Raw genomic sequence first — 68,442 nt, forward strand, 5'->3', positions numbered from 1 at the left:
AGGAGAGGCTGAGCCTGAGGCTGGAGCGCTGTTGGGGAGGTTTAGACTTTAGGGTAGTTGAAGCCCAGATGGGAGTTCTAAGGCTAAGGGGGAAAGCTAGAGGCCTCCTAAGTGCATGCGGCCTGAGAGGGGACTGGAGGAGGTCGGGGCGCTTTAGAGACTTCAGAAGGGAAGCCGCCTGAAGGGCAGCAATTGCGGGTGGGGAGTCTCCAACGCCGGGCAGCCAGCGGAAGGCATGGGTGGGCGGCGGCGAAAGGAGAGCGCCCAGCGCCCGGGAAGGCGGCGCCAAAGCACGACCCATTCCGCAGGTGGGCGGCGGAGGGCGCGACGGCAACGCGGAGCAGAGACACAGCGCCCAGCCGCCCTCGCGTGGGTGCCCGGCGGCCCGCCTAGGGGCGCCAGGTGGGGGCCGGGAGCATCGTGACCACACCAGTCGGCTGCGCAAAGGAGGCCACCGGCGCGGGGCGCGCCACACCGACGCGGATACTATCCCCGCCCCGCCATTCGGTACTGTCGCCCCGGTCCCGGTACCCCGCGCACCGGCCAATCAGGAGGCGCTGCCTGCCCCCCTGCCCCGAGGCCCCGCCCCGAGCCGGCGCTTCGCCAGCCAATGGGCGGCGGAGCACAGGCGCCCAGTGAACGCAGCCCGCGCGGACCGGCTCAGAGCGAGAAAAGCGAACCCAACCCGTCGGGGCCGCCGCTCCGGACCTGCCGCCGACGCCGCCGCCTCCCCCCGGATCGGGTGTACTGTCCCAACCCGAAAGTCCAGTTTTGCGGCCCGGCAGCGGCGAACGAGCGCGATGACACAGGAGTACGACAAGTGAGTGGGGCGCCGGCGAGCGAGTCCGGCCGGGCCGCCCGGGCGGCCGGCCGCCGCACCTGCCGGGAGGCCGAGCGGAGCGGGGGCGGGCGGGCGCGATGCGGCACGAGCAGGGGTCGCGCGTCCTGTGGTCTGCTCTCTTCTCTGCCCCTCTGCGCTCCCCCCGCCTTTGTTCTACCGAAGGCCCCGGGGGGGGGGGACTCTTGCTTTGGCAACTGGACTCTGCATAGAGTCCCCCTCCCCCGCCTCAGCGTCCTCGTCCAGGGGACCACCTCCTGGGCGCGCCCTTCTCTCTCCTCCCTGGTGGTCCTGGTGCACGGAACGGGATTCGGGCGCCCCTCGAGGGCTGCGGATCTACTCGCGGACTGCCCCTCTCCCCGGTGCTCCCACCGGGAGCCGTCGGTTCCTTTGCTCGGTGGAACTCCGGAGCTCCCTGCGACGCGCTGTGCTGCCGGACAGGTAGAGGTCCCCGGGTACCTCTCGGCGCGCGGCCGCGTCACGGGGCCGCCCAGGAGAACTTCCGAAAGCAGAAATCCAGGCAAAAGTTGAAGTGCTGCGGGGTCCTGGCATTTTCTTTCCCTGGCTGGCTGTGTGAGTGAGAAACTCGCTGTAGGAGTTCCTTTGCCACTTGCATCATTGATGGTAATTACACCTACTGTAATTAAACACGCTCAGAATATCCGGAGGATGAAACTTCGAAATCGGGGTGATACTCTTGAAAGTACTGGATTAATAGTGTGCCTTTTGGAGTTTGTGATGAAAGAAACATTTTGATAAATGTAAGGTGGTGACGTAAGACGTTAAAAACATTAGGGAACACTGGGCGAGGGGTAGCTCTCTATTTTCTTGGCAACTTTCCTGTAAATGTAAAATTGTTCAATCACTAAAAATGCATTTTTTGAAAAGTAGATTGCAAACTAAATGAGTTTGGACCGTGAGCCCAGGGCGGGCAGGTCCCCTCCCATTTTTAGAGTTCTTTGCCTGGGATCCTTTTGTTGCTGTGCTCTTTCTCTGGTTGAGTAGGTTAGATGTTATGTACAGAATTTCTCAAATAGATTCATCTTCCGTTGTAGAACATGCAGCTGAATTACCTCGTGGAATAAAGTCTTCCGGAAGTCTTGGAGAGATCGCTGAGGAATGGTCTAAGAGTCCCCCAAGGCAGTGATGCGCCTTCAGGGACTAGCAGCAGCCTGTCACATGAGGAAGTAGACAAAGGCAGCTGGTTTCGAGTTTATTTCTCAAACGTGCAGTTTAGATAAGGCAACTTTCCAAAGCTAAAAGTTTGGTCTTAGGCACACTCGGGAAATTGAAAGACACCTTTAGGGTGATCACTAACTGAACGATTTGCAAAAAAAAATTTTATTTTCTGTTGCTTTGACGGATTTGGGCTAGGCGTGGGAGCAGGGAAGTCAAAAACGAGCATTATGGGAATCGAATGAGCCAAGTGCTGTCATAATCTTGTGCAAGTAGCTATTACACTATTAATAACAGCTCAGCACCAACAAATCACCCCAGGTGCCTGCCACCGGCTCCTTGCTGTTGGGCTCTGCTGCTGGGGGCGCTGGGAGGATCCCTTGGTATATCTCGATGGACTTTTTTGATTCGAGACTTGTGCAAATAGTTTTCATTTCTAGACAAACTGCCTCTTTTGAACAACCCACGATGTTTGTTTTGTGTTAAAATAGCACACCACCTCAAGACTTTTTTTTCTACCAAATACAAGCTCCTAACACTTCATGCCTACAGCTGAGGAGCGCTGGCTTTGAACTGAGACTTAGTTTTGGCTGAGGATACATGAGGTTGTTGGGTTCCCCAAGCCCCTTCTTCAAAGACGCTCTCCATTTTTAAAAATCTATATCTGTTTTTAAAGGGCCTGGGTGACTGCCAAACCCTAACCTTTGCTGATTACTTGAAAAGATAATCAGTCTTTCTACATTCACTTTTAGAGTAGGTAGGTTCACCTGTAGGCAGTTTACATATTTCATTTGTGTGTTGCAATGAGAACCGATCCTTAAATTTGCTCTGACTACTCTGATAAGTCAGAGTAGTTCTGAACATTTCCATTTTTTTCCTTAAAAAAAATACTGCTTCACTTTACTGGAGTTGGTGTTCCACTTTTTTCTTTATATTGACTTATTAAGTAGAACCAACTGAACAGTTGTTGAGACTGTGTACATTTCAAGTTTTGGAATCAGTAGTGTTTGCTTTAATCTTTTGAATCAAATCTTCCATAAGAGTTTACTAACATCCGTGGTGATTTTTCTGGATTTTTCCCACCAAAGTACAGTGTTAAAATGAACCAGTTGTTGCTCAGCATGGAAAGCTGGTAAAGGTTTTTAAAAACAGATTCCCCCCCTCCTATTTTCTTACAAATCCTTTTATCCAGTGTCTTCATTTATTGTCGTAGATTCTTAAGTATTTATCTCTAAGATAAACAGCTGCCTCCTCTGCCCGCGTCCTCATTGATTTACAGTCCCCCTGTGGCCACATTCCATGCTCAATCTGCTGGTAATCGGTAGAATATTCTAACTTTCTCACATACCCTGGAGGGGTAAATGAACCAGCCCTTTTCTCTCCGCCCCCTCCTCCTCTGCCCCGTGTGCAGGCAGGAGGGCGCTGGAGGCCAGCAGCAGCAGGAGCAGGAAGGGGGAAGTGACATGTAGCAGCATGAAGACAGAGCAGTGGCCTCTAAGAGGACCCTGTCCTGACTGCATGTGGCTGAAGAGACCGCACGTGCTGCTTCGCCTCACTTTGTCCTCGTGTTTGCGTCTGTGAAGTATTTGGATGGCCCAGTTCTCTTAGAGCGTTGTCTTTTTGTTTCCTTTTCCCCCTGCCAAATAACATGTCCTGGGTTCCCTGTGTAGTGGAACTGCAGGTTCTCTGGTGGCCTCAGTTGCTTATGTCTCACTGGGTGACCCCTGGCCTGCCGTTAGGGGGGCCATCTTCTGGCCTTGTCTTAATTTACCTCATAGGGTCGTTGGGGAAACAGTGGGCAGTTTTATTGCAGAATCGTGAATCGGTGCTTTAAAAATTAGCTTATGATGCCTTGCGGTAAAAAAGCCCAACATAAGTGTTGCTCTTTTCTCTGAAGCAAGCGGCCAGTGTTGGTTCTGCAGAACGAAGCGCTCTACCCGCAGCGGCGCTCCTACACGAGTGAGGATGAAGCCTGGAAGTCCTTCCTGGAAAACCCCCTCACCGCGGCCACCAAGGCGATGATGAGCATCAACGGGGACGAGGACAGCGCGGCCGCGCTGGGCCTGCTCTACGACTACTACAAGGTAGGTCTGCCTGCTCGGCCGACGCAGGCCCGCCCCCCCGCCCCTGCACTTGATTGGACCGCACGGAAAACAGTAATTTGCTGGGAGAGGGTAATGCATGTTGCTTCTGTAGTGACTGTAATAGTTTAATGAGTGCTTTGAATTACTACGGTTCAAAGCTGAAAAATCTACGATCACAGAATCAAAGGGTTGTTTCTGAGACGTGTGGAGTAGCCAGCTGCTTTGGCTCCAGGTGGAAGGTGACGCGCCCATGAAAGAAGCCGGTCACTGTGTGCCGTGGAGACCGAACATTTCCCCGAAGGTGGTCCCCAGTGCCATCAGGGTGCAGTGGTTCGTCCCTGTATAGTCAGAGTGATGATGGCCTTTTCCCTAAACAGTATCGTAGAGCCTTTGCTTTGATTTGACTGTAGGACTCATGAAAAACGAACCAACCTTATTTTTCAGTCATGGACTTCCTAGTTCTGACAGCAGGATACATTTTGCTGCCTATTTCTAGAGATCTAGATGAATCTTAATTAAATATAGTCTGTCCCCTGCCTGGAGTTTTACATGGTGTCCATGGACTCGACACCGCTGACTCGTGTCATCGTCACTCCCACTCCCCAACTGCCCATGCTGCGCCGGGCCGGTCACAGTGTGCGCACCACTTCCAGTGCCTCCAGAGTCCCTGCGGAGTCCGTGGTGGTTCCTCTCGCTTGCCGATGGGAAAGGCTCAGTTCTCAGGCCGCACAGCGAGTGCGTGTTGCTGCCCGGATCCCCGGCCTGGTCTGGTCTGTGCACAAGTCACCGCCTCGGCCGTGCCGCGCGTCTGCTGTGGGCTGCACTTTGCCTGCTGGACGCACTGTGGCAGCTCCTTGTTCTGACGGGGCGATACGGAAGGACGGCTCCGTATTCCAGTTTATTTTGTCATCTTTTTGTTTTTAAAACTCCCACATCTACAGAAAACTTAAAGTAAAGGACAGTTAACTCCTTAATACTGTCACCTAGATCAGGAATGTCAAACTCATTTTCATCTGGGGGGGCGGTGCGAGGGGGGAGCCACATCAGCCTGGAGATTGCCTAAAGGGCTGAGTGTAATTTCAACTCCTTAGCAGTTAAGGGTAGTTACATTGGGCCCTTTGAAGGCAACCGCGAGGCTGATGTGGCCCCCATGAAAATGAGTTTGACGCCACCGAGTCCTAGGCCACCCAACTGCCCACTTTGTGTTCCGTTCTGGCCCCATGTTCTTTCCTGAATACAAGAAATAGAGAAGGGAAAAAAGGAAAGAAGATAGTTAGGACGGGACCTAAACAAAAGGCCCAACTATTTTCTGATAGGAGGTCGTGTGGTCAGCTCGTATTTCGGAGACGGGGGTCAGTATCTTTTCTCTCTGAATGTGGATGGAAACTTGTGTGCTAACTAATGATGCTGGAGGAGACCCTTGTCTGGGAAGCGCAGCCGCTAAGGGTCCTTTGAAGTGGAACTTATTATATAATCTGTTCTCTTTATGGCTCGTTTTATTAACTCAGTATAAAAACCCTACGTTCCTAAGTATCAATTATGAAGTTTGAAGTTGCGTATTTGTAACTGAAACTTTGGAGAGTGGGGTGAGGACCTGCATGGTCAGTGCCAGGAAGGTGACGTAACAACCCCGACTGCGGTGGCTCTGTGCGTGTTTCCAGCAGGCTTCTGGGGGTGTTTTACGTCATAGGAGGAGATAGATTTTTGTGTCTATTCATTAAGGGAGACAGTCTCAGCAGTTCTCGATGTCAAGCTGCTTTTGACAGGCACAGGGGCTTTGCTTATTTGTTTGTTTGTTGTTTTTAAATGCCCAGGTTTTAAGTGTTTCAGGTTTTTAGGGGCGACCATTAGTCATTTTCACATAACAGCTTCAGTGAAGCTTTAAAAGCACATTGTTCATACATGAAACAATACTTTTTCCTTCTTTACGGGTAAAATAAGAAGATGGGAATGGGATTCCTACACACATGTTAAAAACCAGTCTCCCACCCCGAGGCGGCTTTGGAGAGCGGGCTGGGAGTAGCCTCCGCTGGGTGGAGGTCTGCAGCACACCCCGCGGCGTCCGCCTGCCTTCACCTCCCTTGCAGAGAGAGCAGAGTCCAAGAAGGGTTAGAGCAGCCTGAATGCGATTTGTCCTTTGCATCATCGACCATACGAATTCCCCAGTATCTGGAGAAATAGATCCCTGAAACCAGCATCTGGGTCTCGGGAATGCGCTGTTCACGTGGCCAATCCTTGCGACTGTGCATTCGTTCTGAGAGGAGGGGTGGCCGAGAAGAGCAGCGAGGAGGTGGAGAGAGCCCCGGTGTGTTTTCAGGAGCTCCTGGTCCGTTGCCTTGTGCAGACGAGTGGGTAGAGCCGGGCCACGGGTATTTCCCTTAAGAGATGAAACCCAGCCTCCGGGGACAGAAAGTGTGCGAGGCTCTGACTCTGTTCAGTTGAGGAGTAGCTGGTTTTTCCATTGCCACCTGGTGACCAGCCTGTGGGCTCTGCAGGGCAGACGCTGTCTCATTCACCCTGTCCCCAGAGCCCGGTGTTTGGAGGCATTTAGCAGATGATACGAAGGCCTGAATGGACCGGAAGGGACAGGCTGTATCCCTGCGTAAGGGTTAAATTATTGTCATGTGTGTTACTGTCTCAGGTCCCCAGGGAGAGGAGGTCGTCCGCAGCAAAGGCCGATGTGGAGCACCCGGAGGCAGACCACAGCAAAAGGTAAAGTTCAGTGTCGAGCATGAAACTGTTCTCTTGAAAAATGCCAGCTGTCCGAAAATACGACAGGAGTTTGTTCAATGAGGAAGTGCACATGGAAGAGAGGGGTGAGTTGGGTGGGCTCCGGATATCTAAATTCAGATTTTTTACTGATCTGCCCCTTACTCATCGTGATTCTATGGCTCTGAGAAGGTGCCACCGGTCCCTTTAGACGCAGTTGCCATTTCTACAAAACAAAGCATGAACTTTCTCCTCCTCGAAAGGGGTGTTTTGAGTAATAACATCAAGCTTATTCGTCTTTGATGTTCTGTTAAGGAGGGTGTGGCTTAAGGCAGTGGGGGGTCCATTCAGAAATACCGAGTAAATACAGTATATTCAACTGTTGTACAAATTCCTGTTGAAGTTAGTTTTTGAATATTTCAGGTTGAAACTTTCAAAAAATTAATTGAGGCTTAAAAAAAGGTTTAAAATATACCTTCATAGTTGCCTTGCGTTCCGTCAGTAACAAAGGAATGAAAGGTCGCCAAGGGATGAAGGGTCGCCCAGAACCCCGCCACCCTGACCGCGTGCCCTCGGGGGCTCACGCTGGGTCTGCACATCACGAGGCTGTGCTCGCCTGCCTGGGGAGGGCTTGGCAGTAAGCCTTCTCCTACTTAATGTGCCTCCTAAGTATGTTCGTGTTGCTGTTTTAATCTTCATAATCACCCTTTGGCAAAAGGCTTACGGCTTTTATTTTCTTCTTTTTATTATGGACATTTCAAACACAGCAAAGCAGGGGAATAACATAAAGCCCCACGGGCCGTTACTGGCTTCAGCAGCTACCAGCGTAATTCCTCTTGTTCAGTCCACTCTTCTGTCTTCTTCAACTTTTACACTGATTTCCTAAATTTATCTTTGCTGGAGTATTTTGTTTTATTTCCTATGATTTGCTTTAAGCCGTTGGTAAGCATTTCTTCGAGCCAAATGACGACATGAGCTGGAGGTCAAGGTCTCACGTGCTGCCCTGGAACCAGCTATACTTCAAATGAAGGCTGCACAGTGTTTTTTTATTTTCACAGAGCTTCAGTGATCCATTTTCTGGGTAGTTTTTCCCTTTTTCTCTTCCCTTAGGAAACATTCCTGGGTGTGACTTTAAACCGTTTGACGTTTTGGTCAGTGCTGAAATGTACTAAGTTGCCAAATTGCTTTTTTTCTTAAAAGTATCAGCCTGTATGATTTGAGGTAGCTTTGAAATTTTATTAATTTTACTCTAGACTAGACGTCATCTCACATCGCCCGGGATATTTATTAGAGCAAAGTAACTTTACGCAGCTGTGCCTGCTGGCACAACGTAGTCACAGGTTTCCGTTCGGCAAAAGCGAAGGCCAAACAGGCAGAAGTACTAGGAACGGCTCACGTGGCCTGAGCCCTGTGTGCCCGGGGTTGTTGCACACATTTATGTCGGTGCCAACTCTTTCATCCTCATCAGAACCTTCTGGGGACAGACACCATTATTGTCCCCATCTCATAGAAGAGTGTGCCATTGCTATGAGGTGAATGACTTGCTCAAGGTCACCCAGAATTTGAACCAGAGGAGCCTGACTTCAGGGGCCGTGTAGAAGCCGCCTGTCTGGACTGACCCGACTAGCCGTGTTGGTAGCTTCAGGGTTCTAGTGAGATTTGGGAGTGTTGTTAGAATTGTTGAGAATGAAGAGTATCAGAGGAGAGCTCCCAGGTCTCGGTGTTCAAATGAAATCTCACTTAATGCTTTTGGATTTTATCGACCTGTGGCTGTGGAGCCGCCGCCTTGTTCCCTGGCGTCTGTGTCTAGTTTCTGCTACTTGTATTGTAGTCACTGTGCAGGACCCAACAGCCCGGTGCCATTAGGAGCATAAAAATTGCCCACCCTGGCTGGGTGGTTTAGTTGTTTGGAGCATTGTCCCATGTACCCAAAGTTTGTGGGTTCAATTCCTAGTCAGGGCACATGCCTAGGCTGTGAGATTGGCACCTGCTTGGGGCATATACAGGAGGCAACTGATCGATGTTTCCCTCACATGGATGTTTCTCTCTCTCTCTCTCCCCCCCCACCTTCCCTTCCTCTCCCCATAAAAGCAATGGGCACATCCCCAGGTGAGGACTAAAAAGAAATTGTCAAAGAACTGTGTCAGCATTGAAAGAGTTTTATTTCTTTCTCTTAAAGAAACAGCATGCCACATGTGACTGAGCAGCCCCTCGTTTCCGCTGGAGAAAACAGGGTGCAGGTGCTGAAAAACGTGCCGTTTAACATTGTCCTTCCCCATGGCAACCAGCTGGGCATCGATAAGAGAGGCCACCTAACAGTCCCTGATACAACAGTCACCGTCTCCATAGCGACGATGCCTACTCACTCCATCAAAACAGAAACGCAGCCCCATGGCTTTGCCGTGGGGATCCCCCCGGCTGTGTACCATCCAGAGCCTGCCGAGCGCGTGCTGGTTTTTGACCGCAACCTTTCTGCCGACCACTTCAGCTCTGGCGCTCAACCCCCAAACGCGCAGAGGCGAACTCCAGACTCCACCTTCTCAGAGACCTTCAAGGAGGGCGTGCAGGAGGTACAGGAAACAACAGCGTCTTCCTCAGATGACTGTGTGTTTGTCTAAGTGTCGGGTTCCACCTCGTCCCTGTTATGTAAGCCTGAAACTCAGCCTGAAATGAATGGATTAGGAACAAAAGTGGGATTTTTTTTATAGAGAAAAGGCCCATGGGTATAAGTTGTAAGCTAAACCTATAAAACCAGACATTATCATCAAGGGCACATGGCTAATCTTACCAGCAGCTGAGTTAACAGTTAATGATTTCAGCTAAGTGTTTTGCTGGAGAAGGAGAAAGAGCCCTGTACATAGTTTTCCGGCAGCAACAGATCCTTCCACGTAGTCTGTTTTCGGCTCCTGTGCTGGACCTGAACAAGCTCAGGGCACTGGCCCTGATCTCACATGGTGGGCCCTGTGTTTATGTGCTTGGTGTTTCTTGGTTGGCAGAACCATCAAGGGAGGCAGGTGGGTCTCTCTCAAGTGTGTGGCGTGCAATTTACAAATGACCAATTTACAAATGACCATTTGCTAAGTTTACAAATTTAGCAAGTGCTCCTGAGGGTTTTGTGGTGAGGAACACCTCGCTCAGGTCCAAGTTAGACCCCGAAGATGTTCGAAGCTGTTGAAGGATGGGGCAGAGGCAGGGGAGTATCCCTCCGCTTACGGGGTCAGCAGTAGAGAAGCCACTTCTCCCGGGCAAGTGCACCCATCCCCGTGTGTGGACTTGGTTCCCTGTCTGAACTTGGTGCAGTGATGGTGCCGACCCAAAGTTGGGAGAGTCTGGTTGCAGATTCTAGGACTGGACAGAGTCAGGGTGTGTGGGAAAGAGGGGAAGGGACTTGGCGCCTTTTGGGGGTGCTCACGCAGACTGTTCTAGTTCACCTGAGTGGTATGCACAATAGCTCTTTTTCTTTCTTTTTAATTTTTTTTTGTTTTCATAGAGTTAAAATTTGTATTTGCAAGTGAGTGACAAAAGAGGAGTCGGTGGCTGTAAGCCACGGACTTGCTGCTGTGCCTGACGTCGGCCCGCAGCACAGCTGATGACCAGTTAACTAGCTGTGGCTCCTTACGTTGATATTTCAGGTTTTCTTCCCCTCGGACCTCAGTCTGCGGATGCCTGGCATGAATTCAGAGGACTATGTTTTTGACAGTGTTTCTGGGTAATAGTTGCCTTTTAATTTGATTTTTACCTCTCGGCTTTAATGACTCCGTTCTCTTTTGCTAACTGGATGCTGGAAAATCCGCGGTGGCGCTAGCGGGCTCTCACCGGTGTCTCGCAGTGCCTGCTGCGCTGCGGGGCCTCTCCTTGCCGCCCCCTCGGGCTCTGTGCGGTGTTTCTCATTTCCCTCATTCCTGGTGTCGGGCCTTTTCTTTCTTTTGGTTTCTCTTTAGGTGATGGTCGTACGATGGGACCTAAAAGAAGAGATGGTGGCATTAAGTTAGATCTCTGAGGTCCCCAAAGTCTGTTTCCAAAAGTGTGTAATTCTGGAAGCATTTAGGAGTAACATCGGGTTGATAAAGGCCTTTGTTTTCCCGTTAGCCTCACTAATAAGAAAATGAACAAAGTCAGTGTTTTTCCGACCTGATAGCTTCTTTTAAATCTCACAAAATGGAATCTCACACTGGGAGTATGAAACGTTACCAAATTAATCATGAACATACCATACTTTGCCGTGTATAATGCGCAGGTTTTTGCCCAAAGTTTTGAGGGGAAAAGTGAGGATGCGGATTCACGTGAGTAGTACTGATTTGTCACCCGTGCATGAAATCTCTTGTACCTCAAACATACAGCTAAGTCACGGGGATATAAAGTACAGCATGAAGAATGTTAATAATGTCACGTACTTTCATGGTGATCACTGCGTGAAGTCTGTAAGTGTGAAGGCTCACGATGTCCTGTACCTGAAACGAACACAATATTTTTCTGTCAGCTGTACTTTTAACTCAGAAGAGCTTTACATTTCAGAAGAAAAATTAGACATGAGGCCAAAAAGAAAGAAAATTTTTTGTACTTTGTGTCTGTTCTTGTGTTTTGTAATTATTTGTTACATAGAATTTCTTGTTCCACAATATGTTAGAAAACAAATGCTAAAATTCCTTTATAATACAAAAAGAAGTATCTACAAGTAAAAAATTAAAACAGAAGATTTTTTTCCTGAAAGTTTGGGCCAAAAATGTGAACGTCTATTATGCACGGCAAAATACAGTATAAAAACACCTGGAAAGAGTTTAAGATTTCATTTTATAATTTTGCTTTATGCATTTTTTATGTGTGTATATTTTGAGGTAAAAAAAACTTATTTGAAAGTGGAGGCTTTTATGGGAATCAAGACTTCCCTTAGAGATCTGCCTCAAGGTACGCAGGTCACAAACCCAAATGCCTTTAGGGTGTGGGCCGGGGTGGATGCCTTCAGGGTCTGACCAGGGTGGGGCCGGTCAGATGGCTCGGGCTGCCGCCCCGGGGGCTCCACAGCTTCTGTTGCACCTGCCCGGCTCTGCGGCTGCGGCACCGCCGCGGCGGTGGACGCACATGACCAAAGGGCGAGGCTGGCCTCCAGTACAGTTTCCATTTTATTTACAGGAATCCACTTATTTATAAAAAGTTTCCCAACCCCTCGTGATTAAACCACTTCAGGGGGCTATAGGGATAGTGCCCTTAGGTGGTAGGGAATGTAGAGAGTTTGGCAATGTCCTCTAAAGCCATTTAAATCACGGGCAAAAACAACCAAAAAGTGCTCTGGGGACTCTGTCGAATCTAATCGGGGGGCTGCCAACCACCCGTTTGCAGCCCTTGCTGGGTAAACGCCAGACTGGCTGTGCATCCGAGAGACTTCCTTCCACTCATTAGTGTCCTATCTGTGATGCCCCTGCCTCCGGACTTAATTGTCCCACCTCTGTGAGGTTGGAGAGTTGTGTGTTGCTCAGATTATATTTATCACGGCAGCAGTAGCCAGCGGTCAGCTGGAGGTTTCCTGGCAGCCTGCTCTTGTCCTAAGTCCACACTCGAGCACGGCGAGGCCGAGCTAGGCCACCCAGGAAGCTTCCGAGGGGGCCGGTTACATGTCTGGGAATTTTTTTGTTCTTCAGGAACAACTTCGAATATACGCTGGAAGCCTCAAAGTCGCTTCGCCAGAAGCCGGGAGACAGCACGATGACATACCTGAACAAAGGCCAGTTCTACCCGGTCACGCTGAAGGAAGTGAGCAGCAGCGAGGGGGTCCACCACCCCATCAGCAAAGTGCGGGTGAGTCCTGCCGTCTGCGCTGCCCTGGGGGACGCCGTCGGGGCTCACCAGCTCCAGGTCTGAGGCCGGCCTCAATGATCTCGGGGCAGTTTTAAGCCCTCCCTGTGAAGTCCGACACTGCGCAGCCCTCCGAAAGGTGCTCGCCCACGTTGTCTGTGTTGTGACGCACTCTCCTCCACAGAGTGTGATCATGGTGGTGTTCGCGGAAGACAAGAGCAGGGAGGACCAGCTGAGGCACTGGAAGTATTGGCACTCGCGGCAGCACACGGCCAAACAAAGATGCATTGACATTGGTGAGGAGCCCGAGCGAATGGCCGCGTTCCCCTTCTCTAAATCCGATTATTTTTGGCAGCGATCAGCTTCCTGCCGTAAGCACTTGCATTCTTACGCCAGCTGCTGATCCTCTCCAAACACTGTCCTTGGTCTCCAGGAGTCAGTGCTCCCGATACTACTTCCCTCAGAGGGACAGGTGTCCGGTCCTGGATGTATTGTCCCCGCATAAAACTGTCATCTGTGTCATCAGGTGGCCCTTCATCTGAGTGTCGCTCCTTTTCTTTCCCTCTTGGAATGTTCGTGTTCTCTTTTCAAGGGAATTGAAAGAATCGATTTGTACGCTTGGCTCTCTGGACTAGTTTGTGGCCTCAGTCCAATTGTTTGACCCTCTGTAGACCCAAATATCCTGATTTTGGCATAATGAGGAAAAATTAAATGTACCTGGGCTTGCTTCTATTATGAAAGTTCTTTTTCTTTCCTTTTTAAACTCCTTCCCACCCAACAGAATGTTAATTTGAGTTACCCACTGGTGATAATCCTACTGTGAACTGCTGTGGTCTCGTGTTGGAGTGAGAAATCTCTAATGCTTTTTCTTTGTCACCCCTGTAGCCGACTATAAAGAAAGCTTCAACACCATCAGCAACATCGAGGAGATCGCTTACAATGCCATTTCCTTCACTTGGGACATTAACGATGAAGCAAAGGTAAGTAACGAGGTCCCCATGCTACCCGCCCTTTGTGAGCGGTGGGAGGCGCCTGGGGAGCCGGCAGCTGCTGGGTTGTACGGTTCTGCGTGTCTTCATTTCTTTGCCCAGGAACAGGGAGAAAGGGCGTGGCCCAGAAGGTGGGGTAGAGCCGTACATCGTGGCGTGTGTGAAGGGACAGGACTTTGGGAGAAGAAATAGCTACTGTTCCTCAGCCCTGTGCTTTCTTCCCACTTGTCAGTGCCAGCTGGGTTTTTTACTTTCTCTCTTTCCAGTACTTCACGTTTTCTGAAAGTGTAGCATTTTCCCAGATGTCATGAAACTGTCCTTCTCCCCCTTCTGTCCTCTCCTTCCTCCAGAAAAGACCGTTTCTGTCCACACACTTTACTTAGCATGTGAGGTGCAGTAAGCGAGCAATCCGCGTGGAGCCACAAGCGGGGGGCGGAGCCTGCGCCCACTCGCTGTGTGGCCTGGGGTCAGGCTCCCCCTTGGGAGTGGACGGAATGCCCGTCTCCTGCCTCCTTTGGGCCTGCCGTGCGGGTTGTTGGAACAGTGCCCGTAGCTGTTGGGGCTGTCTCAGAAAGGCCCTTAAATAGGAGTACCATAGGCTGTGGTCTGTTTCACGTTGTTAACTTTGAAGACAGCATGCTTGAGATTCTTCCACCACAGACTTCTACGAGTGAAGAACTGTGTCTGATTCAGGTGGTCAGTTGGGTAATTAGAATCTTTAGTACCTATTAAGAAAAATTAAGCATATTCTTAGCTCATTTCTCCCTCTCCCTTTTAGTAGAATTACTCTCTTCACTAAATGATTAGAGTTCAGGTATTTATTTCTTTTTTGTTTAAGATTTTAGTTGGGGGGGATGGGAAGAGAGACATCAGTGGGTGGTTGCCTGTCATGCGCCCCCTACTGGGGACCTGGCAATGCAGGCAGGTGCCCCGACCGGGGATCAAACTGGAGACCCTTTGGTTGTCACAGACTTGTGCTCAGTCCCCTGAGCCACACCAGCCAGGGTTCATTAGTTTAAATACACTGTATTAGATGCTAACTACTACAGAATTTTTTCCCATTGCCTGGGATCCAATTACATAGCTGGATTCTTGAGAACTGTATCAAGTTTAACTACAGCTGCCTTCTCTTCCTCCGGTGGCCGTCATGTCTGAGGCAGACGTGTGTCTGTGGGACTGAAGGGTGCAGTACTGGGGTCCACCCGTCTGTGAGGAAGCTGAAGGCACTGCCCTTGCTGACCACCTGGATCCTGGGCAGATGTCCCAGGCCACTCAGTCCTGAGCTGGGTGCGTGATTAAACAGTGCATTCACTACAGGGGAGCTTCTAGGAGGAAAAGCAAACTTCATTTCATGTCGTCGTCGCTGCAGTGGTTTTGAAGTTAAATGTCACGTAGGACTCGGTGTGCTGGCTACCGACAGCCTTTAGGAAGAACTGGCCCCGTGCCCCCCAGGTGCTTCTGTTCTTAGGGAACACCAGGGAAATGCAGCCGTTAGGGGCCACTTGAGAGGCTGTGGGGGCGGTGAGTGAGACCAAGGAAGTCCTGAGTTCACTCTTCTGACAGACTGATGACCTTGAGCCAGCCCTGGGGTTCATGGGCTTGCTTTTCTCCCTTTGTGCCCCTAGAAAAGTTGAGAGGCAGCAGTGGCCAGCTCCCTCTGTGTCGTCAAGGCCAATAAACACTTGTCAGGGTGCGTGGAGGACTTGGCAGCAGTGCCCAGCACATTGGCAGGGCCCTTTGTTTGTTTGATGTGTCACCGGGCGGGAGGAACGAAAGCCAAGATGACAGGTGGGGATAATGGCTGGTGTTAGTGTGCGGCCTTCAGCGTATTCGCGTGGAAGGGAAATGTTGTTAGAGGCGTGTCTGGAGTAGCCTTAATAGCATCGCCAATTGCTGTAGGTAAACTCGGTTTCATTTCCCCTTCCAGACCCCGGGCTGACCTGACCTGTCGGTGCCGTCCTGCTGGGGGAGGGGGCTGTGCCCATTCTGAGTGAGGCTCTGCCTTCAGAAGCTGGCGTCCGGCCCCCGTTTCAAGTGTGTTGGGACTGAGGGTCTGGATGTTTGCTTTCTCTGGCCAGGCTGATGCTTGCCGCTTTCACACTGCGCGAAATGGGGGCCATCAGGCCACTGGGTGCACACTGTACGTGCGGGGCCCTGGGCAGACTTTTTTTGCTCCTGTTCCTGAAAGTATCCACCTTCTCGTTCGGAGTAGGATGTGTCTGTGGATTCTCCCAGCTCACTCTCCACAAACATGAGGGTTTATGGGAGATACCAGGCATTCCCTCCTCCGCCTCATACTTTTTTTTAAAGATAACTGGTAGACCCTTTTGGCGACCCAGGATGAGGAACCCAGAATTCTGGCCCGGTGATGACCTCTGAACCCTCCCATAGCTTCTGCGCCCTTTGGCGGTGACACTATATTTCGAGGACACGTTGGATCAGCTTATGTTCCAGTCTGGAGAAAACGCTGTCAAGGCCAGAGTCACCTTACACTGTGCCTGGACGCGTCCTTTGGCTAATCGTATACTCGCCGTCACCATGGAACTTGAGGAAGTAATGAAACTTGTAAGAAACCGTTAGTTTTCACAGTGATGGCAGAGAAGGACGTCACTTGGAAAGGCAGAGCTGTTCAGACACAGACCCCAGGCGCAGGGCTGCTCGATTCGTTTTTCTGTGCCCCACACGAAGCTGGGTTGCTTGGGTACTCGGCTTCCTTGGAAGAGTCTGGAACCCCTGGGCAAGTCGCAGTCCGGCGTTTCACTGTGGGTTGACTTAACCACATCGCCCCCTCCTGACGTGGAGCCGCGATGAGCTGCTTGAGGTGGTCTGGGCAGAAGAGGTGGTTCCCTCTGAAACGTTGCAGTTTGGTGCTCCGGCGCCGGCCCTGAGAATCTGTAAGCCAGGAGGGCAGAGGTGCCTCTGGGGAGAGAGGACTAAGAAATGGGGGGCGCGTCCAGGAGGTGGGAGGAAGGTGAACGCACGCTGGGACTCTGAAGGTCTCTGCAGAGCCAGCGGCGCACCTGCCCCTATTGCAGGGATTCCTGACTCTACCGGGCAAATACCTGCAGGCCTGCCCTATCCACTGCCTTGTGGGGGGTCCCGGCTAGCACACTAGTGCTGTCTTCGGGTGCATTGCAGGTGTGTTATGTAGGCTTCCATGGGCGAGCCTGGGATCCTAAACATAACACAATTATTTGCGGAGACAAATAGCTCATAATTGGGATTATGTGTTCTGCTCATTTGGGGAGCCAAAACCCAGGGCGCAGTTCTGGATACGCTGCCCGTCTCAGCCTGGGGTTTCAGGTCTTGCTTGGATTGTAAGTCTGAGAGTTTACAACGACATTGAGATCTGGTTAGTGATAGGAAGTGAGGGCCTCTCAAAGCCTCGAGATCTAAAATAAATAGAGGAAAAGCAGTTCCCAAGAGAGAATGAGCTCTTGAATGCCTGTTTTGTGCTGGGCACTGTGGCAAGGAACCTTGCCTGTGTTCACACCTGGCAAGGCCATGCTCCCTGTGCAGGAGTCCCAGAAAGCCCTGGGCTCTGAGGAAGGGTGCGTCAGGATGAGGCCACCTGTGGGTGCAAGAATCGGGCTGGACCTCGAAACGCATGGAGCGTTCCCGACAGGGGAGCCTGTCTCAGCGCATAAGGGGTCTCATCAGCAGAGTCGCATCGTGGACTCGCTGGTGAAACGCCCGCTGTCGAAGGGCACTTTCACTATTGGGACATGATTTTTCTTGGTTGTCGGGTGAGTGATGTTTCACTACAGAGGAGTGGAAATTATAAACCGGGAAACAGCGGTGCAGACGCCCAAGCCTGAGGGAGCCCTTCGTCCCAGGCAGCGCTGGTAGGAAAGGGCGCCTGTCGCGTGCAGGAGTGTGTCGGGTCGGCGTTTCTTTGGTCCGCCCTGAGTCCCCGTGCCCTCCGAGAGCACTGAGCGAGCCTTTTAGAGAGGTAGTGACCCCAGGGGTACAAAAGGCCTAGCACGTTGCTGCCAGAGGTGACCTCTGAATCCCCGTGCTGGCGGAGGTCATCTGTGACACGGACAGCAGAGACAGAGAGCACCTGGCAGCCCCACACCACGCTCCTGCTGGAGCGCGCCCGGAGAGCCTAAGTGTGGCGTCTCGGTTTGCTTCTTTGCCTTGTGCCTCTGTGGCCGAAAAGAAGCGGCAGATTTGCGCGTTTCTCCTGCAGGGCAACTGCGGAACCTGCGTGCTTCTCTGTCTCCACTAGCCCTTGCGAAGGAAGCACTTCGATTCACATCACCTCGGCTCTGTCTCAGGCAGGTGCAGCTGCGCCTTTTCTTGGTGGCAGATCATCTCTCTGGGGGTGACAGAGCGAGTTTCAACACACGATCTGTGTCTTCATGGCTCCCTTAGTTTTTGGCCGTCAGTGTGGTGGTTGGCCCGTGGAGAGGACACGGGGCAGTCACAGACGGGCCAGCCCTGGCCGAGGGAGCCTCCTGTGCCTCTTCCTGACTCCCCTGTCAGCTCTGAGCAGGACCCCCGGCACCCTGCAGGGCTGTCCCTCTGAGCCAGGTGCTTAGAGAGAGTGTCCTTCAGGGGCCCGTATTGCAGAGAAAAAACAGTTACGACCGTGGGCACGGAGATGCTCTATGACGAGGGTCCTGTGTCTGGCGGCAGCGCTGTTGCATTTGTCCTTTTGTCTCCTGTGGCAGAGTGCACAGAGTCCCTGGGACGGGTGGTGGGGGCGTGCAGAGTTCCTTCTGTCCAAGGGCAGTGACAGCCTGGTGACTGGATCTGGAGAATTGCTGTCTGTGCTTTTGGGACACAAGTTATGAGTTTAATCCCGGCCTGTTTTGCCATAATATCTGGACTTCATTGTGAGAGCAGTCTTTAGTTTGCTCGGACCGAGCGCATTGCTTGCATCCGCCGGGATTCCATTCTAGTGAAGCATCAGCCAAGTGCACCATTAAAACAAGGTGTTGCCGTGTGTGTGGTCGCATTGAGCAGGGACAGGTTTGGTTTGTTCCACAACTTGAGGTTCCAGCGTGGACGGGAGGGAGGAGGGAGAGAAGTGAGTCAGATGTCCTCCTTGCAGTTGCAGTTCAGTGTAGGCAGGAGATTTAAAACAAGGGTACGCTCCCTGCCCTCAATAGCAGACGAGGTCTGGGAGCGTCGTCACCTTTAAACCAGCGGAGGGAGACTCTTCGAGCCCAGGCAGACACGAGGCTGAGCGGCTCAAGCAGGGGTCGTCTGGCTTCCATCCGCCCCTCCCCCCTTAGGGAGCCTCAGGGGGGCTGTGGAAGCTTCTGGAGCCGCATTCATGCCGCTCCCAGGGTTGCCTTTCATGCAATTTAGAAATACCTGCCTGTCAAAGTAAAATTAAAAAAATGTTGGTGCTAGAATGATAGTCTGTTTCCTCACTGGAGGGAGTTTGATCAGCACTGGAGGTGACAAGGCGTTTTTCTTGATGGGAAATTTGTGGAGACTGCCTTTCGTTAGCTGGTGAGGAAAAAAGTCTTCACTTGGCAGTTGGAAAGTTCGCTTTGCAAACACTGTTGTGGGTCTGATTGGGAGAGAGGGTTCTCCCTGAAACTCTTCAGTTTTTTTCAGCGAAGTTTGTTCGACTCTGGCTTGAAAGCGTTTCCTAGAGTGTACGCTCGAGTCTAAATGACAAGCTCGCCCTGGTGTGAAATAAAATGCACTGGGGCCCGGAGGGGCGGGCGAGGGGGGGGGGGCTCAGACTCCGCAGGGAACAATAGCGCGCATTCGTCGCTGCACACGCCTGGGGGTGAGGGCCAAGTGCACGGCGGTTTTCATTGGACGAGGGAGACACTTGGCAGCGGAAGAAAGCCGTGCCTCAGTCATGAAACCTGCGTCTCGTGAAACAGGTTTGAAGCTCCACATCCATCCAGCCAGGATTTGTGTGGTTGTTGGAGTTTGTCTGTCTTCCTTCCTCTCTTTTCTCTTTCTTTCTCTCTCCTTCCTTCTTCCCTCCCTCCCTCCTCACACTGTCTCCCACCCTTCGCCCCGCCACTGCCAAAAAACTGTGAGCTCCTCTGTGGAACTTTGTCCTTTGACAGCTTGTCACTTCGGCCCTCCTTCTCCTAGAGTGCCATCTAAAGTATCGTTCCAAACTTGCCGCCTCACCCAGTTCCACTAAGTGGAAGGGCTTTGGCTCTGACCCGACGACCCCTCCCTGGTGACTGAACCCCCTGGAATGGAGACACGGGGCCGTGCGGGGCCCTGGCGTTCAGTCTCTCTCCTGTGGCTTGTCCGCTTCGTGTCGGCCTCCAGACCCATTAGTGAGAATGTGGGTGACCTCTCCACATGTTACCCCCTCGGGAACTTTTTCCTTAGCCTTTTAAAAAGATTTTAGTTACTCATTTAGCCTTCTTTAGAGTGGGGGGTATGATTGGAAACTTTGAGGGGAAGTCCGCTGCCTGCTGCCCCCCCCCCCTGCCGCCCCCCGTGACCCGCATGCATGCCCGTCCCACTCTGCGCCTGCAGATGCTGGAATGTGGCTGTTGTTTGCCTCGTTTCACACCTGCACCCAGGTCTGCGCATTTCAGGACAAACATTCTACTTATTTGGGACAGCAGGTGCCAAATCACTGTTTCTGCCAAGTGTCCTTAAGTTCACCAGGTCCTGCTTATAGGATGTGACAGGGGATGGCAGCGTGCCGGGACCTGCAGAATCAGCCAGTCGGTACTGCCTACCCCACCCCACCCCGCCTCTGCTCCCCCCGCCGTGGGCACTTGATCCCGGCTGGGCAGAAACCCAGCCGTGTGTGGGTGGGGTAGGAAGACCGGGCTGTGGCAACAGAAAGGGCGATGACTCCGTCCTTGTTTTCTCTGCGGGGAACCACCCTCCCAGATGGGAGCCGGTTTCAGGCCAGGGCTTTGCTCCTCCCGTCTCGCTCCTCCCTCCCCGCTGCCTTGCCGTTCTTCCTCTGACCTCTTCATGGCCACGCGGGTGTTTGAGAACTAACACAAACGCTAGGTGCACGCCTGAAGGCCTTCAGCCCAGCCCTGTGGCTTCCTCGGGGGAGGGGGTGCAATTTGCCCATGGCCTCTGAGCAGCGGCCAGTGTGACCTCCCTAGGGTCGTCTGAGGGACGTGCAGTGGAACCGGACCCTCCTGTGCTGCTGGCTCAGCCTCTGGTGCCTTCTGGGGCTTAATTAATTAACCAGGCTGGCACGTAGGGAGCTGTAGGGGACTTCAGGGCTGGTGGGAACTAACGTGAGCAGGGTTGCGGTTTCGGCGGGGTCGGGGGCAGGGGCCTTGATTAGGACCATGTGCTCATTGTGCTGTGCGCGGGCTGTTACCGTCTGGCAGGACTTGGGCTGGGGATGGCTCTTTTCACGTGGACTGCTTCCCACTCCACTGGCCTCGACGTTTGTAACCTCGTAGTGGTAACCTCGGGCATAGTGGAAGATGGCGGTTATTCTCTTTAATCAGAGTTATTGGATTTGGGGAGAATAAGCCGTGTTACTGACCTCGCGTTGTTGACAGTCATGTATCACAGTGCACAGTCCGCAGTCTGTGAGGGCGATCCAGGTTGTCAGGCAGGATCTCCGCCCTGCACACACCTGCCTTCCCAAAAGTCTGCTGCGCACAACCTGACGTGTGCAAGAGCAAAACACCATTTTCCCTCAGAGCTTATTTTCCTGCCATTATTCATCAATGTAACTCGTTTCTAACATCCTCATGGAAATTCTGTGCAAGGTAATTAGTCCATTGCTGCCGCGCGCAGAAGAAGCAACTTAAACAGTCATGTTGCATGGAGGGGTCTGCCTTCGCCGCACGTCGTTCATCGTCCAGCAGCCGATTCCGTGAGCTGCTCTGCAAGAGGGTGAAGACTGATCCGAGCATGAAGCTGGTCCTCAGAGGAGTGTCCTCTTCATACGAGGCTCGGGTCATGGGCGGGGCTCAGGAAGAGCTCCCCAGATTTCCGGGAAGTGGGGTACTTCGAGTTTAGGGAGTGAGAGACAGCTTTGTGGAAGGGAGAGCGTTCGACACGATTCTTTGAAAGATGGGACCTGCAGAGTGTTTTTGCCAAGTCTGTCTGACGGGACCTTTTTCTTTTCCGTTTTGTCCCCCTCCACTGAGTGGCTGTTGTGAATGTGAGTGGGAAAGAGGCAGCTGGGACAGTCCATCTGCAGAGGCCTGGTGGAGGCCTGGGCGTCTTAGGGTGCAGCAGACAGCTGCACCTGGTCAGAGGCCCCTTGGGCCTGGAGGCCGTGGCCATGCCCACACCTGCCCCTGCTGCAGGGTGCTGCAGCCGCACGGGTGACGTACTTGGTGAAGTGCAGAACTGTTAGGGACCGGCAGTTTCTATAGTGGAACGATGCTTGCTGTAGATGACGCTTTATAACATGAAAGTGAAGGGATGCCCTGGAACAGCGCGTCTAGCTCACTCTCGGGGTTTCTCTCTCGGGGTTTCTCTCTGCTGTGGAGCTCACCTTCTGTCTCTCCGTGCAGTCGTGGGCGGGCCAGTGCACCTCCACATCCCATAGGCTTTTCCAAATCACCGAAGGAGTGTGTGCAGTCAATTTAATTGTTGCTCGGCAAATACTCAGATATCTGACGCCCAGTGTTGCAGAGAGCTGCTTGGTGTACCGGGCTCTACCAAGACAGTCTGGGTTCCCTAACCCCTGGACCTTGGTTTCCTCATCTGGGAAGTAGGGTCAGAACAGTCCCAATTTCATAGATTGTTCTGAGGGCCAAAGAGTCAGGTCCGTTGTGAGAACGCAGTAAACGTGGCTTGAGTTTCATGGCGCCACGCGGTTTCCTTTGGCTGGGTTTTAGGAGTGTGGGGTCAGTCATTCAGTGGACGTGAGTTTCTTACCAGCCAGGCACAGTGCCGAGAGGCTCTGGAAACGCGAAGATGGTCAGCTGCGGCCAAGCTCTTGGAAACTCAGGGTTTGGTGGGGGGACTGCCACGCCAAGTGGGGTAAGTGCAGCCAGCGGAGGGAACACAGAGGAATGGAGGGTCAGGGAAGCTCCTTGGGCTTCTTTTTTAAAAAAGATTTATTTTATTTTTTAGAGAGAGGAAGGGAGAGGGAAAGAGAGGGAGAGAAACATCGATGTGTGGTTGTCTCCCACGCACCCCCTACTGGGGACCTGGCCTACAACCCAGGCATGTGCCCTGACTGGGAATCGAATTAGCGGCCCTTGGATTCATAGACCTGTGCTCAGTCCACTGAGCCACGCCAGCCAGGGCAATGTGTGTGTGTTTTTTTAAACATGTAAGATTCTATCTAAATGTCTCAGTGGGGGAAATTAAGACTGCTGTCTGGGTTCTTACACGTGAAGAGCAATGGAGAATGACTGTCGTGATGAGTGTTGGAAAGGGGACAGCCTGCGTGCTGGTCCACGAAAAGGGACCCGGTATTGTGAGCTTGTTAGTGTTGTCATTGGGCTTCTGCGCAGCTGCTCACAGTTTCAGTAACTTGGGACCGATGAGTTCCGAGTGCTCTGCGGATGCTTGCCTTCTGTGAATTAGACGGTGAAAACCACGTTTATGGTCTCTCCCCACGAACGAAGCCCACTTGCTGAAGCCCACACAGCGGACTGCAGGCGGCCAGCATGCTGCACCCCACTGCGCCCAGCTCGTGGGTGGGGGGTGAGTGGGGGCTGTCACCTTAGTTCTCAGTTTGCCTTTACTCTGGCTGGCGAGGGAACCGCCTGGGTTTTGAACACACTGCTTCCTTGTGTCCTTCTCCCCCTCCTTTTTTCCCTGGAGGAGTAAGTGTGCAGAAAGCAGCGCTGTGCGCACAGCATTGTGGGGCTGCCGCCGTGCTTCCTGGAATAATCGTTACAAATTAGTTCAAGCTCTTATTTCTTGTTGGTTCTATGCAAGTGAGCATTGGGACTCCAAAGTCTGGACAGGTTCATCCTCGGATAAGGCAAATCTTTCATTGTTTTCCTCTCGTTTTCAAACCAAGACTTGAAAACAAAACGAATTCCTTTAAAAAGCTGTGAGTGCCTGAGCTCTCGCCCGGGAATGAGGTGCTGTCCCAGCAGGTGCGCCAGCACTGAGTGGGGTGCCCTGCCGAGCTTCCTCGCCCTGCCTGGCAGTTGGTTCCTGTGGTTTTCCTCTCCTAGGGATGTGGGGTAGGAGCATTAGTTACTGGTCTTTTGAGATTTATATTACAATTATTTGAATAAAATCAAACTTTTCCTCAAAATCAGTGGCAGGAAAGGATGAAAACAGACAAGGTCGTCTTTTTTACAGTCCTAAAGCTCTTAGCATCGTTCTAGAGAGGAGAGGTCTGGTATCGTGCGGCCTTCCCTCGACCTTCAGAAGTAGTGGTGTGTGTGTGTGTGTGTGTGTGTGTGTGTGTGCACGGGCACACATGTGTTCCATGGACAAGGAGTTGAAGGTATACCAATCCATCGTACTTTTTACCTCTTTCCCGCCCTCCCTAGGGGGTGTTGGGGTTTTTCTGTAAACATGTTATGGAAAGTGTCTCTCTCCGTGGCGCGGGTGGTCTGCACGCTGTCTTGCCCCGACTGGGTGGCTCGGCTGTGGAACTGCCCACTTGGGGGTTGCCGTTGGGTGGGACCAGTCCTAGGTGTTCACACTGCCCTGGGACCCACAAGAGAGGGGTGCCTCGCACCCCCTTACTTGCCCTCCCGTCTGTTTGGGTGCATCTGATTGAGGGCCTTCACCTCCCTAAGTAAAGACTCCTAGATGCTGAGCTTGCCCCGAGCTTCCCCGTGGAGCTCACCCTCGTCCCTCTGTGGATGCGGTTCCCAAGTGAGGGACGCGGTGGCAAGGAGTCCGCCCTGGGTGTCCGGCTTCTCAGGAAGTCTCCTGTGCGGATAGTGGAAACACCGAATTGCAAAAACCCGCCTGTGTACCCCATCGGGATGACACAAGGACAAGTCGCTGTCCAAGAACTTGGACAACGGTCTAGCTGGCCCAAGTCAGCAAGCCGCTGCTCTTGGCCCGGCCGGCCAGCTGCCCGCCTGTAGGCTCCACGGAAACGCCCCCACACCCAGCTGCTCGCTCACCGTCCAGCTGCCTTTGCACTGCAGCTGCGGCATCGAGGGGTCGCCTGTGGCCCTTTCACCGGAAGAGTCAGCCAATTCCCAGTCCAGATAAACACTCGAAAGCTGTGTTATGTGTCTGCACTGAATGTGCTCGCAGCAGTATTTACACGCGACTCTCTCTGCGCTCTCCTCCTGTATTAGAAACGTGTGTTAGTTACTCAGGGCCATGTCCCAGGCCCGGTGGGCTGGTTGAACTTTGTCTGCGTCCTCATTGGGGACGGGCGGCACCAACAAGCCTGGCACTGTCGAGCAGAGAGACGCCTTACACCCTCACCGCACGTGCCCCTCATCCGCAGACGTCACTGAAGGCACAGACAGAAACAGAGTGTGACGGGCCCAGCAGTCACGGGGTTATGAACGATGAGTTCTTGGGGTCAGCGTGGCCTCGTCAAACAGCGAGGCCAAGCATTTCCTTTAGTAGGTGTCGCCTACTGATTGAATGGACCTTCTTGTTTGATAGGGCTGTGGCTCTGTAAAAAATGTATTAGAAACTCTGATGGGATACATATAAACACATGTAAGAGTATCTGAACTCGTAAAGAAAGGAAACCGTGTACTGGGACTTGGCTTTAACAATCTCTGAGTTCTGGAGCCAAAGTAACCATGATGCCTCTCTGAAGGCTTGGGGTTTGCACTTGGCTCCTGCTGGTTTCTGTTTTGTACAGAAACTTGACACTGGGAAGCGAGGGGATGTTAGGTTTCAGGTTGGAAACTCTTGTAAAGGGAATATTGCTTTGAGTCAAAGACTTCCTGGAATTGTGGAGGCTGAAGTCTAAGTCTCCCTGGCCGCTGTTTTTGCCTTAGGAACTGAGCCGTGAGATTTAGAATGACAGAGAAAAGTTTAATTTTTCCATTGGTTGCAGGAGAAAGACATAGTGGTTTGGTTGCTTCATGTTCTCAGTTGGCGTGGACTACTGTCTGTCCGTCCACCTGCCTGTCTGCCTTTCTTTCCGTTTTTCTTTCGTCTCTTCCATAGACTGTCTCCTTGACTCCAGTTTCTGGATTTACACGAAGTATTCTTTAAAAATAGACTGCAAAAGCACCAAGTTTTCATAATGGATTTGAAACTTGTGTGTGCTTTTTGCCCATGTATCTAGATTTAAGTATTTAAAAAATAAGTCAATTTGCTTATTTACTAAAAAAATGAGTTAAATGGAAAGGAAAGTCATAGCAGGCAAACAGGGCCACCTGGATCCGGCACTGTGCTCGGGACCGAGCAGGGGACACTGCGTAAAGTGTGGACCCAGCCTGCTGAGTGTCTCCCGCTGGTCAGGGAGACGCAGGCCTGCAGTGGAGAGATGGCCACCCACTTCCAGTGGCGAAGAAGAGCCAGGAGATCAGCATAAAAAGTTGATTTGGGAAAGAGAGGTAGCAGGGTGTAAGGGGGGAAGTCCCAGACATGCATCCTGGCCCCTGTGCTTTCTACGTTGAGGACAGTTTTAAAAAATCTCTCCATCTAGCCCTGACTCATGGGGCTCAGTGGGTTGGATGTCACCCCACAAAGGAAAGATTGCCAGTTCAATTCCCCATCCGGGAACATGCCTGGGTTGGGGTGTGTGCAAGAGGCAACCCATCAGTGTTTCTCTCACGTACCAGTGTTTCTCTCCCTCTCTTTCTTCCTCCCTTTCCCTCTAAATAATTAAATCAAATAATTTTTTAAAAAATGTCTCCGTCTTGCCGTGTAAAAGAAGGGATAGTGCTGTCTCTCAGGGTTGCGGTGATGTGAATGAGACCCTGCAGGTGACCTGCCAGCACGGGCCCTGCCACGTCAGGGGCTCAGTGAGTGGGGTCACTGCTCTTGCCCCCCTGACTCCAGTCCAGGGTGATGGGGACATTCTGCGGAGGTGGCCAGAGACGCGGGACGGACCACACCTTCGAAGGGTGTTTCCGGAATGGGGAGTAGACAGTCTGGGTGGAGAGTGGGTGGGGCAAGACAGGCAATGAATTTTAAATCCACTGATTTGAACAAGTTCTCAGCCTTTTACGAGGTTTTAGTCATGTCCTAGTTAGAAGCGGTATATAGACTGGAGCAAGAATAAAAACTGTGTCAGCATTGTGCATTCCTTCCAGGGAGCATTCTTTGTCTTTGTGATGATATATTTTTTATCTCCTTACCCTCTTCACACTCCCTTCTCTTATGTTTTCCCCCTTTTCTAACCTAATTAAACTGATCCCTAGCTGGGTCTTGGTTCAGCTAGGGCACCCACTCTGCTGCAGCGGATCTGCTCTTGGTTGTCAGGGCCGAGAGGTTGTGGCCCCGGGAACAGAAAGGAACACAGCCCTGAGACACAGCCACGAGACAGGAAGATCTCAGGGCTTTGAAATGTGCCAACCTGGTTTAAAAACTGTCATTCCAGTGATAGCCACTGTGTGGTGCTCGCGCACCAGAAATAAATTCTAAAGCCGAATAGTTGAGCCCTGGCAGGCTGGCTCAGTGTTGGGCATCTTCCTGCACAGCGAAAGGTGGCTGGTTCAATTCCTGGTCAGGGCACAAGCCTGGGGTCGAGACCTGTGCAAGAGGCAACCTATCGGTGTTCCTCTCCCTCTCTTTCTGCCTCCTTCCCCCTTTCTGCAAGAATAAATAAAATCTTAAAAAAAGAATTGAATAGTTGAATGGGAGCACTAAAGTGGTGTGATCGTGTGTGGAGAGGTTAAAATCCAAAATCATGAAAACTGAGGGGACACAGTGTATTTACTCGCCATTCAAGGGTTTGCCTAGGACTCTCTGGTACCCTGTAGTAATGCCGTTCACTGACTTCATAAATTCCAGAATATTCGGACATTGGGCTCTGCCGGTGGCCCTAAGTGGTGGTACAGACCTGAATCCAGGCAGTTTCCCAGAGAGTTTGGACGCAGCTGCAAAGAAAACCTGCGCTGTGGGCCAGCAGTCCACAGGGCTGCTGGAAGGCGGCTCACCCGCTGCGGGGTGCTCAGTGCGGTTCTGGAGGCCAAAGCTGATGGCATTTCAAAGCCGCCGCCCGGTTTTCCTGGAAAGCTGTCATTGCAGTGACTGAAAGGAGTTTTAAAATGAGCTCTTTGCCTTTGCAGAACTTCTTTGAATTGCAAAGCTGCACCCTCATTTAGAGCAAACTTGAGGGATTTCGGTGATGTCATCGTTTTTGCAGGCGGGGCTGAGGTGTCTGACCTCGTGTCCGGGCTCACGGAGCCTTCTCTTCGCAGGTGTTCATCTCCGTGAACTGCTTGAGCACGGACTTCTCCTCTCAGAAGGGCGTGAAGGGGCTGCCTCTCAACGTTCAGATCGACACCTACAGTTACAACAACCGGAGCAACAAGCCCGTGCACCGGGCCTACTGCCAAATCAAGGTCTTCTGTGACAAGGTGAGACTGTCCGATCGGGCAGGGGGCTTGGAGCACAGCCTGGCGGTGGACCCTTCCCCACAGAGGAAGACTAGGGCCTTTTCACCGAGTTCGACATGAGTGTGCTATGGTAAATGTAAAACAGTACAAGGTCCCATTGTGTAGGGAAGAAAAAAATCATGTCATTTTAGTGGAAAGAAGACACTTTGTTGAGCATGTCTGTAGGGTCAGGGTGATATCGTGCGGCTCCCACCTGCTACTTGGGCCGCTGCCTGGCCATCTCTGAACTTGGAGCCCCGTGTACTCAGCCCAGGGAACCTGGCTCAAGACCACCAGGTATCAGCCCCTGCCACAGCCTGAAAATCAGTGTCCGCGGGACCCCTGGAGCTCGCCTCATTGTCCTTTCTTCTCGAAGGTTGGGGTTCATGGCCTGGTGGCCAGGGCCTCAGAAATCCTTCCCCGCGTCTAGTGGAGGTGGATGTTTCATGGCTTCTGGGTGGGGGTGAATCTGGTCTGTGTTCCTCCATCCTGAGTGGAAGCAGAAGCTGCTCACCGTTCTGTGGGGCTGGGCTGACCAGCGAGGAGGACAGTGGCCTGTCTCGCCAGGCTCCCTGCGGTGGGCGGGGGTGCGGGGACAGAGATAAGAGAACAGCAGACCAGTGCCACCCAGCGGCGGCTGGGCGACCCGGGACGCACGCCGCTGTTTCCCTGTCGGGGAGGCGGTGTTTGTGTTGGTGGCGGCGATTTTCATAAGCAGATGTCAGCGTGGTGACACCTTCTCCAAGAGGCTGAGGTGGTTGATTCTGTGTGCACATTTTTAACGTCCTGTGACTGTGTCGTGGTGCCGACGTCACGGAGTGGTTTCTGTTGCTTCTCTTTGGTATCGGGGGATTTATTTACAGAAGAACAAGTCACCGGTTCCTGCTTAGCAGGGTGCCATTGTCAGGAAATCTGCGCCACCCAGAGAGGAGTGCCGGGAGGCCGAGCAAGACGACTGACCCCTGTGTGCATTTTGTTACACTCTCCCTGTTCCGGTCACGTCTCTCACTGACCTGGCCTGTTGGTCCTGTGGCTCACTGGGGTGGCAGGGCCCTCCGCACAGATGGCACGCGTGTACCCCCCAAGCACGGTGCCCGCTTCCCTCTGAGTGCTCCTGCGGTCTTCCGGGTTGTACCTGTCACTTAGTTGACCCCAAGTCCTGGGAGAGAGTCCCAGCCCTCGGCGCTGACGGGCCCATGTAGGAGTGCATACTCCAGTCGGGTCCCTGGATTTTCCTCCCCTTTCTGCCCCCGAGCAGCAGGAGCAGCCTCATGCGTGTCCTCCAACACACGTGTGAAGGTGGGGGCTGCACCAGCAGACCTCCTCAGGGCCCACGTAGCCTAGCCACACCCACCACTGGGCGGGGCGGGGGGGGGGGAGGGCCCTGCTGTGTCACCTCCCCATGCTGTCGCAGAGGGAGAGGTGGTTTTAAGAACAGGCTTTTTGGAAAAAGCTGCTGTGATGAGGCCAAGAATGCAGTGGGTCACGGAATCCGTCTCCACAGAGGAGACATCCCCACCCCGTGTCAGGATCAGGGTTAAATATCGTGAAGGGGACCAGATCAAAAAAATCACGTTTTGTCTTGTCTGGTCTTGACCTACAGGGAGCTGAACGGAAAATCAGGGATGAAGAACGAAAACAGAGCAAAAGAAAAGGCAAGTGCACTGACCCCAGCTCCCAGTTGAACGCCTGTAAGTAGCCTTGTTGCCTTCGGCCGTTTCAGACCCTGTCCCTTCAGAATGGCGGGAGATGGGAAAAGCAGAGGCCGTTTTGCACTCTGGTGGAGCAGGGGCGTTGCTCCCTTTACCAGGCTCAGACCAGATGGACAGCTGCACTAAGTCACGTTCTTGGGGCACCCCAGGGCGGAGTCTCACATCTTTCAGAGTTTGGGCTGTTTTGGCTGTTAGGTCTCGCTCAGGGTGCTGCTTGCTGTCCTGAAAAATAGCACCCGTCCCTCCTGAATAGCTGATGGTAAAATTGGGCTTGCCTGGGTTTTTAAGAATAACAACGCCCTTGGGAATTCAGGATCTTAATTCCAAGCGAGAAGTTTTCTCATACATCGTATTCTAAATTTGCAGAATCTCTATTTGGACATGTCACCACGAAAGCTTGCTTGCTTTCCTTCTTTTTTAATGTGACCAATGTCCATCTTCACAACATCCCTTCTGTCTACTAAAAGGAAAAGGTGGGGTTCTGTAGTGCCTCGTCTGCAGTACGTGGGCCTCTGGCCTCTGGCCTTTGGCCGCTCTGCCAGGCTCCGCACCGTGTGTTTGCCCTGCAGCCTGTTAGCCAGGGTCGCCCACCGCAGCAGAGGGCCAGCTCCCGAGAGAGCTCTCAGAGAGCAGCCGTGTAACCAGGGGAGCGCACCCTAGGCACCGCAGGGCCAGGCGGCAGGGGAGGACAGGCGCTGTGACTTCATGAATTGACACCCGGGCTGGGTCTGAGGGGGAGGGTGTGTGTTTGAGGTAGGAGAGGGCATTGCTGTTAGAATGGGAGTTATTTAACGAGGCTGGAGCCACAGTGAGGTCACATCCAGGTTATGTCTACGTGGAGACTGTGTTTCAGTCTTTCAGACAAAAGCTCACCATGCTTTGCCTGCATTCCAGGTCATGTGTGTGTGTGTAAAGAGAACTTCCTCTGTTTGTGACGGGATGTCCAGTTGGTTTTAGGGCAGTAAATCCAAGCGACGTGTTCCTTGACATGGTTTTCCGTAGCTCAGGTGACGTGACCTGCGTCTGCTGGGGGCCCAGTTCTACCCCGGCTGCGTTCAGGAATGCGCTGTCACCTGCGTCCGCAGGCCGCTGACCGCGGTGTGCCCGTTGCCTCCCCAGTTGCTGACGTCAAAGTGCCGTTGCTACCCTCTCACAAGAGGATGGACGTCACGGTCTTCAAGCCCTCTGTCGACCTCGACACCCAGCCTGTCCTCTTCATTCCCGACGTGCACTTCGCCAACCTTCAGCGGGGCCCGCACGTGCGTAACCGGGGTCCTGGGGCAGCCAAAGGGAGGGCAGGCTCCGCACAGACGGGCCTCGGCAACGGGAAGCCAGGACTTAGGGAGCTGTGAGCGGCGTCAGGGTCAGCTAGTTGGCCTGCCAGTCGGGGCGACGGGGCCCTTGCCGCACGGGCTGTGGGGGCAGCCGTGCCTCAGACACTCGGTGCCAGACCCACAAGCTAGATTCTCTGTGTTTGCTTATTTACATTCAGTTAAAAGGGGGTAGAGTGCTAGGTAACACAGGTTGGAGTGCGTGGGGTTGCGTGTCCCCTGCGAGAAGGGCGTGGCCTTGGTCACAGGGACGTCCCTGGCCCGAGGACAGCTGTGTCCCGGCAGCAGAGGTGCAGCTCAGAGCAGGGGCATGACTGGGCTGCCAGCAGAGCCACAGGGGTGAGGTGGAGGGGGCCTGACCTGAGCGACATGCTCTTGGGGGCCTCAGTGGGCCGGCCCGCCGTGCAGCAGGCTCGGAGGTTGCGATTTGTGAGGACTAACGAACGGTTTTTAGAGTTCTTGGGGGAAGCCGTTGCTGTGTTCTCAGTTCTAATGAGAAGCTTTGGCAGATTTCCCCTAAAATGGTCAGATAATAAATAGCTTAGGCGCAGGGGGTCCCCCAGCCTCTGTCCTGACCCCTCCGATCCGCGGTCTGTGGTGGCAACACGGGCCAGCAGCTCGGCATCGGGGAGGGGGTGCGTGCCGGGGACACGTCCTTCACTCAGGCTGGCTCGGGGCCACCGCCCGAGCTGGTTGGAGGTCTCTGAGGACCCATCTGGTCAGTGAGAAACGAGGTGACCGGCTTTGTGCAAGCTCGGTCAGGTCCATCTCCCTTCGGGAAGAATCTGGTGGTGGTCTGACCTAGTTTGAGCACGCACTTAAAAAGCAATCTGTGTTTGTTCTCAGGTCCTTCCCATTGCCTCAGAAGAACTGGAGGGCGAAGGGTAAGATTTGTCTTGTTTTCTTTTAATAAGTCTTTTTATCTGGGGACAATCTGAAACGCACAGAACAGTTGCAAGTTGAGCGCCGAGAACTCAGTTCCCCCCGAGGCAGAGGGCGCCACGACCCCGCATTTCCTGCGACTGCGCACTCTGCTGCCCCGCTGTCCAGGGCGGGACATGGACCCCGAGGCACCGGCTGCAGCCAGCTCTCTCGCTCTCACTTCACGTGATGCCAGCTGTTCTGGTAACGGCGTCGCGGCAAGAAGGGCCCGGTTCGGACCCCAGCCGTGTGTTTAGGGGCCATTTCTCCTTCAGCTCCTTCAGCTCCTTCAACTTCCTGAGCTGATGGCCTGAGGATCACTGGCCGGTTGTTTTGTAGAGTGTCCCCCAGATTGGGTCTGTCCATTGCTGTCTCATGATCTGACTCGACTCGATTCAGTTAGGCATCTAGGTGGGAGTGTCAGTCTTCTCCGAGCCTTGTCCGTCCGCCCTGTTGCTGACGGTGTCCCTCTGCTGTCTCGATGAAGGTGATGTCACCAGGCTTCTCTGCTGCGAAGTCGTGCTTTCTCCGTTTGTGGGGAAGGTGCTTGGCGGCTTTGGAGATGTCTTGTACCTGTCGGACTTGCGATTTGCTCATTTATTAGTATCAATGTGGGCTCCTAGTTTCCAGTTTTGAAGGGAGTGAACTGGAGTCCAGTCCTGCCACTCACTTTGCTTTCCTCGCTCCCCCATTCATAGCGTCTGCCCATGATGGCCAGCCACGCCTGCACACACCCTTCCTCAGCGTGCCTGGTCTGAGTGCCCTGTTCACCTTCTCCGACCCCTGGGTCTCCACCCTCCAGGACCACGTGCTGTCACTGGTCGCGTGCGACACGTGCTGTCACGTGCTGTCCTGAAGTCTGCTCCCGGTCCCTCTGCCTGGGGGCCCTGGAGCCCCTCCGCCCGTGTCCACATACTGTGATCGCTGCATTCTGGCCTCCCAGGTTCCCCAACACCCACAACAGAAAATCCAAGGCTCCGTAGAGCCGTTAAGCAACTACCCTGGGAGAGCCCACCCGCCCTGCTGAGCCCGCATTGACTTCCTCTGGAGCAGTCGGTCTCCGCCCGCCTGGCTCTGCATTTTCTCCTGTTCTCGCTTTCTCCTGTCCTTGGCACACCCTCTACTCTGTTGGCACCTTTACGTATATTTCAAATTCTGCCTCCTCCATAAGAGTTTTCCTGAAAAGGGACCGTTTGTTCTGGGAAGGCAGCTTAAGCGAGTGTCAGAGGGAGGGTGTCTGGCCGGCCGCCCGGGTGGGCCCCCAGCCCTGCCATTGAGTAGTGGGGGCCCTGGTCAGCCACATCTTTCTCTGGGCCTCAGATTGGCATCCACAAAATGGGAAGCTGGAGCAGATGCAGAACGAAGGTCATTTTAAGTCTGAAGTTCAGTGGCATACCCCCAGTCTCTTTGTTCCTGCAAGTGCCTCCGGTCGAAGTCACCGATTGGGCCTTTGTTCCTGCAGATCAAGCTTGAAAAGGGGGCCCTTCGGATCTGAAGATGACTTTGTGATCCCGACTCCTGCTAAGCTGGCCCGGACAGAGGAACCGAAGAGAGGTGTGTTGGCTTAGTTTCTTAGGGGAGGTTTAAATTGGAAGTAGCTCCACATCTGTCAGAAGCAGAAGTGGCTCAAGCCACTCTCTCTTGGTTTGACTTCCTGAGTCTTTTTCCGCTGGACCAGCCCTGGGCGAGGGCTGGGGGGCACGGCCGAGTTCCGAGAGGCTGAAAGCTGCGTCCTTCACACCAGGTGTGGCGCTGGTGCAGACTGCTGCCCCAGGGTGGGTGGATGCCTCTCTCTGTCTGCCCCCAACCCAGGGTCCGTTTGCTCCTTTTGCTCCCCTGAGTGGACTGTGTTCTTTTTTTCTTGCCCACCCTCACCCTCCCGACTGTGAATCAGTGCTGCTCTACGTACGGAAGGAGTCAGAAGAGGTCTTCGATGCCCTGATGCTCAGGAGTCCATCCCTGAAGGGCTTGGTGGAAGCTGTAAGTAGTGCGCAGCGTGACGCCCCTGGAACTGCAGCCCCACTGAGCAGGCTCCACCGGCCACCCCCCCCAGCCCCACCCCCCAGTTCCTGTTGTCCTGACGCCTCTGAGGCCTCTGCAGCTCCTGGTGTGGGTCAGGGACGTGGGCGCTCCTCTCAGGCTCTGAGACACTGAACTGTTCTGTCCATGCCATAACCTCGCATCTGAAGTTCACAGCTGAGTGGTGTGCTGGACACGTGTGTGCTGGACACACAGTGCCCCTCGCATCTGCCTGTGGGGTGTGCGGGGAGGGTCTCGCTTTACTGAGCGGGGAGGCCTGCGGTGCAGAGAGGCCACCTGCTCTCTAAGCGAATGGGAGCTGGTTGGAATCACCTGACTCCAGAGTGAGGTCTTCGCACGTGTGATTGGAATGCATGTCTGTGACTGTGGGTACATGTCAGTGTGCGTTTGTCGGAACCTGTGCAACACAGAGAGGGAGTCTGATGGAAACAGTGGACTTCAGCTCATGAGGTTGTGGCAGCGCTGGGTCCCCGCACGTCACGAGTGCACCCACCGATGTGCAGTGTCAGGGAACGGCCGGGGCACTTGGGGGGTAGCCGACGAGCATCTCTGTGCTTCCTGCTCAGATCCTCTGTGAATCACAGCTGCTCTGCAGCCCTCCCCAGTGTGGTCCATTAACCAAAAAGTCACGGGTTTGATCCCCAGTCAGGGCATGTGCCTGGGTTTTGGGTTCTGTCCCCGTCAGGGTGTGTAGGGGAGGCAACTGATCGATGTTTCTCTCTCTCACTCCCTCCCCCCACCATCTCCCTCCTCTGCCTCTCGAATACAAAAATTTTTTAAAAACTGTTCTGCAAAATATTATTTGAAAACTGACTACATAGGCATCAGCGGGCACCTGTAAACCAGGGGGAGATAAAGGCCCTGATTCCAGCCTCCACTGAAGGCGGGTGCCGCCCCTCCCCCGGTGTGGACTGGGGCTCACGTGCGCCTTTGGGTGCCCACTTCTGAAAAGCAGAGTCGATTGGCTGCCCCGCCGTGGTAACGCAGCTCGCGTGTTAGAGCCGCTGAAACGTCATTTTATGATTGTTTTTTGTTGCTCTTTCAGATCTCTGACAAGTACGATGTTCCCCATGACAAGATTGGGAAAATATTCAAGAAGTGTAAGAAAGGGTGAGTTTTGTCTGCCTGCCCAGCACCCAAACAAGGCTGATCTCACACGATTCGCTGCTGTTCCCTGACCCCAGTGCCCCGTCCGCAAACAGACGTGAACAGGGGAACGTGCTTCCTCGTAAACTGCCCCATAACCTGGGTCGCCTTTCTCAGACGCCCCCGTGGGTTTTCTCGAAAGTGAAATTTGTACTTGCTCTTCTCGTGCTTGGCAACAGTGGCGCGGCTGCAGGCTCCAGAGCTCACTGTGAGATGTGCACCCGTGCCAGCAGGCCCTGCGGGGGCAGGCCCTGCGTCGGGCGTGCCGCACGTTGCCTTTCAAGTTGCCCTGTGCGGTGCTCGCCACCGTGCAGAGTGGGCAGACAAGGCCCCGCAGGCCCACAGGCTGAGGCTCTGCTGAGGCCAGACTGGGTCGGTGCGGAGGCCCCAGTCGGCTGAGTCCCGAGCAGCTGCAGGGCCTCTGCTCCTGCCGCTCCGCTCTCCCTCCTGGGCCCCGTTTTCAGCCCCAGGACAGTGTACCCTTGTCCGGAAATTAACACGCTTAGTTCCATTTTAAGCGTCTGTGCTGTTTGGCATGGGTAAGCAGGGCATCGTATAAAAATATTTTGGTTTAATTCTAAAGCAAATCTTGACTAGAATCTTGTAGCTGGGCCTGGGGGCAAGGGCTGGGCCTAGTGGTGATGCGATTGAACTCAGAGGATGACGTGCCAGGAAGGCCGTCGGTCGGGGGCTGTGGCTTCAGATACGTTCATTTTATTGACGTGCCTGCCGTCTGAAGCTGGACCGGTGAAGGGCTGCTTCTGTGCCTGTGTTTGTCACCCTAGCCACTGTTTGCTGGGTGGCGCCTCCGTGCCGAAGTAGAGCAGGGAGCCGGCTGGCGAGTTTTGCCGAGGACGCGCCCCGCACTGTTACCAGCACTTTAATCCTCACAGCTGCCTTGTAAGACAGGCGCTGTTCTGGACCCCACGTCGCAGTTGGGGACAGCGAGGCTTAGTGAGTTTCAGCGATTGCCTTGCGTGTCACAGCTAGTTAGTAGCAGGGCCCTCGAACTGGGCCTGACTCCGGAGTGAGCGGGACTGAGCGCGTCTGTCTGGCCCCCCTCCAGGATCCTGGTCAACATGGACGACAACATCGTGAAGCACTACTCCAATGAGGACACCTTCCAGCTGCAGGTGGAAGAGGTGGGCGGGTCCTACAGACTCACCCTCACAGAGATCTGAGGCCGTCCTGGCCCCCGGGTGCCCATGAGTGCAGCGAAGGTGTCGCGTAGGTCCTGTTGTTTGCACAGCCGTCACGACGCCTGTCAGCCACCTTCCCAGCACTCGGTGCCTCGGGCGCCGGTGGAAGGCCGTCCTTTCCACCGGGAGCCACGCCGGGCGCGGGGGTGGCGCTGAACGAGCTGCGCTGGCGGTTTGCAGATGACAGACCTCCACAGACTGTTACTACATTTGAGTTTTCCCGATACAGATACTTAGGGTTAAAAGTGAAAACCTTGTTCCAACACTTCACAGACTCTCTGGGAACCTGTAGGATATCTGCTGTTATTTATAAAACTATTTTTTTATCACAGGTTACATTCAATATTATTTTGTATTGGTTTCAGGTGAATAGCACAGTGGTCAGGCTGAGAATAGGGGCCACTCCCTCGCCCCACGGTGGTGGGCCTGCTGGCTGGCGCCAGTCGGGAAGGGCAGTGGGCATGGCTTCCTCTCAGTGTGACCACCTGCCTCGGGTCAGTGGGAGCCGAGTCCCAAGAAGACAGGGTCCACCCTTTCTCCCTTAGCCTCTGTCACCCCCCCAAGTGTTTACTCAAAGACGGCGTGTTACTGAGTCTTTTGCTACTGTCTCAACGACCTGCCTTGTGAAGAACGTCAGTGGGTCGCAGTGTGAATTGGCTAAGCTGACGCCCGAGTGTACATAAGTGCAATACATTTTGAAGGCCGGTGTCTGTAAATGTGTACATACACAATCTCTACATAGGTAATATATGAGCACAGTGGCCGTGCACACAGTGAAGGGCCTCGGTGAGGACTGCCTGGAGCCATCGCCCAGGTGGGAGGGTATTTTTGGCAGCGTGCCCCGAGGCAATCTGAAACCACCGCCATTCCATCGCCTCACCAAACCTTCCCCAGAGGCCGGCTGTTTGCTTTTGAGAGTCTCACTTCTGGGTTTCTGCACTAACAAATGAAGTAAAGGGAAATACTGCTGCAAGGCACGCGTGCCGTGTATGTGGACTCGGGCCCACGGGCAAGTCACACACACCTGACGCAGCGAGCGGACACAGCAGGGGCGGAGCCCACGCGGGGTCCCCGGACATCCCGCCGGGGACAGGGCCTGCCCACCGTGTGCGGGGCCTCCACACCTTAACCGTCTGGTGTGCGGCACCTGCAGAAGGCGTGTGCGGTTCGTGGACGGGGCCGCGTGGTAGGGGAGCCTCTCGTGCTCGTGCTCCCACACATGAAATGCCGAAAAACACAATCTTCTGACATAAATCACGGGTATCTTTAGGTTCAGGGAGCTCGTTTGTAAGAGTAGGGTTGAGAGCTACAGTCTTGGGTTAAAATACTCTGCTGCAAAGTGTGTGAACTAAATCGCTGGCTTTCTAAGATAAGATATGGGACACGGGTCATATAACAACATTTTCTATTTTGTTTTATGAAATTGATTTTGTTACTGTTTTTAATTACATCCTTGAAGATGTATTTTAAACCAAAGGGATTAAATTTTATATGTCTATTTCATAAGATGTCATTTTCTGTTATTCAGTTTGATTGTACCTTTCATTTGTTTGTTAGGTGGATTTTGAGATCGTAGAATGGTAGAGCCGACAGGGTTCCCCTTCGAGTTCTCCCCTTCCTCCCCAGCACGCACCCTCAGGTCCCCTCCTCCGCCTCAGTTTCCCCTCGCAGGTGTCCCAAATGACCCAAGTACTTGTTCGGGTAGGAAGCCCACCTGCTACAGAAGTTTGACCACTGCAGCCGCGGATGAATGCTTTTAGTGTTCTTAGTTTTTAAAAGTATAACAGAATGGATTGAAAACCTACCAGTAATGTTTTGTTTCATCCGAATTTCTAAATCAAACAGCTCCTGTGAGCACATCCAGGTCATCTGGGGCTTAATGGTGATAGACATGGGGACATATCGGGTCAGCCAAAAAGTCCGTGTAGTTTTTTCCCCTAAAATAGGAGGCACATTTTTCATTTTCACCATCAACTTTATTGATGTGAATATTTTTAGTATATCCACTCTCTTCCACTATTGGCTTCTAGTGGGGAGCGGCCAGGGGTGCTGCTGAACATCTTCCAGTGCTCGAGACCGCCCCACAGCAGAGAATGGTTTGGCCGAAATGTCAGTAGTACCAGCAAAGTTCTCAAACCACTTCTGACACGTTCGATCAGTCACAGCACCTTCTCCACACGCTGCACACGTCTTTTTCTGCATTTCAGCTGCATTTTTACCTTTCTTGAAGTAATAAAGCATAATACACCGAAAACATTGTGTATCTTCCATCTTCAGTGTTAAAACGGCTGCACAGAAATTCACCAGTAGTTTTTCCTGAGCACACGCTAGTGTGGCAGCCGTCATGACCCACTAACAATGGTCTCAAAGACCACTGAGCACCACCGGAGCCAGCGTACAGAAAAAAACTAAATGAACTTTCTGGCCAAGCCTAATATTCCTAACAAATGAATGAAATACGCTCCTTGGTAGACTGCCCGCGATAATCTACGTGTTTCACTCTGACCCTTGGTCCACAAGTCAAGTATCCTCGGGGGGCGGGGGGCGCTCCTGGCCTCTCAACAGTCCCCTCCAGGGGCCCTGCCTGGGCTCTGCCATTGCCGAGGCCTCAGGGAGCTCCCGGGTCCTCACACCTGCTGCCTCCCCACGTCCTGTTTCATTTCTCTCTCCCTTTATCAGCTCTTAATTTCTGCCTCAAAACTTGACTTTCTCCTGGAGCGAGGGGCCCCTGTGGTCTCCCAGCCAGGAACCCCAGACCCCTTCTCCTGACATCCGGCACTCCAGGTGTGATCAAAGCCCTGCTGGCTGTCCCCATGCCTCTCATCTCCCTGCACCACTGGCACCCAGCCCCGCGCCGGCTGCGTGGCAGATGCCGGGTGTGACTGTGTCCTAAGTGGTCGGTGCTGCTGAACTCACCAGCAAGGCATCGCCGGGAGGATGTGGAAGTGAGCAGCTCAGTGAGGAGTCTGAGCAGGACCTAGAGCCGTAGGTCGCTGAGTAGGAAGCATCTCCCACTTGGCAGCAGGCAGTGGAGCCAAAGTCCCTACCATGGGCTCCGGAAAAGCTGGTTTCTGGGGCCCATGAGACTGCAGGGTAGGAGCCCCAGGGGCAGGTGAATGAGAACCTGTAGGTGAGCTGGGGGGCTGCACCTAGGCAGGTCTGCGGCGTGTGCCCCCCATTGTGACCACCACACACCCATCTCCCCTTTATGGGAGCATGTGAGTGTCACCCCGTATTAGCAACATCTGCATCTCGCTGGCAAGTGCTGATCAGCATGAGCGAGTGGAGGCCACCCAGTCTGTCAGCAAAGTTGGATCCTGTCCTGCCTCCTGCCTCCCTGGGGCCCAGGGGCAGTCACTGCAGGGAGGAGGTGACAGCAGGTGGTCTCTGCTCTGGTTCTGACTTACACACACGCCCCCTTGGTCCTGAACTTTAGCCTGCACCCCCTTCAAATCTTTGAGGCAAAGGTTTATTTTCTTGTGAATGTACCACATGTGAGGAAGAGGCAGAGGCCATTGGGATGAATGTCAGAGGTCTGTGAGACCATTTCTCCGAAGGAAACATTCCTGCCTCCGCAGTCTCATGGCCCAGAGATAACCTTTGATAATGTCTCCCGGCTGCGCAAACTCCAGCAAACTCTTCCCACTGTTTTGCAAACAGGGTCCTGCTTTTTTTTTTTGCAAATGTTCTCATTTATTTCTCTCCTCTGGACGTGGTTTCTCTTGAATGGCTATTTCGAATCCCGGTACTCAGACGGCATCTCCTGAGCAGTGCCCTGATCGCTGCAAAAAACACGCCCGCACCTGCCCTTACGTACCCGTACGGGGAAATTACAGGAGTTCTCAGCAGAAGCACGCTGAGTTGAAGAAGACGTTCGGTCCCCTGTAGACAGGGCCAGATGGCCGTCCCAAGCAGCGATTCGCGTTCCCACCCGCTGAGTGTGCGTCTGTCTCCCCACATCACACCACGCTGATTTGCATTTGTTTCTCTGCCTGAGTGAAGTGGGACTTCATGGTCAGTGGCCATTCTGTGAACTTGTGTTTATATCCTTGAAAAAATAATCTGTTCATCGTCCCGATTTCTTACTTCTTAAGCACATTAGTCCAGGGCCATTCGACGTCCGTCCCTGCCGTAGCATGTGCTGGATTCTCCCAGACACTGGGCTACCTCTGTTAATCCTCACTGGGTCAAGCAAAGGGGGGCGTCGCCCCACTGCACAGATCACACTCAGGCCCGGGAGACCACACGGTGAGGAAGAGACAAGCCCGTCCAACCCCAAAGGCCCACTTCTTTCCACTCCTGCCTGCTGTGTGCACGGAAAATACTCTTTCTGGGGTGACTGATGGCCTCCCTGCTGATCTCCAGTCTCGCTAGAAAACATGTGGGCGGTGCCTGAGTTTCAGAAAAGATGCTCCACATCTTCTGTTGTCAGGGAAATGCAAATTCAACACAATAAGGTACCATTACACAGCGATTAAGATGACAAAACCCAGGACACTGGCCACCGCAAGAACTCTGGGGAAGATGCGACCTGGTACGGCCACACTGGGGGACAAACTCTCAGGATCCAGCCACCCTGCCCCGTGGTATTCACCCAAAGGCCCTGAAAGCTGATGTCCACACACGGATGTGATGTTCACAGCAGCCTCATTCCTAATCACCCAAACCGGGAAGCAGCCCAGACACCCTTCCACAGGCAGGGGATGGACAGGCCGCGGTCCATACAGATGGTGGAATATTATGCAGCACTGAAAAGGAGGGAGCTGTGAGGTGATGCAAAGACACCAAGGGGGGTTGAATGCACGTCACTGAATGAGAGAAGCTGGTCCGGAAAGGCCACGTGGTCTGTGACTCCTGCTCTGCGACATTCTGAACAGGGCAAGACCAGGGAGATAGTGCAACGTCAGTGGTGTCAGGGCGTACAGGGCACCGGATGAGCAGGGGGAGCCCGGTGGGTCTACTCGGTAGGCTGCTGTGCTGGATACATGCCCACGTGTCACTCAGTAGTCCGACCACAGAATCCGCAACACTAAGAGCGACCCCCAATGTAAACCATGGCCTTTGGCTGTCATTGTGACAAACGTCCCTCCCTGGTGAGGGACACTTATCACGGGGAGGGGGCTGTGCATGTGTGGGGGGAGAGGAATATGGAAACTCTCTGAGTAAAACTCCTCTAAAAACATGAAGTCCTAATTTTAAGAAATTTGCTCCTGCACGAAGGTACAGGCGTGTTCTCTTTCATATCTGACGTCCTGTGAGAGCCCAGCCCACCGTCCACTCTGCCTTGGGTGCCTAAACCCAAGGTTCTGACCTTGGGGGGTTCTGCACCTGTCCCGCTTCTGGGCAGTGTCCAGGGGTGACCCTGTCCTGGAGGCAAGCATGCCAGCAGCCCGTTTCCTTGAGCCCGGGCTGTCTTGCAAGGGGGGTGGCCCGGGTGGACACATCGACCCCGGCCTGCTGGGACCTGCCACCCACCAGCTCCCTCTGCTGTGGTTCCCGACTCCCAGAAAGCCGGCTTTGCCCTTGGTCTCATGCTCCCCCGTCCACATCCCACAGTCCTGTCCTTCGGCTGTGGAGGGGCACGAGGTAAGCCTGGCGGCCACACGCAGGCCAGTCCCGGTGCCCGCACCCAGCACTCCCGCCCTGTTGGCCTCTGCGGTGCTCAGCGGAAGCAGACCTCCCGCACCCCCGTGGGCTGGGGCCTGTGGCTCGGGGGTGAGGGTGGCCCAGGGACAGGAGCCCCTCCTCAGGAGGGGCCTGGGGTAGAAACCGGGGGAGGGCAGGGGTCACAATCGCCACTTTGCTAAAAAGCAAACGGCTCAGAGAGGCTCAGCGGCTGGCGCCCAGACACACAGAGCCAGGGCTTCCCCCAGCCCTTCCCAGAGCCGCACAGCGCCAGCTGCCTGCCGTCTCTGGGTGTCCCTTCGAGTTTCCACCCCAGTCCCAATAGCTGACTCCCCTTTTCCATGTTTCTTCTTGCAGAATCTGTCTTCCAAGCACCCCAGCTCAAATGCAGTTGGGGGGTGGTCCCCTCTCCCCACCAGCTCAGGGGCCTGGCTGCCGGTGGCTTTCCTTCTAGTCCCTCCACCGGGCGGGGGGGGTGCAGCTTCGGGGCATCTGGTGCCTCCCAGCTCTGCTTTCCAAGGGCAGGACAGGCTTCCCAGGACTGCATTCGGGATGTGAGAGGGTGTGAGTGGGTGTGGGGGGGGGTGTGAGAGGCTGCGAGAGGGTGTGACTCTGTAGTGTCCGTATCTCTTGGTCACAGACCCGAAACCCCTCTGGGGCCTGTTGATGGGCAGTGGTTGGACGCAGACTTTTGGAAGCATGGGGAGCCGGTGACCCTCCCCATCTTCGGTCGGGGCTCCGTGGGGTGGGGGCTCCCTGCTGGCCGGAGCCCCAGGTTGGGCAGGGCAGAGATGCAGAGGGAACAGCCCCGTCCCTGGGTGTGCCCCCCAGCTCCCAGGGACAGGTCGGACGGAGCCTCTCAAATCCCCCACGCACTTGCCGCTGACCAGCCTCTCACTTCAGCCTTTGGCCTGGCCCCCGTCTGTCTCAGCTGTCGCCCCTTCTCCGGCAGCTGTGACACTGGACGGTTTCTTTCGGATACTCGTGGCCAACGCCCTTGGGAAAGCACCCCGCTCTGTGCAGCCCTGAGTCAGACCCAGTTGAGCCAGTCTTGCAGGCAGGGCCTGCGGGAAGCACCAGGTAGGCCAGCCGAAGGGCCCTGGGCCTGGGGCCCTGAGGCCGCGCTGCCAGCTCCACCCCTGTGGTGGGCATCGAGGCTGCTTGCTGTCCCCCTGACTGTGGGCCTGTGGGTCCAGACGTCCGCAGAGCTGAAGACGACCCTGGGATACTGCTCAGCAGTGAGAGGAAAGAACTATCGACACACCCGAAGCATGGATAAATCACAGAGCAGTTGTGCGGAGCTGAAGAAGCCAGGCAGGAAGGAGTGTGTACTCTACGACTCCACTCACAGAAAGTGCTAGAAAACTCGAGCACTCCACGGTGACGGGAAACCTGAGGGAGGAAGCGAGCCCTGAATTTCGGCGCAGAGCGCGGGGTCCTGGTGCAGCGTTACCTCCCCACCCAGGAAGCACCACATCACCGTCGGCAGGACCCTAGCACCTGCTGAGGGGCGTTAACGGGGCCCGCTGCACAGTCCAACAGCCCTGTGCTCGGACCGGCTTCTGTTGTCTTGACGTGTAATGCTAACGTTAAAAATAAGTCATTTTTATCAAGAAAGGAAGGGGGTGAGAGGAAGGGAGGAAGGAAGGAAGGAAGACCCGTGATTGCCTGGGGTGGGTGGGGCAGAGAGGGGCATCACAAAGGGGCACAGGGGAGCTTTGGGGGTGATGGAGCTGAAACTAAGCATGAGCCCTGTGGGCCTCTCTCCTTTCTGTCCCTAGGTCTCTCCCCTGAGACTCCCTGCCTCTGGAGTAGAGGGAGCCCCTGGGAGGTCTCACACCCACCAGACCCTAGCCCACCACCCCTCTGCCTGGCTCTCTGCTCCCAGATAGCCCGTGTGTTCGGAAGCCTGGCCCGAGCTGGAGAAGCGGGGCTCAGAGGCAGGAGTGGGGAGGTGGCTGCAGTGGGGCCACCAGCCTGCCAGCCCAGGAGACCAGGAGCCAGCCAGGCCTGCAGGGGTTTGGGCAGTCTTCCCAGGGAGGGACTGGCCTGTGCGTGTCTGGCCCAGTGGGACATCGGCTGCCTTGCCCTCACTGGCTCTGGCCCAGAGCCCACCCCTGGCGAGACGCCGTGGCCTTTCCCCCACTCCCGGCTCTGGCCTCCAGATGATCCCAGTCCCCTGAGGTTTACCGGAGTCACACGGGACTAGCACGGAGCCTCCCAGGCCATTCCCTGCATCCCTTCTCCTTGGGCCAGAAAGCCACACTAGGGAACAGAGTAGTCCAGACACAGCCCCAGGACCGGGCTGAGGCCTGCGGGTCTGGGACCGGCTGGAGCAGGGTCACAGGGCCCACTGTCTGCGTGGTGAGGCCCCCAGACCCGTCCCCAAGCTCCAGCCCCTCACAGTGTCTGTCCTTCCCACCCACAGGCACCTTCCCTGGTCCTGAGGGTCTGCTCCCCACAGGGCTGCACCTGAGACTGGGAGGCCATTGGCCACGAAGCAGCACCCGGAACCTGAGACCCATGAGCAAGTGCCCTGGTGTGGCTGCCTGGAGCTGCGTGATGGCTGTGGAATACTCCCTCAGGGCCTAGGATAAGGTCCCACGAGCCGGTTCTCCGAGGGGGATGTTCAGGTGGTTCCTGAGTTCTGATGAGTGCTGCAAGAAGCACTTTCTTCTCCCCCATTCCCGACTAGTCCCTTAAGTTAGATCCCCAGGAGCAGTAATGGGCTCAAAAGATGCAGATGTTGTGAAGTTCCTATACCCACAGCCCAGTGACTTTTCTGGAAAGCTGTGCAAATGTGTACTCCCTCCACACTGAGTCTCTTACGTTGTGAGATGTGTTTACATGCCCCCCGCTGCCACTCACAGCCAGTCCAGGGCCAGCTTCCGCCCGAGAAGCAGGGGGGCCGCGAGCAGGCGCCCAGACCCTTCGGAGCCTCTGCTCCTTCCCCTGTGAACAGGGCCCGGTCACAGCAGCCTCGGGGCTCCCAGGAACAGCAGGTCGGGGGACGTCGGGGAACCTCCATGCCTCGGGCTGGAGCTGCACCTGGACTTGTGCCTGTGCTATGAGGCATTTGGGGACCGCCTCCCCTCATGTCTGGGTTCGACCTTTGCGTGGTGGTCCTGGGGAACGCACCTGCCCATGGTCTTCTGTAGAGCCCGCCCACCGGATCTGGACAGGCCTTGGGACGTGTCTGCCCAGTGGAACGTGGCAGAACGGATGCGGGGCCGGGGCCGGGCCTGACCTTGGGAGACCGGGTGGCCTCTGTCGTCCGGCTGCCCTGGAACACACCACCATGCCATAGGGAAGTCAGGCTGCCCTGCTGGGGAGAAGGGCCGAGGGCAGCTGTGACAGTGGCCTTGGCCAACACCGCATGGAGCGGGAGAACCACCTCATCCACCCACACTCGTGAGAAACAATAAGCCACTGTCACTTTAAGTCGCTAAGGTTTGAGGGGGGGAGTTGTTACTTAACAACAGGTGACTGACCTACACCCCCACCCGCAAGAAGACGTGCCCTCCGAGTCTCTCCAGTGGCGTCCTGGGCACGTTTGACAAGCAGACCTCTGGGTGAGGGCGGGGGCTCTTTCGTCGGGTGCGCTGATTTCTGTGGTGTGAGTGTCCCCATCGCAGCTGACTTCAAGGTATGATGTGACATCAGTGGACACGGACTTGAAGCGGGGCGCACAGTCAGCCGGTGGGAGCTGGCTCCAGCCCACCGTCAGGCATCCCTCCCCCTAGCTTGTGACAACCTGCAGCAACTGAAGGTCAGCTGCTCAGATGAGGGAGCGAGCTCCAGGCAGGGGACGTGTGGGACTGGAAGCATTCTTCCTCTTGGGGATGAGTTTCGGTCTCAGCTTTGTCCTCAGGGCTGCAGGTAGGGAGGGAAGGACGCTAGAGTCCAGCCCTGCCCCGGTCCTCTGTTCCTCTGACGTGTGCAAGCAGGGCCCTGGCTGCTCGTTGCATGTGGTCAGGTGAAGGCAGTGGCCCGGAGGCCACGAGCAAGGGCTGGTCAGAGGACAGGGGACCCCTGGGCTTGATCAGAAGTCCTTTGGCTGAGTCCTGAGCAGAGAGGAGTGGAGGGCATGTGTCTCTGTGAAGCCCTGGGGGCCGGGAGCCTGCTCTGCGGCCCCAGAACCCACCCTCAAACCAGCCGAAAGAGTGAGGTGCCAGAGCAACCAGGGCACAACCAGAGTGCCGGCCCGGGCCGGTGGCACCTGAAGATGGTGGTGTCCAGCCAGGGCTGAGACGGGTCCTTGCCTCTGCCCACCAGCATGCGGCAGCCCTGCCCCTGAGTGTGGCGCCCTGTAGAACAGGCTCTCGTCCCCAGGTATTCAGCTGTGCGCTAACCTGGGGGTACTGTGAAGGGATCTCGTCCACGTGGTCAGCTCGACAGTCAGGGGCCTGGAGATACAGGTTGCCCTCGAGAATTCGGGCAGGCCTTCCCCAGCCAGGGAAAGGCCGTAAGAACACAGCAGAGGTGGCCCTGGGGCGGGAGGGATCCCGCTTGTGGGGCCACAGCAGCAGCCCCGCCCCAGAGGGTCTGCACCTGCCCCTCGGACTTGTCTGCCCAGCCCAACAGCCATGCAAGTCCATTCCCCCAATGGGCCAATCACGCTGTCTATCTAATGTTAATCTCACATATGTGCCCCAAAAGACTTGAAATTGGCTTCTACAGCATGCACACACATGCATGTATCTGTGTATCTGTGTGTACATACATACACAAGCATAAACAAATACCTGTGACACGTATACACATTCATACCTACACATGTGCTCACACCCCCCTGCTGGCTCTGTTTCTCTGGCAGAACCCGCCCCGCCTTGCTCTTGTTCTCTGGGTGGGGTTGCTTGGAACCCTGTGTCGGAGCGTGGGCCTCAGCAGGGCCAGGTCCTGGGTGCAGCCCCTCAGCCACAACTAGGGGTGAAGCAGGCCTCTGAGGAGCATGAGACTGGGCTGTCCCCACGGTGCCGGGTGCCAACTGGGTGCCGCAGACGGCGCTGCAGAAGGGCCTTATCTCCATGGCCTCCTGGGCCCTGAGTCCTCTCTTCCCCCAGGGAGGGCTGGGAAAGTGCGCCCTCTCCATCTCTCTCCAAGGCCAGGGGCCCAGAGCCCCCACCTTGACGGAGAGCAGGGAGGTGGAAGGGTCAGAGGGAAGAAAGCGGGGAACTCTGGCGGGAAATACAAGCGAGGGGCTGACGCTCTGCCAGCTTGTTGGGTGTGGGTGGGGCCCAGTGGAGAGGGAGCTGGGGACGGGGCCTTGGGCTGCAGGAGGCAGGAGCAGACAGAGCGTGGCTTCTGGAGAATTCTAGGCCAGAAGCCGGGTGGGCTTGGCACGGGTGCGCTGGGCCAAGGGCCTCGACCAGGCACTGAGGGAGGTGAACAGAACAGCCCAGGACCATGGGCTGGCTCAGGGCAGACAGAGGGGTCCCCCTCTCCACCCCAGTGTTTTGGTGATCACCAACAGTGGTTACAGGGTGCGGATCTGCATTTCCAGAGCCTGCAGAGTGGCAAGGCTTCTCCGAGGGATGGCCACAGGGGGGTCTCAGAAGGGTCCATGCCCTACAGCTTAGAAACTGGAAAAAATATACGTATAAAGCCCTGGTCGGGGTGGCTCAGTTGGTTGGAGCGTTGCCTCATAGAACAAAAGGTCATGGGTTCGATTCTGGGCAGGGCACATAGGGTTGTGGGGTGATCCCCATTCCGGGCACATAGGCCTGCCCCCCAACGCACACACACACACACCCCTCTCCTCCTTTCTCCTTTCCTCTTTGAGGCTCTGCTCCAGCATGGTCAGGAGTGAGCGTTCTGGTCCTAAGATGAAATACCTGTTTACTCTGGGTTCCAGTTCCCCACGCACTTTGCAGTTTGGCCTGTCCCCACTGCCTGGTCACCTTTGTGTCCCCTTTCTTCCCAAGACTGTGTACTCTGGGGCGGCAGTAAGAGCTGGCTGTCTCAGGATCCCTGGAACCCGCTCAGGGCTGGCTGCCCTTGAGGGTCTGTTGGATTGAATGAATGAAGAGCATGTCCACTTTCTGGGGGTGGAGGGGGTCCCTGAACCCTCTCATGTCCTCGTAATGAGGAGTGGAGTGCACGTGACCCCTCTAGGTGCCCAGCCCCAGCCCCCAATCTGGCCCCAGGGCACCTGCTGGAAACCGAAGGCTGGTGAAAGCCTCTGGGCTGCTTCATCAGCGACCTGCCAGCTCACTGCTACCACACCCACAATATCCTCTCCGAGCCCAGAAGGAAAACCTGCCTCCCCATGACCACTGTCCCCACTGGCCCCCGAGGCACAGCCTGGGCGTGTCCCTCTGCAGAGGAAGTGGTGGGAGGCCGGCCCTTGGGCTGGGGAGGGCTTTTCCCCGGGGGGGGGGCATCCTGCTCCCCAGACACCAGGCAGAGCCCTCAGCAGGCCAGGCAGGACAAGGCGCTTCCAGGGCCCCTTCCCCCCACTTCCACCCCTGGGCCTGTGACACTCGCGTCCCCTCCCTTCCTTCTCTGCCCAGAGCTTTGTCACGGGAGCCAGGAAGCTAGAGGTCTGGGAACCTGAATGGTCTCCGAGCCGAGCTCTGGCCCTCCGGCTGGCGTGGTGAAAGTATGTCTGAAAACGCTCCCAGGCCTGGCTTCGGGGGAGTGTGCTCTCCTACAGCCCGGGCCCACCCAGCTGGGCCGTGTAAACTGTGCTTCCACACACCGGAGTTGTGGGACTCTGGCCCCTGCCCTGCCAGGGTCCAAGGTCGCATCTGGGGCTGTTGAGGCAGTCCTGCAGTGTGAGGACCCAGCTGTTGCCTCCTCCCCCCCCCGGGGAGTAAACACAAAAACACACATGTGCATGGGCTGATATGGGGGAAAACTGGGTCCAATTAAGCCAAAAAAACAAAACATAACAAAAACCCCACCCCTGCTCCAGGTGGGGCTCATTCGATTGCCCATAAGGGCCACGAGTTATGGGACGCCATCTCTTATTCTTCAAACAGCTCGGCGAGGGGGGCCCCATTACTCCCATCTGAGAGCTAAGGAAACGGAGGCCCTGGGGTGTCAGGTCAGTTCCAGCAGGGTCTGCAAGACTCATGGACCAGGGCTGTCCGTGCAGGCCTGGGTGGACGCCCCGGGGGGGACAGAGCGCCCTACAGCATTGCACAAACACCCAGACAAAGCCAAACCGGTGTGCGTGAGCATGCGCACACACAGGGCACAGTCTGGCTCCCCGCCTTGGCAGGGGGTGGGAGAGGGGAAGACTTTCACTTTCTTCTCCGTGGCAAGAGGAGGGGGTGAGGAAGGGAGAGATGGGGTGGGGGGAGAGGAGAAAACTTGACTTTCTTTGTATGTACTTTTCTATATTTCTCTTTTCTACAGTGACACTGCTTTTCCAATGGTAATATTAAACTTTATTATATGATAAATAAATCTTCAATTGGACCAGTCTCAAAAACATTGGTTAAGGATCTAACCTGGAAATACAAAGTCCCTTTGTTGTCCACGACACCGGTGCCTGGTGGCCTAAACCCACTGCTTTCAGGGAGGGGGGTGGGGGGGAGCCAGCAGAGCGGGGCCTCCGGGGCTGACTGAGTTGTCACCACCACCTGGACAGCTGTATGATCAGGGCAGGTTCCTCACATCCTGTCCCCAGTGATCCCGCAAGGCACAGTCAGTGTAGAAATTCACTGAGACCACGAGAAAATGTGTGTGTCAGCAGTGTCTGGCACACCACACAGGACAAACGGTGGCCAGTGGGCTGACTTTCTGTTTACTCTGCACGGCTCCTGTCCGTGTCACTGTACACTCACATTGTTCGGGGTGAGGCTGGGTGGCCCCTCCTGGGGGGAGCACTTCGGTGCTCAGCACTGAGCTGGGGGCTGGCACCCCAAAGGGTTCAAAGCCACTTCTGGGGCCGAGGCGGGGGACTGGCCAGCAAGCAGCCCGGGGGGTGGAGCAGGCTGCCAACACACTCCTGCTCCAGCCTCTGCTGGGCCCACCCTGCGGGCCCCGCCTCCGCGGGCCTTGAGCAGCTGCCGAGGCTGCTGGAGGAGCTGCCCAGCTGGCCCTGCTGCCCGGCCGGGCTGGCTCCAGCCACACTGGGTCACTGGGGAAGCCGGGCTGGCAGCTCACCAACTGCAGGCAGTTCAGCCAGGAAGGGGCTGGGAGGCCACAGGGACACTTGGAAGGTCGCCCTCCCTGGGCCCAGGCAGGGCGTGCCACTGCCCAGTGCCTCCCTGGTGTCTGAAGGCTTGCTTCTGGGCTAGCCTTGTGACAGGGGCCCTGGGGCGTCCATCCAAGGGCCGAGTGATGGTCGGGGGTGGGCAGCGGGCACTGAGTTGGGCATCCCATCAGGGACGTGGGTTCTGGGATTTCCGGGCTCACACTCAGAGGGCGACTTGGATGAGGCGCTTCTGTTCCCTGGTCCCATTTCCTGCACCACATGGGAGGTGAGTCTAGATCGACTGACCACATTCCAGTGGACAGCAGGGTCCCTGGACCTGAGGTGTTGACAGCATCTGGGAACTTGCTGGAAACGAAGAATTCGCCGACTCCACGGGCAGAAGCTCTCAGGCGGCCGGCAGTGTTTTCTCTCTGCCTTGGGGGGGCTGCTCCTCAAGTCTGAGACTCCAGCCCAGGCTGTCGCAGGGCTTTTCCGGGGCTTATTGCCATCTCCCAGGCACCCGCTGCACATACAGAGGTGGGGCGGTGTGTCATTGACCCTTAGAGGTCACCTCCATTCCCCAGACGGCCACCTCCTGCTTGTCCCTTCCCGCCTGCTGCCATGCTGTCTGCTGTGGAAACCTCAGTGGACCAGCCTCCCACCAGGCCTGCCCACAGGGCGCTCTGGTCTCCTGCTTGTCCCTGCCCCTGGGCTGCCACCTGGCCCCTGCTGTAAGCACATCCCCTTGTTTGTGGGTCTGTCCTGAAGGGCAGAGTTGGGCTTATTCCTCCATGGTCCCATGGCACCAAGCACATAGTAGGGCTCTCCTTCCTCTGCATCTCAGGTTGTTGGCAGAGTCCCTGCTGAGCACCAGCTCCCTCGGAGAAGGCTCCAGGGGTCCCCTATGCCCACAGCTGCCTCCTGGGGCTTTCTGTTAACAGAAATGCAGGTGGCCCCTCTCCCCTGTGTCTGGGGGCCTGACCTAGAGACGCAGCCCAGTTCCCTTTCTACAAGGGTTTGAAGACACAACACACAGCGAGGTTGTGCCCTCGCTCCCCTGTGTGCGGGGGCCTGTAGACACAGAGACACGCAGAGCACAGCAGCCACCAGGGAGCCCTGGGAGTGGGGGTGTGGGGGGCTGAGGAGCAACCACAGGAACAAAGCACTGCCTCCTTCCTCCCCCCTCCCCAGCCCAGAGGCACAGGAGCTGCCTCACCCCACCCCACCCCAACCATCCCTGCACACCCGTGGGGACTCACAGGGACTCACAGGGAAGGACTAGCAGGTGCTGTCATCACCCTCTTCCAGAAGACAATTGGGACAAAGGAGCCCTGGGCTTGAGCTGGAGAGACCAATCCTGTTCCACCAGCTCGAGCCAGTGATGATGGACTGTCTACCCTCAGTTTCTCCATCTGTGAAATGGGGCCGAAAATCAGGATAAGAAAGGGATGAAGAGCTCGCACCTCGCACAACTCCTGGGTCACGTCTGGTGTTTAGCAAGTGTCTTGTGAGCTGAACGGCCTTTGTGACTCAAACCTGTCAGGAAGGGGTCATTATTATTCCTCTTCTGAGCCCTGAGGCTCTGTGCACACTCATGAGGCCTCACTGTCCCCATCTGTAAAGCAAACGACTTGCTGTGGATGTGCCCAACTGCCCCTACAAGCCCTCTGCTCTCCTCCCACCCTCCACTGCCCAGTGCCCTAGGGAAGGAGACAGAAGCCCTGGCACCTTAGGAGTGATAGATGCCAACGGCCAGGCAGTTGAAAGATCAATCTCTGCACAGCTGGGGGATCGGTGGGTCGGTGATTCATTAATCCAGACACTAGTCAATCATTGATTAGGTCATCTGGACTGCCCATCTGGCCCTTGCGCAGCTTCCGGCCCAGTGGGCTCGACCCAGGAAAAAAGAGAAAGGCAGGAAGGATGGGCTGGACCCAGGCCGGGCCGGCAGCCTGCTCTCCCTCCCAAGTGTGTGCTCCCTGACCCTCCCACCCAGCCTGGCAGGCAGGGGAAGGGGGGCAGTGGGGCGGGCAGCCCCCAGCTTCGCTTTGTTCGTCTTGGCTACACAGCTGGGCTCTGACCGAGGACTGAAGACCTAAGGGCTGCCAAGGCCTGGCCTGGCCTGTCTGTGCCCAGGAAGGGGGGCTGGGGGTCTGGCGGAGGAATGAGTCCACCCAAGGTGAGCAGTTGCCAGGCTCAAGGCGGAGTGGAGTGGGGTCAGCATCAGCCCTCTGTTCTGACCAGGCCTGAAGTCGGCTCCTCCAAGTTCGATGTGGAAAGACCGCCCTCGCAGAACCTGGCCATCAGAGATGGAACAGATCTCCAGAACCACCTCGTCCTGGAGTCCCAGACTCGGGCGTCCCGCTGACCACAAAGCTTCAGAACAAATTTTGGGTCTGCCGTAGGGCTGCCAATGTTTTATTTCCCTGCTCAGGAAATAAAATCTTTTTCTAACAAGGAAAAAAGGGGGACATAAACTCTGAATAAATGCTAGTCCTCAGATTGCACTTAACTCCATGACAGAATGCACTCACTGTCCTTGTTTTTCTCCAAGCAAAGCCATGGAAAGAAACTGACCATAGTTCAGGACTGATTTGAATCACTGAACTAATCCGACTCCAATGTGTGCAGGCCAGAAAACAGACTCAGGAATGACAAAGACACCTGCCCCAGGGGACCTGGCATTTTAATTCCAGGAGCAAGGACAAAACCTCCATGCTCTGTCCAGGGCCACCATTCTGAGTGGGGCCCCAGGACAGGGGCTATCACAGTCACCCTCCCTGCCAGAGTCCTTCACATGTCTCTTTCTGAGTCCATTCCCAACCCTGCTCCCCTCACCAGGGCCCCCTCCCCAGCAGGTGGCTTGTCCTCCCAAGTCACCTATAAGGTGGGTCACATGCAAGCACTCTGGTCTTCTCTGCTATCCCAGCAACTTCCTGGATCCTCAGGCGCCTTCACTTCCCTCCCCCCCCGCTCTCGGGGGGGGGGGGGGAGCAGGTCCTTCCTCTTGCACTCACACCTCCATCGCCCCTCCCCCTGCCTGGCATCATTCTTCCCCACTGACCCCCTTCCCTTCAGCACGTCTACATGCTCAAGTTTCTGCTGCCATTTAAAATTCCTTCCAAAGGTCACAGAAAAANACTCTGGTCTTCTCTGCTATCCCAGCAACTTCCTGGATCCTCAGGCGCCTTCACTTCCCTCCCCCGCTCTCGGGGGGGGGGGGGGGGGCAGGTCCTTCCTCTTGCACTCACACCTCCATCGCCCCTCCCCCTGCCTGGCATCATTCTTCCCCACTGACCCCCTTCCCTTCAGCACGTCTACATGCTCAAGTTTCTGCTGCCATTTAAAATTCCTTCCAAAGGTCACAGAAAAAGAAATCAAGATGGTTTTTGAAATGCATGTGAAAATTCTCACGTAAACTCCATCAAAGAAATACAAAATAAGCCCTGGCTGGGGTGGCTCAGTGGGCTGGGCCTGGTCCTGCAAACCGCAAGGCCTCTGGTTGGACTCCCAGTTGGGGCACATGCCTGGGTTGGGGGCCGTGCCCCTCATTCTGGCATGTGAGAGGCAACCAAGCGGGGTGTCTCTGGCACATTCATGTTTCTCTCCCTCTCTCACTTCCTCCTTTCCCTTCTAAAGATAAATAAAATATTTTTTTAAAGAAATACAAAATAACATTATGAATTGTTTTCCACTTAGCTTACTAAAGGTCAGAAGATTGAAGAAGGCCCATGTTACTGAGGAAATAGGGACCTGGCACCGCAGCCCATTGCTGAGTGATAAACGGGCACAGAGGCACGTCTGGAGGGCAATCTGACAATCTTTCTAAACCAGAAGCACACACAGCTGTGTGTCAGAACTTTCACGGTGAGTCACCCATCACGGCCCCACACTGGAAACAGCCCTGACGGCCTGCAGTGCAGTGAGAGCAAATGAATCCCAGCTGAAGCGCAACAGTGTGGCAGCCTTGCAGGAGAAGGCGGTATGTCAACCACTCTCTTTGTGCACATTTCAACCCACGCGAAAGGAACCCGGCGGGAGGACATCCGTGGGAGGGCATCATGGAGAGAGCCTCCGGATTTGGTCAATGCCGTTTCTTGATCTGGGGGGCTAGTCACGTGGTAATCCCAACAACCCCAACTCTAGGAAGTGACCTGTGGTTATCCTCACATGCAGAGAAACACGTGTGGGCTCAATGTCCTGCAAGGTGGAAACAGCCAACCCCCTGGGGATGTGAGCAGGAGTGGCTGGATACATTACGACCCATTCGTGCATCCACGTAGTGGAATGCTGTTTAACCATTACCAAGCATGAGGCTGGTTTTTGCCTACTGATGGGTGACAGCCACCAAGCTGTTACATACAAAGTGAGCGAGCAAAGCTCAGAAGGTGCACAGAATATTGTCCTGTGTGTCATGGTGCATTTGCAGGCATGCAGACTCTTTGAAAGGACACACGAGAAAGTGGTAGCAGTCTAGCTGGTGGCACGTACTTCACATAGGAGACAGTGTGCGTCTGTGCCTAGCCTGCCTGGTGGTCCTTGCTTAGACTGTGGGGCCTCAGGGTTCCGCCCTTGGAGAACGGGGCGGAAACTGGGCAGGAAGCACTGCCTGGGGTCTGGAGACGCAGCCAGGGATTACTGCCCAGGCAGCCAGGGTCAGTCCCAGTCCTGGTCCCAGAGCTGCCTGGATTCCGAAGGAGGGCTTCGATGTGGGTTTGATGCCACCTCTGCGTCCGGAAGGCCATTCTGGCAGTGCGGTGCGGGGCAAATCGCAGGTGATGAGGCTGGAGGTAGGCAGACCTGCTGGGAGGCAATGGCGATGATTCAGGTGAGAGAGGATGGCATCCCGGACAAAGGCAGGAGTGGGCAACAGAAGTTAATAGTTTGAGTGATATTTAGGCAGAAAGCCATGATGCAATTGGCAGAAGAAAACAAGTGCAGAAAAGGGAGGAGTCAAAGATGACCCTCGGATTTTGGGGTGGCTGGAGGTGAGAAAACCAGGTTTGGATAGAACTGAGTTCAGATTCAAGGACACTGAACTGGAGGTGTCTGCAGGATAGCCAAGTGGGAGGGCCCGGCAGGTGCTCACCTCCACTCACTCGTTCATCCAACAGTTACCGTGTGCCTGCAGTGACCCAGGCCCTGGGGGTTGGCAGTGAATTAAACAAGCTCCCTAACGCTGTGGGAGGGTTCCCTCTGATGGGGAGCCAATTCACAAATAACTAAAGAAACAAAAGTTACGGGGCATCAAAGGTGCCTGGAGGACCTGAGCAAAGTGAAATGGCCTGTGAGGAGCGAGCTGCTGGCCAGAGCCCTGGGCCCCACCTGCTTCCTTCTCAGTTTGAGGGGCAGAAAGGCGCTTTGGGTATCTCTGCCATTCAGGCCTGAGGACTTCCTCAGAAGGGGTGTGGCTTCCACTGCCTGGGAAAAAGGAGCGGGTTTCACCAGGCATGTTTCAGGTGATTACCTGTCTTGGCTGAGTCTTAACCTCACGTAAGAGTGGTCACTGCGGCCCAGAGCTGCCTGGAGGAGGAGTGTGGGAGGTAGACAACACCTGGGAACCTGAGCTCTGGGTACTTGCAGGAAGAAGAAGACACCCACAAGTCAGTTGGAGGCTCTCAAAACTCTTCCTGGTCAGTGATGCGCTCCTAAGAGCTGCCAGTAGACTAATAAAAACGAAAAAAAAAACCCCACAAACGAGCAATACCCAGGCTGAGGCCTCCAGGTGACTTACTCAGTCCACCTGGTCGCGCAGCCCGGAAAGCTGCGGGAGGCGGCCCCTTTAAGCGCGGTCACCGCCCCAGCCAGCGCGTCCAGGACCCGGGACTTCCCAGGCTACAGCAGTGCCACCCACGCCGCCCACGCCGCCTCGCCGCCGCCGGGACCTTTCCCCTACTTTCCAAGCCCTCAGGCCCCGCCCCTTCGCCCCTACCAAAACACGTGCCGTATCCCGCCCTGGTGCATCACGCCGCGGCCAGGCTTTGATCACGCGGCTCCCCGCCGCGCCCATTGGCCCTCCGTGCTTGGATCGAGTGCGGATTGGCTGCCCGGCGCCAGACCCCGCCCCCTGAGGGGCGCGGTGTATTTTGGTTTGCCTCCCAGCCCCGCCCCGGCGGCCGCGCCCTCGGCGGCCGCCCCGCCCCTCCTGCACCGCTACGGCCGCGTCAAAGTAGAGCTGAGCGGGCGGGTGGAGGCGCGTGCTGGCCGCTGGAGCTCGGATCGCCGGCTGCCTCCGCCACGCACGTGCAGCAGCTGCAGTGTCCTCAGCATCCGCTTGGTCGCCGCTTTGTTGCCTGTGAGCTGCCAGCACCATGCACACGCCGGGCTCCGTGGGTCCCGGCGAGACGCGCGCGGTAAGTGGCCACCCCCCGGAGCTAGGGGCTAGGCGGGGCCGCGCCGCCTTTGCGGGGCCTGAGCGCTAAGGAGGGCACGGGGGTGCGGGGCCTCTCCACGGTCGCACCGTTAGGTGCCGGGATAGCTTCCAGAGCTAGGAGGGGCAGAGGCCGCGTGGAGCTAGGCGGGGGCGTGGGCTCCGCAGAACCCTACCGCAGCTTTGTCTCGCGCCCCCGCAGCGGCGCAGCCCAGCAGGCTGCGGGCGCGGGTCTATTTACAGGCCATAACGTCACCAGGCCCTAGGAGGTGGTGACCATAGGGCGGGGAGAAGCTGGCGGGAACGCTGCTTGCGGGCGGCCTGGGCGGGGCGCTGGCGGCGGGGCCAGGGCTGTGGGAACGCGGCCTGCGGGTATGGCAGAGGCTGGCGGGAAGGTGGCACGTGGTGGGGCGCGCTGGGCGCCTTTCGCCCCACCCAGGGCTCCTGCAGTCGCAGCCCGAGGGGTGCGGGGAGAACTCTGGATTGAACTAGCACTGGGTGGTCGCGGCGTGCAGGCCGCTGAGGGGCGGAGAGAGGGGTCTGGGAACTGTGTCCTGATCTGTTTATGTTTAGGCTTTTGGCGGCAGACGAGGGCCAGCCCCCATGTCTGTGACTTAACAGTTTGTGCTGGGACCAGGTTGAAACTGGGCCAGTGACATTTGTGAAGGCAACCTCATTACCTGTGTGCTCTGCCGGGAATCTGAGCGGGGCATAGGGTGTGATACCTGGGCACACTAAGTAGAAATGTGGATCTTTATGGACTTGAAGTGACTTTGGGAAGAGAACAGTCACTTCCGGGCGCTTCCCTGCCCGTGGAGAGCCCCTGTGATACCAGGGGAGACAGCATCTCCTAGGTTGTGGGAGATCACACAAATGCTTCCTCTTACTTCCCCCCGCCCCCCACGGACCTGGTCGTGTGAGGGAGCGACTTCCTCAGTCTTCACTGAGTAACAAGGCTTTATTTTCCTGGGGCCCGTGGTGTTCAGCCTCCCCACCCCCCAGACCCCGCTGGGTAAGCTCTGACTTGGCAGGGCTGTAGGCCACTGCTCTGGAAGTTGCCCCAAATGCATCCTAGGGACACTCTCCCGTTGGCTCACCCAACTTGAAACTAGGCTCTCATCTCAACCAATCAGAGAATTTAGGTGAGGTCTGCATGGGCTCCTCCTGAGGTGGGCGGGGCGGTTTGGGCGTACACTTTTGGGATTAACGTCTTATTAATCCTTACCAAAGAAGATAGACTTCACCCATATCAATAACCTTTTTAAAAATCGGGATTTTCTGTGGAAACGATTTGCAGCCTATTCAGTCACCTTCCTTCCCTCTATAGGATGACTGCCTAAAAGCAAAATTGTCGTGAAAGTTCTGTTGATATCTTTTCCTAGAACATAGCTTGTGGTGTGTGGAGTGTTGTGTGTGTGTGACACAGGCTCCGGATAGGCATGTCCCCTGGACTGAGAACCACTATGTCACCTATAGGTTGACATCGTGGACATATGTGAGTCCATCCTGGAGAGGAAGTGGCATGACAGCGAAAGGTCGACCTGCAGCATCTTGGAACAGAATGACATCGAAGCTGTCGAGGCTCTTGTCTGCATGAGCTCCTGGGGTCACAGGTCCCAGAAAGGTGACCTGTTAAAGATAAGGCCCCTCACACCTGTGTCTGACTCTGGGGATGTCACCTCCACCGTGCATGTAGACGAAGGTACACCGGAGCTGCTAAAGGACTTCCATTCTTTATCCACGCTGGTAAGAGGTGGGGGAGGGGGTTTTGTTCGGTGGCTGGTGCACCTTCAACGGGTGTGCAGAGGAACTGGAGGGTAGACTCCCTGGGATGCTGGCAGGCGTGTTCATAGCCTCCCCACTCGGAGGCCCTAAGGATGCAACCTCTTTTATCTCTTGGAAACAAGTCCTTCCCATCAATGGATCGCAGCTTGCAGCCACAGGGTTAAATGTCCAGAGGACAAAACCTACAGGCTGATTCAAGAAAGAAAAATGTGCTCATTTCCCGGTGGAATTGCAGGGTGGGGACTAGGTTCCCTGGACAACTGCTTCCAGGATCGGGACATGTGGGTGGCAGCCGGGCCAAGCCTGTGCTTTGGCACCAGTCGCCCGGAGCTCGCTGGGTGGAAATGCTGGCCTCTCTGCCTCCCTGTGGCAGCCAGCTTCTTTCTTGTGTGAGTTGGCTGCAGTCAAGCACTGTGTTTTGTTTTCTCAACTTGTTACAGTTAAGAAATTGCTGGGAGAGACAGCTTCTGAGTTTGGAGAAGTTGCAATCTGTCGGTTGCTAACAGAAGTGAAAATCATAATCAGGTTGCCCTGGGTTGGAAGCTTGCACTGGCGGGGGTGTAGAAAGCCACTTGGAGAGGGATGAGAAGGGCCTTGTGAGCAGTAGAGCAGGTTGTGAAGCGCTGGCCTGGCCGCCGGAGCCCCTCTCAGCGCCACTTGGCATTGGGTTCAATCGCGGGGAGGCCGCAGTAAGTGGGGATTGTTGGGTGCGGTACAGGGAGGCTGGGTTTAGGCAGACCACTGGCTAGGGCGTGGCCTTTGGGGGTCCTTCCAGTAGGCGGGCTTGGCCTCATCTAGTAGGCATTGGCTAGGTGTGTGTTATATGATTACCACTGGGATTTAAAAATTTTTTCTGCCTAAAATGATTGGGGAAAGCTCTCATTTTAAGTGTAAACTTGTTTTCTCTTCTGCAGTCCCAATGCTTAAATTGCTCATTTCAGTAACTGCAGCCCCAGACGGGGGAAAAGACTAGAAAGTAAATGCCTTGTGCAGCCTTGCAACCCCCTGCTGTTTTGAGCAGGCTTAGACCAGGTTTTTCTAGATACTTCTTTTTAAAGGCATCGGGGGCAGCACCATCCAAGTACGTGCCTTTTAAAATCGAGCCAAAACAACCTTTTCACCCAGTGCTCCTTTTTTTCAAGTGTATGACTCCTCCTCATAGCCCTGATCTCATGGAACCATCGACGGGGACAGGTGTTCCTTCCCAAGTCACCAATCCCAAAGCACACATGGTCCCGGCCACCTCTGCAGCCTGTGCTGGGGCAGCCAGCTTGCCGAACAGGAGGGAGAAGAGCCTGCCTGGTGCAGAGTCAGAGCTGGGGGAGCCAGCCCCTAGCACCCCCTGCAGGGCTGTGGCGACCACGGTGCCCCTTGCGGCCCCCCACGTTCCTACCACCCAGGCACCAGCACGTCGACTCTCCGATAACAGCGGAGGAGACGCACAGCATCCGGGATGTACCAAAGCTTTGCAGGGTGCGCACCTCAAAGACAGTTCACTCAGCTCGAGCTCAGTGTCCTGTCCACCTTGTTTGAATAAGTCTGGCGACCTCATCCCCCCTGACAAAGGCCGGCAAGCAGGCTGGCCAGTTGCAGCTCAAACCTGCTCACCAAAGATTCATGAGACCAACTTGCCAGAGAAAGCCACCCCTCTGATTTCTGTCCCCATCCCCAGCACCCCCGTCCTTTGCCAAATGATCCCCGTGACCGGACAAAGTGGTATGTTACCAGCGTTTCTGAAGCCACCTCCCCAAGCACCTGCTGGGACTGTTGCACCCGTTCTGCCCCACACTGCTCCAGGGCCCCAGCCCGTGTTCATGGGACAGTCCGTGCCTCCGGGAGCCGTGATGCTGGTCCTGCCCCAGGGGGCACTCCCCCAGCCAGCACCTGGCTCCCCGCCTGGGGTCGTGGCTGCTGGCAACGCCAGGTTGTTGCCTCTCGCCCCCGCCCCTGTGTTCATCACCCCCAGTCACAGCTGCGCCCCTCAGGTGGACTTTTTCCGAAGGAGGAACTACATTTGCAACTTTCCAGGCTGCCGGAAAACCTACTTCAAAAGTTCGCACCTCAAGGCTCATCTCCGCACTCACACAGGTAAGCACTGAGGCAGGTGGGGCCCTCAGAGGCTCACCTTGAACCTTCTCTGAGTGGGAGGGAAGCGTGAGACCCGCTGGAGGAGTTGGTTCTGAGAAGCCTTGGGGGGGGGGCTGACAGCACAGCCTCCAGCAGTTTTTCGGGAGTGTGTGGGGGGCCCTTTCTGCTTGCATGGCAGTGGGCACCTGTTCACATTTCAGAAAACATGCACGCCGTTTAGTAAACCTCAGTGTGACTCAGATTTACTGTGGGGCAAGGTCTCTCTGAAGTGTGGAAAAGTTTGAATTCTAGAATATTTGAAATTCAACGGACTGATTCACACAAGGAGAAGGAGGAGTCACATGAGAAAGTAACTGTAAAAACTTAATGATGTCTTTATCGTCCCATTGGCGGTGCTTGGTAGAATTTTCTCTCATCTGTCCATTAGGGTAGCCACTAGCCACACGCACTTGAGAGGGGGACCGTGTGACGAAGGCACCGCATTTCACGTTTTCACCAAGCTGACAACGCGCACCGCCCTGTTGTGTGAGCATCGGGCTGAGGGTGGCCTGGCAGAGCTGCGGCTGTAGCCAATGCAGGCCGCACCCCCGAGGGGTTCTGTGGTGCGCTCCCCTTGGAGGCCGTTCTGTTCTGCAGGGTCCCGTCGCCTTTCAGGGTTTGCACGGACACACACATAAGCGCGGTAACAGGCCCCAGGTTCTGCAGTGGAGCTCTGTCCCATAAGGTCACACAGTCCCTCCGCCAGAGCGTCTGCTTATGGCCTCGGGGGCCCACAGTGGGATGCAGGGCCAGCGGGGCTGAACTAGGGGAGCTGAGGTGGGGTCGTTTCTCATTAGCACCTGGGTGTGGTGGGGGCGGGGCACAGCTCTGTTTGCAGGGGAAACAGAGTCTGGAACTGGCAAGTGTGACAGAGGCCTCGGCTCCCTTCCCACCGCAGAGGGGGCTCTTTTACGCAGGTCAAGGCCCACACCTGGCCACAGGGCACTCAGCTCTGCCTTTACTTCCCTCTCCAGCTCCGCATGTCTGCCCTCCACCCTCCGCTCTCTGCCCCCCTCTCCTGGCGGGAACCCCTTTAAGGGCCTTCCCACCGTTTCCACTCACACGTGCTTCCTGATCACACCTGCCTTCTGTGACCCTAGTGGTGTGCTCTACTTCCTGCCACTTTTTTCTTTGGTTTTTAGTTTCCCACATACGCTAGTGGTCTGACTGGATATAAACTCTTGGGTCTGTCAAACTCAAGAGCCCAACACTGGTAAGTGGCGATTGGTCCCTGGTGCCCAGGGTGGCTGTCGCAGCTTATCCAATTGCAGGGAGCGCCTCTGAAGGGCTTGCTGCCTGGGGGAGTTCTGTCCACTGAGCCCTCCAACCCTGTCCATACCTGGCGCCCACAGTCGGGTGGCAGTGGGGAGAGATGCCCTGTTCAGCCCGCTACCTGGGCGGAAGTGCTGGTGGGCTGGCGCAAAACCAGGTGATCGGAGCAGGCTGTCTTCAGGGTCCCCAAAACACTTCCGTTAAATAACCATAGAGGGTCTGAAGAATCAGCTTCCTGTGCTATTTTATAAGTAGTTGGAATTTTCATAAGAAATAGAAACTTTGGGTAATTTTATTTTAGATGAGGTCGTTTTTTATATATTTCTACAAACCTGAATTTTTTTTTGAGTAAGGTGGAGGGAGCAAAAGCGATATTTTTGACATGCTAAAAACGGGCACTTTATACCGGGAATCCCATGCCAGCGGGCGGTTCATCACCTGGCTGTGCGGGGTGCTGCCCGCAGTGGTGGCGGGTTCCAGGGAGCAGGTGGCTGTCCCGATGCTGCAACATGGTCTCTGAAACCCATGAAGCTTATGCCCTTTTTCTTAGAATGTTTTTTAAAGAGCATTGCGATGCTGAATTTTGCAATCAGTTCCGTTTTGAAAAACAGCAATACTTAGTCGGTATCTCTTCGACACACATTCCTTCAAAACCATTCATTTGCTGCCTGCTGTAAGAAATGCTGTGCTTGGCGAAGCTGCAGGAGGGTGGGTGGACTAGACAGGCAGTGTGAGGTCGCGGGGTCAGTGTGTGACTGTCACTCCCTGGCGTTGGTGGGAGGAGAGCCACTGTGACCTGCAGGCAGGGGCTCCCGGCTCACCTGCCAGGTGTGGTGACGGTGACTGGTGACGGACGAATTGGAAGATGCAGGGATATTTTTAGATGTGCGGCTTCTTGAGAGAGCAGTAATTACTCTTTTCAAGAATCTTCCCCCTACTGTAAAGTCTTTTTTATTTAAAGATGTATTTGTCTTTTGAAAGTTAAATATTGCATCTTACATCTCACCACATAATGTTACGTATTAGGTGTGGCAGGACAAACTGACCGTGGAGGATCTCTTGACTTCTACTCCCTCGATGTCAGAGTAACTGGGCGTTACTTTTGTCCCAGATTTTGGTGAACAGAAATTAAAGGTGACACGGAGTAGCCTGTCCGGCAGGAGCCGAGCGTTTCCGCTTTCTTTACTGTGTGTTTTCCCGCGGGCAGGGGAGAAGCCTTTCGGCTGCAGCTGGGACGGCTGTGACAGGAAATTCGCCCGTTCGGACGAACTGTCGAGACACCGCAGGACGCACACCGGGGAGAAGAAGTTCGCGTGCCCTGTGTGCGAGCGGCGCTTCATGCGCAGTGACCACCTGACCAAGCACGCCCGGCGCCACGTGGCCACCAAGAAGACCCCCGGCTAGCAGGCGCAGCCTCGGCGGGGGAGCCCAGGCGGCGGCAGGGCCGTCTCTGCCTGAAGGTCTGCCGGAGTCGCCCGTGGGAGTCTCAGAGACTCTTTTCAGGAAAGGACCGTGGTTTTCTCTCCCGAAGTCATTGTCTGGGGGCTGGGGAGGAGCAGGGGCTGGTTCTGGTGGAAGCACGGTGGCTGCTCCAGTTCGTTTGGGGTCCTGCTCCGTGGCTTTTGTAGTTCAAATTGAAGGCCGTCCGACAGTCTAGGTCACCAGCATTCGGGCAATAAATTTCACAAAACCCGGGTTTTTACTGCCTTCTATTCACATTTTGTAGAAATGAGACAGGGTATATAACTTTATACTGTTTTCTATGAAAATATTTATATTACTGGTATTCCACCAATTTCTAGATAATGATTTTGCAGTCTTCAATGTTTAATATCATTTTTATAGTAACCTACTTTGTAGTAACGGTGGCACATCATTCAGCCCCCCCTGCCCCCCCAGAAAATCAGGTTTGTGATCAGGCCTTTCAGATCTCAGAATTTTTTAGAATTGGCACTGGGTGGGGGGTCTTGGCAGTCGGCTTCTCTGTAACACTTTTGAGGGGTGCTCCAGGCAGCCGTGCCTTTGCAGCCCCGGCCGAGGAGTTGACATTCTGGCACAGTAGAACTGGTCGCCTGTGTCCGTGGTGTGACTTGTGGGGGAGGCACCCAGAGGGCGACGTAAAAACACCTGACAGGTAGCCCCGCCGTGAGCAGGGTGCCTCTCCAGGCCCGGGGAGTGTCTGTGCTCCTCGGAGAGCAGCCCGCTTGCCCGTTTCCTGTTTGTACCTCAACCACCAAAAATAGGGGTGACGTCAGCACGCCAGCCCCGCTGCTTTGTCAATTGTTAGTTGACTTCTTGTCCTGTGGCCTTCTCCAGTGTTTTGTGGGTGGGGCAGCTCCTTAGAGAAAAAGGAAGCAGCCTCATTGGTCGGGGGACTTCCCACCCAAGCACAGCCTTGCCCTTTGCACACAGGCGGAGGGGCGGTCCCAGCGCTCGGTCCGCCCCAGGAGGGAGTGCAGGTTATGCTGAACGCTAGAAATACCGCCCAGCAGCCCTTCCATGCCTGTTGTTTGAAGGAGATCACGTTGATCAAACAATCATTTGGAAGGGGGTGTTTCACAGTCTGACAGAGAACAGAAGGTGGGCCCCACTCAGAAGCTGGGCAAGAACCAGCGCCGGTTCCGCAGTGGCTGCGCCACCCCACCCACCGGGGCCACCGGGGCTGCCTGTGTCGGGTGGTTCTCTGTGCCGTGTGTGTGGAGGTTTTCTCTTGGCCTTGTGAGTTCTGGCATCCACCCTTACTAAAATGACGGCAGGGTGAATTGTAATCGGGTCTGCGTTCAGGTCTCAAGCCTGACACGCCTCACCTGGTCATTCACTGGGCGTTAGCTGGGGCCCACGAAGTGCCCCTTCGGTAAAAGCTGGTACCTGACCTGCAGTCTCCAGGTGCTGGCTGTGAGTGTAGGAGGCTGCCACGCGCTGTGGACACTTCCTGGGCTTAGCCTTCCTCCTGGTTGAGACCAAATACAAGGGAATTCCAAATTAGCGTGCAAGAGAACGATGGCTGGACGCGCGCAGCTCGCGTTTCCTCGCCACCCCGTCCTGTCTCCCCCTCGGGTTGTGAAGCAGCATGAACATTTCTGTGCGCACGCCGTGACTTTGGGGTGTTTTTCCTAATTACACAGAGTGATGGTGGTCCTCCTAACGTGGTGGACAATACAAGGCCTTCGTATCGGTTGCTGCTCACCCTGAATTTCATTGTCTGAGTGGCATTTGTGAAGAATACATGTGTTAAAAATGGTTTTTGTGTACACTTCCATTTCCTGATTAGATTTAAAGATGCCTTTAGTAAACAAACTTTTTTTTTTGCCTTCTGTGTGCCCACTGAGAGATGGTAAGTTGGGAACCAGTTTTGTCTGGAGAATTCCGTCCCGAGAACCAGAGCCCCGTGGCTCATTCTGCGCAGATACTGTTGGCGGGCGGCCCTGGGGGTCTTCAGGGCGGCACGCGGGCAGCAGGCTTCCCAGTGCACTTTACTTCCTGAGCAGTTTTGCTTGATTCTTGTTGACTTTGAGCCTTTTAAATAGTTTAAGTAATAAAATGCAAACTGTTTTGGAATCACATTTTATGTAACAGACTTTGACTTCTTATTCAAATGGATATGTGTGATGTAACTTTTTTCTTTTGAGTCACATAAAATGCCCTTGATTTGCAAACCAGACCTGTGTCCTGTGTCATCTGCGCCACCGGATGCCCAGCGGCTTCTCCAAAAATTCCCTACAAAATCCCTGGAAGGTTGGCCCAGCCTCACCCTCCTCCTCCGTGTTTTCTGCGTCTGCTCTGCTCTCAGGGTGCCCTTTCGATTCCGGGGAAGGTTGCAAGAAATGTAGGAAGAGGCAGCTTCTGTACTGGCTGCTCTGATGCTGGGTCCGGTCCCAGCAGAGTAGGGCCGTGCGTGCTGGAGACCCCGTGTCCCTCCTCCTCAAGCTCTTCCTGTGCTGAGGGGCATGATGGGAGGAAGCCTCTTGCCCTGTGCCCTCTGCCCCCAGTCCAGGCTCCACTCCGGCTCTTAGGTATGCTTACGGGTTTAAGAGAGAAACATCCACCAGCTGCCTCCCATATGCACCCTGACCAGGGATCAAACCTGCAACCTAGGTGTGTGTCCTGATGGGGGATTGAACCCACAACCTTTTGGTGCATGGACAATGCTCCAATCCACTGACCCACCTGGCCAGGGCAACCTTACTGTCTTAAAAAGAACAAGTTCTTTAGGCTTAGAATCACCCTGGCCGCCTTGCTTGACATCCACTCAATCTGTTGACACTGCCTTCCAAAGCCGCCCATCCTAGAGTGTGATGGAAGTTAACTGTACGTTGATTCGTGGGTCACACTGCTCCTGACCCTGTGTGTGTGTGTGTAGGGGGCAGTAAGTGATCGTGTGTGCATGTGTGTGTGCAGGGGGCAGTAAGTGATTGTACGTGCGTGTGTGCCTGTGAGCAGGTTGGGGAGGGGGCCGTAGGTGATCACAATGGACTTTGTACCCAGCCATCCTCCAAGCTCCAACCCTTATCCCTTTGCTTCTCGGTGTTGGCCACAAGTTTATTACTCAGCTGGTGACTGTGTGCCTGTCATCTTCCCTCTGTTGTCACCAAAGATCTGTTTTCTAGTGCTAACACCACTGTTCCTTGGCTTTCAAGCCACCTCTTTGTTCAGGGACTTTTTTTTTTTAAGATTTTATTTATCTTTAGAGGGGAAGGGATGGAGAGAAGGAGAGAAATATCAATGTATGGTTGCCTCTCATGTGTCCCCTGCTGGGAACTGGCCTCCAACCCAGGCATGTGCCCTGACGGAATTGAACCTCGATCGTGTGGTTCACAGGCCTGCGCTCAATCCACTGAACCACACGAGCCAGGGCTTGTTCAGGGACTTTTGAGATGAGGAACTAGAGACATTTTGACAGGTGGGCCCCGTCCTGAGCAGAAGCCCAGGCCCAAGGACTCCTTTCCCCGAGGAGAGAGACACACGAGGTCCCCTGAGTCGGGGGCTCGCTCCTGAAGGCCTCTCCCCACTGCCCTCCAGGCCTGGTGAGCCCCAGGACTGCCCCGGCCGGCCCTGAAGTGGACGTCCTCGCCCCGGCAGGCTCTTGCTGAGCTCAGTGGACAAACCTGCCGGAGGTGGGTGCTACAGAAGAGACAAGATGCCACAAGCCACGCGCTGGGAGGAGGCGCCCAGGCCAAACGAGAGGACAACACAAAGCAGCGGCAGCCGAGGGCGCGGGCTCCCCCCTCGGCTCTCACCCAGCTCCGCGGGCGCCTTCCAGGTGCCTTCCTGGTGCCTGCTGCTCTGGACTCCTTCACCCTGCAGGTTCTGACCGCTGCTGAGAACTTGCCATGTGTTATCGAAGGTTATTGTAAGTCTAGTTCCCCTGCTGAAATGTAGGGTCCCCATGACGGGTCGTATCACAGCTACCCCCACCCACCCGTCCATGCATCGGTCCGTCCATCCACCCATCGAACCGAACTGTTTTCCTTATTTATAAAACAAGGACTATAGAGACAACCGCTGTCAGGTGCCACCTCAGTTTTCAGCGCAGAGGGTGCCCACAGTGGGACAGGACACTGGGTGGCTCTGGGACTCGGTGTGCACTGGTCCAGACCCCATGCCCACCCACCTAGCTCAGGCTGTGAGCCTGGGACCGGTGGTTCTGCCTGTGGGAATTAAGAGAACAGTGACACAAGGTGTTGCCGAGGGACACCCCTACTGAAACACCACCACGGGGAGCTCAGCTACGGCCACACACACGGCCCTGGGCCCCCAAAGACCCTGGGATCCTGGCCTTGGCAGCTGCTGGGGCCCTGAAAGCCACGGAGCTCACTCGCAGGCCTGGCTGCAAGGGTGTGCAACTGAGCATCAGCTCCCTGGGCAATTCATGGAAATACCTTGGCTGTAGATACCACCAGAAAAATGCAGAATTCCTGCTAGCAGGTGGGGTGGGGCTTGAAGCCAGGGGTCTTCATTCATACCCTGTGGGGGTCCCTGAAGAGAGTTGTGCTTCTTGGGAGACTGGACCCCAGGCCCAGCAGGCCTCCTGTGGCACAGACCAGCTCCCCTGCCTAAGGGGGAGGCCCAACAGGGTGCCCCCTCCCCACAGCCAGGCCCTCACCTCTCACTTGTGTGGGCTTTGCAGTGACAGAGCACCCAGCCAGCTGCCGTCATGCCGGCCTCACAGTGGTCGAGGCTGTAGGAGGAAAAGGTCTATGTCCCTGCCCCCTGAACACATGGAGGAGCTGAGACCCCGTGATCACACACAGGATAGTGAGACCGAGACTGGAGTCCCAGCTCCCTGCCTCCCCGGGCTCACCTGACAGCCACCTCCTCCGGCCCCTGCCGCAGAGGAGCCTCCTGGGGCTGTGAGTGGGGCCTGCAGGGTCGCAGGCAGCGTGACTCACCCCTTGTCCCTGCTTCCTCTGCTTGTGCGCAGCATCTGGTCTCAACTCCAGGCCCCACCAGCACAGAGCCTACGGTGGTGCGAGCCCCCTTCAAGTCCTTGTTGTGTAAGTGTGTCAAAAAAGAATGTTTCCGTAAACTGTGCTTCACTAACGCAAGGTGCTACTAAGTTCTGATCGTTTTTATTTTTCACCCAAATCCTTTCCACCTGCTGAGTGGGAAGGTCAGCACCCCCCCCGCAGTTTCTCCCCTTCCTACAAGTTGTCCAAAACCTCTCAGGGCTTTAGCCCAAGCGTGAGTTTTTACACTGCCACTCCCCAGGGAGAGAGCGTGAGGTCCCAGCTGACATTCTCGCTGCAAAGTGGCACCACTGCTGACAGCTGCCCCGGGCCCCTGGCCTTGGAGGTGCCTGGACCC

General features: G+C 55.2%; 3 protein-coding genes across 6 annotated transcripts in view; 2 read left to right on the top strand and 1 right to left on the bottom strand.

Annotated features, from left to right (window-relative positions):
- The first annotated feature begins 800 nt into the window (after positions 1-800).
- On the top strand, positions 801-37,816 carry GRHL1 (grainyhead like transcription factor 1). 3 transcript variants are annotated; one of them, XM_037048699.1, is made up of 16 exons: positions 801-820; positions 3,912-4,098; positions 6,740-6,810; positions 8,987-9,377; positions 10,440-10,516; positions 12,444-12,600; positions 12,782-12,893; positions 13,483-13,577; positions 27,788-27,946; positions 29,568-29,655; positions 30,796-30,935; positions 31,854-31,891; positions 33,391-33,482; positions 33,823-33,908; positions 35,014-35,078; positions 36,181-37,816. In XM_037048699.1, exons 1-16 carry the CDS (start codon positions 801-803, stop codon positions 36,293-36,295), a joined length of 1,893 nt encoding a protein of 630 aa, XP_036904594.1. In that variant the 3' UTR covers positions 36,296-37,816. The 3 variants fall into 3 exon arrangements, with proteins under 3 accessions (XP_036904594.1, XP_036904596.1, XP_036904597.1); XM_037048701.1 differs by having other exon boundaries at positions 29,568-29,619; positions 36,181-36,295; XM_037048702.1 differs by lacking the exon at positions 801-820 and adding an exon at positions 1,286-1,462.
- Positions 37,817-56,227: 18,411 nt separating this feature from the next.
- On the top strand, positions 56,228-63,521 carry KLF11 (KLF transcription factor 11). Its single transcript, XM_037048703.1, has 4 exons — positions 56,228-56,437; positions 57,931-58,200; positions 59,382-60,327; positions 62,846-63,521. Exons 1-4 carry the CDS (start codon positions 56,396-56,398, stop codon positions 63,040-63,042), a joined length of 1,455 nt encoding a protein of 484 aa, XP_036904598.1. The 5' UTR covers positions 56,228-56,395; the 3' UTR covers positions 63,043-63,521.
- A 4,702-nt stretch (positions 63,522-68,223) lies between these two features.
- Positions 68,224-68,442, bottom strand: part of CYS1 (cystin 1) — a 14,298-nt gene continuing 14,079 nt past the window's right edge. For both annotated transcript variants that reach the window (XM_037048706.1, XM_037048705.1), the window contains exon 3: positions 68,224-68,442. This exon is cut by the window's right edge and continues 3,086 nt beyond it. The gene's annotated coding sequence lies outside the window, so the exon portion shown is untranslated.

The sequence above is a fragment of the Sturnira hondurensis genome, unplaced genomic scaffold, assembly GCF_014824575.4.
Source record: "Sturnira hondurensis isolate 20B ecotype Veracruz unplaced genomic scaffold, ASM1482457v3 Scaffold0006413, whole genome shotgun sequence".
In the NCBI taxonomy this organism is placed as follows: domain Eukaryota; kingdom Metazoa; phylum Chordata; class Mammalia; order Chiroptera; family Phyllostomidae; genus Sturnira; species Sturnira hondurensis.

Excerpts from the sequence above, each read along its gene's own strand:
- GRHL1 (XM_037048699.1), top strand. The coding sequence starts at position 801 with ATGACACAGGAGTACGACAA. Across the intron at positions 12,894-13,482 it reads ACAAAGATGCATTGACATTG|CCGACTATAAAGAAAGCTTC; the intron begins GTGAGGAGCCCG and ends TCACCCCTGTAG. Across the intron at positions 29,656-30,795 it reads CAGCTCCCAGTTGAACGCCT|TTGCTGACGTCAAAGTGCCG; the intron begins GTAAGTAGCCTT and ends TTGCCTCCCCAG.
- KLF11 (XM_037048703.1), top strand. The coding sequence starts at position 56,396 with ATGCACACGCCGGGCTCCGTGGGTCCCGGCGAGACGCGCGCG. Across the intron at positions 56,438-57,930 it reads GTCCCGGCGAGACGCGCGCG|GTTGACATCGTGGACATATG; the intron begins GTAAGTGGCCAC and ends TGTCACCTATAG. Across the intron at positions 58,201-59,381 it reads TCCATTCTTTATCCACGCTG|TGTATGACTCCTCCTCATAG; the intron begins GTAAGAGGTGGG and ends CTTTTTTTCAAG.